Below are 72,089 nucleotides of genomic sequence, written 5' to 3' on the forward strand. Positions count from 1 at the left end.
GATCTCCTTGTAGTCCAAGGGACTCTCAAGAGTCTTCTCCAACACCACAGTTCAAAAGCATCAATTCTTCAGCACTCAGCTTTCTTTATAGTCCAACTCTCACATCCATACATGACCACTGGAAAAACCATAGCCTTGACTAGACAGACCTTGGTTGGCAAAGTAATGTCTCTGCTTTTTAATATGCTGTCTAGGTTAGTCATAACTTTCCTTCCAAGGAGTAAGCGTCTTTTAATTTCATGGCTGCAATCACCATCTGCAGTGATTTTGGAGCCCAGAAAAATAAAGTCAGCTACTGTTTCCTCATCTATTTCCCATGAAGTGATGGGACCAGATGCCATGATCTTCATTTTGTGAATGTTGAGCTTTAAGCCAACTTTTTCACTCTCCTCTTTCACTTTCATCAAGAGGCTCTTTAGTTCTTCTTCACTTTCTGCCATAAGGGTGGTGTCATCTGCATATCTGAGATTATTGATATTTCTCCCAGCAATCTGGATTCCAGCTTGTGCTTCCTCCAGCCCAGCATTACTCATGATGTACTCTGCATATAAGTTAAATAAGCAAGGTGACAATATATAGCCTTGACATACTCCTTTTCCTATTTGGAACCAGTCTGTTGTTCCATGTCCAGTTCTAACTGTTGCTTCCTGATCTGCATACAGGTTTCTCAAGAGACAGGTCAGGTGGTCCGGTATTCCCATCTCTTTAAGAATTTTCCACAGTTTATTGTTACCTACACAGTAAAGGCTTTGGCATTCATCAAGATATCCCATCAGTAATTTAAAATAAGACGCTCTGACCCTTGTATTTAAAATAACACTCAGATTTGTATTGAAAGGGATTTCCCTGGTGGCTCAGACAGTAAAGAATGCCGGCAATGTGGGAGACCCAGGTTCCATCCCTGGGTTGGGAAGATCTCCTAGAGAAGGGAATGACTCCAGTATTCTGGCCGAGATACCTCATCGCATCAGGAGCATCAGTCTCTACTTGTCAACACGCCAGGCTAAAAGTCTTCGTCCCATATTTATATATTGTATTACATATTACATCTTACTGAGATTCGACTAGTTAACAAGAATTAAGGAAAGGGCTTTCTCAGGTGGTTCAGTGATAAAGAATCTACCTGCCAATGCAGGAGACACAGGTTCTACAGAATCCTATAGACGGAGGAGCCAATCCCAGACTGGCAGACTACAGTCCATGGGATTGCAAATAGTCAGACACGACCGAGCGGCTAACACTTTCACTTTCTTTCTGATCTAGAGGTAGAGAAAGAGTATTTCAGTAAGTTAGTTCAACAGATTTTCACCTTATTTTCTTTCACTTCTCTGGACACTAAATGCATGCTGTTTGTTGTTTAGTCACTACGTCATGTCTGACTCTTTTGTCACCCCATGGACTGTAGCCCACCAGGCTCCTCTTGTCCATGGGATTTCCCAGCAAGAATACTGAGGTGGGTTACCATTTCCTCCTCCAGGGGGTCTTCCCAAGCCAGGAGTAGAACCTGTGTCTCCTGCATTGGCAGGTAGATTCTTTATCACTGAGCCACCTGAGAAAGCCCTTTCCTTAATTCTTATTAACTAGTCGAATCTCAGTAAGATGTAATACAATATATAAATGTGGGATGAAGACTTTTAGCCTGGCGTGTTGACATGTAGAGACTGATGCTCCTGTTGCCTGTGTAAAGGGAGCTGGAGTCCTTTGATCCACTGTACTCATAGTTGGTTTCACCCCAGGTCTTTGTACTATCCTCTGATGCCAGTGCACAGCTGGATGGTGGTGGGTGAAGAGCAATGAGGTATCTCGGACCCTTTTCTATTTTTCCCCTTTATAAAACTTTTTATTTTTATTTTTTTTAAAAAGAACTATGCAGATGTAACTGTAAAATCTTGATTCTAACGAGAGAGCCGAGAGCTTGGGAGAACCCACCTGGAAAATCCTCTTATTTTTAATATCTTTCTTGCTTTCTTTATAGACAGCTCATCAAGCTTGTAGGTTAGGGAGAACTTAAATGAAAGTAATATAGAACAAGAAATGAGGAGAATAAAGCAACAGCAAATCATAATAAAAATACCAATGGAGAAGGAAGATGGAGTCAAAAATCAAATAATAGTGTGCACTTCTCTGAGAAATGTTAGACAGTCCATTTGAAAGAATCTGTGATCTGCCATTAAAGTTAACTCCATAGTGAGATTTGCTTATCTTAGGTGTTTGGAAGTTTTGCCTTGGTAATCACAGGACAGACTTTTTGTTTTTAATAAGGGATGAATGAGAAACCATGTGGGGAAGTTACTGGTGTTCATACTCTGTAGAACAAGAAGAGGTGGGACTTTGTGGCATTCTTCCTCTTTTTTTAAATTCTCTGTGAAATGATACAAGTTATTTCCTTTATGGGAATTTTTTTTTTTATAGGAAATCTGAGTTACTATCTCTAACTAAATTTAGGTAAGTACTTAAGAAGAACTTAAAGATACAACTTAAGCCTTGGTCTGCTAGGTTTAAGAGACCTGGAAAGGATTTTAATTAATTCATTTATGTCTTATGCAACTTCTTTGGCCAATTTTCTCATCCATAAAAGGGAGGTAATAAAATCTACCTCTAAAGTTGTGATAAAGATTAAATTAGGTATAGTTTGCTTAGAGAAAAATTTTGCTACTAATCATTGAAAAATGCTAGATGTTAACTATCAATTTTATTATCATTCAATATTTGTTAAAAATTCTTGGAGACCCTCTGCCAGGATGTAGGAATAAAAGAGGATATGATGACATCCCCCACCTGTTCCCCACCTTGTGGGAGTTCAGTGTGAAATAGGGGTTCTTAAATAGGATTCTGTGGATGGGTGTCAAGGAGTCCATATACTCTTCTAGAATTTTGGAGAGGAAAAGTTTTCTTCCAATTATATGCAACAATTAGGTGACAGTTTTTTTCTTCCTGAGGAGAGGATTTCCAGCTTCATCAGATTATCATGGGCCCAATGATCCTAAAGAAAGGAAAGACCATTGGTCTATAAAGTTGATTTTATTACAGATAAGAGGAGCTTGTGAGCCTCCTCCTGGACCAAGATGGACCCCCAAGCCTCATAGAAAATCAGAAATTCTTTAGAGCCCATCAATTGCTTTATCACGGAGTTCTTTCCTCTTTTTTCTTTCTTCAGAAAAAAAATTCCCATCTTATTTTTTATGAACTGTGCATGCACATACAGCCTCACCTATGCCAATGAAAGAGGAAGTGAAGTGAAGTGAAGTTGCTCAGTCGTGTCCGACTCTTTGCGACCCCATGGATTGTAGTCTACTACGCTCCTCTGTCCATGGGATTTTCCAGGCAAGAGTACTGGAGGGGGGTGCCATTTCCTTCTCCAGAGGATCTTACTGACCCAGGGATCGAACCCAGGTCTCCCACACTGTGGGCAGACGCTTTACCGTCTGAGCCTCCAGGGAAGTCCTGATGAAAGAGGAATTGAGCCTAAAAAAGTGGCAGAAGTATTTTCACCTTCATTAGAAAGGGTTTTTCTGAATTTTCTACAGAACTTCTAACACCTCCCCTACCCTGTGCTGGATCCAGTGTTGTGTTGTAAACATCATCCACCTACTCCCCTCCTCACCCCTCCAGCAGCTTGTGCATTCCCAAAGGGTAAGACCAGAGAAAGAATGTTCTTGAACACTCAGTAGCACATAGTAAATGGTCAGTAAAAGTTTGGTTGTTAATTGAATATTAACTGAATTATATCAAAGTATACAGATATACATTTCTTGTGAAAGAGCAGGATTAAACCTATGGAATATTTTTGCTTTCTGTGTTGTCAGAACCATACTCACTGAGGCAGATTTAGCCTAAAAAGATTAATCAGTAGCTAATGATACTGAAGCCGAAGCTCGAATACTTTTGCCACCTGATGCAAAGAGCCGACTCATTGGAAAAGACCCTGATGCTAGGTGAGATTGAAGGCAGGAAGAGAAGGGGGTGACAGAGGCTGAGATGGTTGGATGGCATCATTGACTCAACGGATATGAGTGAGCAAACCCTGGGAGATGATGAAGACAAGGAAGCCTGGCGTGCTGCAGTCCATGGTGCTGCAAAGAGTTGGGCACAACTGAGTGACTGAACAACAACAAAGCTTCTCTTGATGTTATTTCTATGAGGTCATTTGTCTCTGAATGGATCAGCCTTGGACACATGACTCCATCTGGACCAGGAAGGTTCTCTATCCTAGGAGTTTGGCATCAGCACCCCACCAGGACTGTACAGTGAGGCTGTGTAAAGTCAAGGCTTACCCAGCCATTTCCCACAGGGCATGCTCATGTGTTGTTTGTGAGTCACGTGCACTACCGCAGAGAAAAGCGAAGGCTGCATGGCCTCAGAGAAATGGAGAGAAGGACTTCGAGTTCTGGTTTCTGGTTCCCACCTTGAGTTCATTGTCAGATCTATCTGCTCTTCCTGCCTTGGCTTCATTGGATATGACAAGATTTCTATTGTTATAATCAAAGTTTTCAAACTGTAGGTATCTAACAGCCACACTGGTCATCTTGGTTCTTGTTTGTGGACAAGGCTATTAGTTATTTATTACCATTCTCACTCTCATCCTCACCATTACCCCTTCCCAAGGTTACCTGTGAGGGGGAAAAAAAAAAGAAACTATTCCTGGAAAAAGGGTGGGAGGGGCTTGAATTTTGTTAGCAAATGTTTCAGAAAAGTTTTATTGACAAATAGTTGAAAGTGAAGTTCATTGAGGATAACTCAAAAGATAGATAACTTTAGATTTCAAGGAAAGGAGAGACAGGCTCAGCTACAGAGGGGGCCAAGATGAATAAATTCACATTTCTACCTAGGACTGTCCTTGACTTAGTTTTGAAACAGAAAATTCTTTAAAATAGAAGGTAACCAAAGTTATAGGGCTTCCCCAGTGGCTCAGAGCAGGGTAAGAATCTGCCTGCAGTGTGGGAGACCCAGGTTTAATCCCTGGGTGGGGAAGATCCCCTGGGGAAGGAAATGTCTACCCACTCCAGTATTCTCATCTGGGAAATCTCACGGTCAGAGGAACCTGGCTGGCTACAGTCCATGGGGCCACAAGTGTCAGCCACAATGTTGCAACTAAACAACAACAGTAACAGGGATATAAACTTTAAACCAACACACATTTTTTAAAAATTAATTTATTAATTAATTTATTTTACTTTACAATATTGTATTGGTTTGAATATATGTTTTAAGTTTAAATTTCTTATAAACTGAAAACACAAGTTCTATTTTCTATTTTCCTTTGGAAAGTATGTTGGGCTAAGACAAGGGAACCAAAGGAAAAGAAAAGCAATGAAGACTATTCTGTAATGTAAGAAAATATTTGGCATGCTGTAGGTTTCCATCACGGCACACCTTAGGGGCTATCCACCTGATTTGCTTTTGTCCGTAGCTAATAATTGACGTTTTAACAGAATGCTCTCTTAGCAAAATCACCTTATGGCACTACTTTCAACATCCACATCTATCACAAAATACATCTCAACTGTTTTGCAAACAAACTTTCTTCCAATTAATAATTAAACAGAGGAACAGCTTGCAGTGTATGCTTGGAAGTAACTTTACTATATATAGTTGGAAATGACAGGCACACATGAAGATGTGACTGAAGCCGGGTAACATTTAAATATTCAGTTTTTCCTCTGTTACCTTGACTCAAGTAAAGTTAGTTCCCAAGGTAAAAACTAAGTGGTCTGCCGGCATATGGTATAACCTCCATTTGAGCGCTAAAAGCTGGATACTGTTTTTGCGAAACAGATGTTGCTGAGTGCAGCAATGCACAACTGACTCTAGCTAACAGCTGGGAATCCTCGGTGACCCATATAGCGAGAAATAAACATAGTCCTATGCTTGGCAAAAGTGTAGGAAGGCAAATTTCCATTTGTTAAGAGCTTATCAAAATGAAGAATAAATGTTTTTAGCCATAAACTGATTTTATTCACCAGAGTAATCTTTCCAGCAGCTTCTGTGATGGCCTCATCATATCAGAGGCACCCTTTGCCAGATTAAGGCTGCAGTTACACTGACATACAGTACAGATGGAGAATAAACATCTGCCTCCATCAAGAGAGAAGACCAAGGACAAGGTTGACGAATATTATCTGGCATGACTGTCTTCGTGGGGAAGCATATAAATGCTACAGGACCAAAACCACTGGCATCGTCTGGTGTTGTCCTTATGTGGTTACTGACCATGAAGAGAGATGATTACTGTGTACTCTCTAAGGAGGCCGCTGCAGATGCTACAATGATATGATTCCAACTCTAGGATCTGCCTCTCTGTAGCCATATCATGCGAGTCGCCCAGTGATTCCATTCCATCCCTTTTATTTTATTTTTTTCACATGGTTCGGCTGCATTGATTGCTTGCAAACTTTCCATTCTTGTTGTGGAATGCCACAAACAAGGCAGGGAGGGAGAAAGAAGAGGCACTAATATGGAGAAGATAAAAGCATCATTTTGTTTGTTTCATTTGTAGGAAAATGTCAACAAAGCCGCCTAACCCAGGTTCAAATCAAATGCTTTTTCTCCCAACGAGGACTAAACCCCAACATTTTGATTGTGTATTGCTATATTTTAGTACAAGATCCAATTTCACCTTTGGCAAAAGCCAAGTGGGCTGACATATGTTCTGGGAAAGGCACAGGCGCGCGCACACACACACACGCACGGATACACACACATCCTGTAGTTCTAGCACTGAGTTCCTTTTGTCCTCACTGCAACCAAATGATTCATGTGGCACAAATAATATGACAGATGTAGCTTTAAAAATTCAGTTTTACTGCGAGTGTCTTTTTGACTGAACCTTCTTTCATTTTCTGGTATCTCTTGTGACCATATGGAGTTTAGATGGCAATGAATTCCCTTCTACTATCTCAAATCCTTTTTCTGCACCTGGGCACAGTTTTGGATAAGGAGGTGAAGAAAGGGGGGAAAGTGTCAGGCTTAATCTGCAGGATTACATTACGAGTAGAGAGTACTTTTCCTTTTTGTGAAAAGACAATTTCAGTCCTATCCATTTTGGATATATGGATTTTTTTTTTTTTTACTCTTTCCCTTGACTAAGAAAAAGAGACTTGCTTAGATTCTGATCCTCTAGTTGAAGCAATCATGATCTTATCTCTTGAGATTCTTTCCCACTGAGCCACCTGGGAAGCCCATGTGTGTATATGCACGCACAATAATTTATTTAACCATTCTCCTAATGGTTGTTGTTTCATCCTTTATGTTTCGCTACATTAACTGTTGATTTTTTTCTTAATCCAAACAGTGACATGTTTATTAACATGCTTATACTTACATTTCTATGTGTTTTTTGTTAATATCTATATCAAAGATTCCAAGGAGTAATCATCAAGGGAGGTGTGTTTTTTTATTAGGTGAATTAAAACTTTTTAAAAGTACAAAAACTTTTGGCCTACAGGGTACACACTTGTTTATAATTGTCTCCACAGCAATTCTTTTTCCAGTCAGTGATATTGGAGTGTAGTTTACAGTGAGATTCTCTTGCTGAAGTATACAGTTCCGTGAGCTTTGATGAATATGTGTGGCTGTGCTCTCACCACCACACTCAAGATGCAGAACTGTTCCACCAACCCAAAACTTCCCTCACGCTCCACTAAGATCAACCCTTATCCCTCCCCAGATACCCACTCCTCTATTTTTGCCATTTCCAGGATATCAGAGAAATGAAGCCAAACTGTATGTAGCGTTTGGACTTTACGTCATGCATTTGAAGTTCGTCCATCTAGTTGCTCATATCAGTAGTCTATTTCTTTGTATTGCTGAGTAATATGCAACTGTATGGTTGTTCCAGCACTTACCTATTTGCCAGCCGAAGAGCATTTGAATTTTCCTTGGATTTAGTGTTTATGAATAAAGCTGTTTTATTTACCTAAAGGTTTTTGCATGAGCATGGGTATTCATTGGGAAAATACCAAAAAAAAAAGGAGAATTTCCTATTATATGATAAGCACATGTTTAACTTTATGAGTAAATATCAAACTGTTTCAGAGTATCTACCATTTTGCTTTCCCACCAGCAATGAAAGCGAGTTCTAGTTGGTCTATGTTCTCATCAGTATTTGGTATTGGCAGTTTTTGTTGTTATTGTTGGTTTTTTGAGTTTTAATCATTCTAATAGGTGTAAAGTGGTATCTTGTGATTTATAATGTGCATTTCCTAATGGCTAATGATGTTAAATATCTTTGAGGGTGTATTTTTGCCATTTGTATCTCTGGTAAGATAATATATGTATCTCTGCTCAAATCTTTTGCCATTTTTATTGAATTGTTTTCTTATTTTGGAGGTTTGAGCATTTTTATGTATTCTAAACACAAGTCTTTAATCAGATAATGTAGCTTGTAAGTGTATTCTTCTCATCCGTGACTTATCTTTTTATTCTTTCAAAGAACTGACATTGTTAATCTTAATAATTGTTTTAATATTTTCTTTCTTTCTTTCTTTCTTTGGCTGAGCCCGTTCTTAGTTGCAGTATGTGGGATCTTCAATCTTCATTGGGGCATGCAAGATCTTTTTTTTTTTGTTGTTGCAGCATGCAAACTCTTAGTTGTGGCATGTCGGATCTAGTTCCCTGACCAGGTCCCTGAACCTGGGTCCCCTGCCTTGGGAGCATGGAGTCTTAGCCACTGAACAACCAGGGAAGTCCCACTGTTAATTTTGATAAAATCAATTTATCAATTTTTTCCCTTTTGGATTGTGATTTTAGTGATTTATCGAAGAAATTTTGCCTAAAGATCTTCTACTTCTTTCTAAAATGTTTGTAATTTTAGATTTAGTTTAGCTGAGTTTAAATATAGTTTTATATCAGTTGGTTTGGCTGTATTTTTCAATAGAAATATTACTTTCTCTGAGATTGCATTTAGTGATAAAGTTTGCATCTTTTAAAGTCACAGTGCGCCACTTCCGTGCATGACCATTAACTTAGACACCTCAATCCCATGGGGAGATGGGAAATGTTTCACTCTAGAAGTCTCTTTCATGTACTCCACTACTGTTCTCATGATGCTCATGAGTTCCTTTTTTTATTATATAGATCTGAGAGAGTGGATTTAGCATTATCTGAGAGTGTTAAATAGTCTGATAATTTTCTCAACATGCTACTTCCGTGTCTGTTTAATATTGATTGATTTATCTTCTGGTTTTGAATTCTACTTTTTTGCTTCTTTGCCTGAACTGGGTTTCTTTTGTTAGATGCTAGCTATTGTAAATTTTGGGGCTTCGCTGGTGGCTCAGATGGTAAAGAATTTGCCTATAATGCAGGAGACGTGGGTTCGATCCCTGGGTCAGGAAGACAGATCCCCTGGAAAAGGGAATGGCAACCCATTCCAGTATTCTTGCCTGGGAATCTCATGGACGGAGGAGCCTGATAGGCAACAGTCCATGGGGTTGCAAAGAACTGGACATGACTGAGCGACTAGCACACACACATGTAGTTTTTTAAGTTGTGAGGGCAAACCCTATCCCTGTTAGTACATCATGGCCAGAAGTTCAAGTCTCCCAGAGCCTGTCCCTTGTTATATGCATTTTTTGAAACTTTGTTTAATCCAAACATCTGCCTTCTCTACTTCTATTTCTGAGATGCTGGGGGGCCGCTGGAGAAAAAAAAATCACATAAATGTGAGCAATGGTGACATTATATTTTTATGGTTCTCAATTTCAGCTGCCTTCTCAGCACCATTTCCCATTACAGCTATTTCAAATGCTTGCCAACCCCTTCAAGTCCCCAATTCCAACATCTAGAATCTTTCTCTAAGCAAATTAACCTCTTTTATATGTTACAGAAGAGAGTAAGGGTTTCTTAATGGAAATTCCTTAACTCTCCCATCAACATGCCTAAAAACACATCTGTTTCCTACTTCTATTTTTCTTCCTGTCTTTTGGAAAGCTGTGTTCTTTGCCTAATAAAGCAAGTCCTTCCCCTGTACTCTTTACTTATTTCCTTTACTTTTTTCTGTGATTTTGATCCTAGATTGCTTTTTCTCTTTGTTACCTTTTTCTTTGTCTATATATTGCCTGTGATTGTAACTTTATTATTTTGTCTGATAACATGATTGTGGCAAAAGATTAAAACTCAATGGAAGAATAAAAGCCATTCTCCACGTATATAAAAATCAGTAATTGATATAAAAATCTTCTTTGATATAAATTGTCTTCTGCTTTTGTATAGTGCTTTCTTGAAGGACATCCTTCGTAACCTCGTGAATGTGACTGAGCAAGACTGTTGTGCAGGCCACTGTTGTCCTTTGAATAACAGTCGCATTTCCTCAGTGCTGACCTCAGCCAAGGGTTTCCTTTACTCTAAATCCTCAAGGACTCCTCTCTTTTGCAGAGTAAAGGCCAAAATTCTAAATTGTCCTCGGAAATCCTCCAGGGACTGGCCCTTCCTGTTTCTCATCTCCAGTTATCTCCCCATCCGCTTCATTTCATCCTATCCTCACTTGCCTGCTTAAGTATCTTGTATAAGAAACAGATTCTGGGTATTTGGCCCTGCTGTTCTCTCAATCTGGAATCCCAGAATGCTGGAATGCTGGATAGTGTATGTGGATATCCCAAAAGAATCTAAGAGAACACATATAAAACTGAACTCATTGTCTTCCCTCAACTGTGTTTGATTCAGATTTCTACATAGCACCTGAAAGCCTTTGTTATAAGTGCGTGCATGCTCAGTCATGTCCAACTCTTTGAGACCCTATGGACAGCAGCCCGCCAGGCTCCTCTGTCCATAGCATTTCTCAGGCAAGAATACAGAGCGAATTGCTTTCTCCTCCTCCAGGGGATCTTCCCAACCCAGGGATCGAACCCATGTCTCCTGCATTGGCAGGCGGATTCTTTACCACTGAGTCTAAGTTGGTTTCATTCTAATAGATCAATGATATTCAGATAAGAAGCTGGGGGATATGGAAGCCCACAGTCTGTCAGACTCTTAAGAAAATAAAACCTCCAGGTTATAACTCACTTCTGGAATGTCTTGCTCCTGTGCTGCATGTGGAAACAGGAAAAATGCTAGGAACTTATTCTTAAATGGTGAATCCTTAAAGGCAGAGACTGAGTGTTACTCATCTTTTGAAACTAGCATACCAACTTGAGCATATTAAGAAGCCAATATGTGACTATTAAATTAACCTGAACTCACTCTTGGTTGAGCCTTGGTTGAACTCACTCTAGGTTAGTTTATCCTAACTCTAGACTATAGGAAAATAAATGTTTTCTATAAAATTGAAATTTATATGCTAAATTGAATGACTACAGGACAAAAAATATTGAAATCTTAAAAAGTAAATCAAATTTTCCGTTACTTCAAGCAATTGTACTCTGTCAAAGAATCAAATTTATCAAACTTATTGGCACATTTAACTTGTAGATATGTTAACTTTATTATTTGGCATGCGAAAATATGTCATGTTTTTGACCCCAGTGTTTCTGCTTCCTCTTTAAACACTGTTGATTCTTTTATTGAATGCCCTAAAAGGTTCTGCCAGTTTTAAACCCAGGAGGCTGGTACCCCATCTGTTTCACTGGAAACCATCTAATCCAAACAGACACTTCTCTTCTTAGGAGGTATTTCCAGTGCTCTGTGAAACCAAAAGTTTCCATTCTGTGATGCATACATATCTCTCGATCTGACAACGTGTTGAACACATTGAGGTAAACGTCCAGATGTCCTTGCCACCATGGAGTTTGGCTAAACTGTGGAGAAGCACCAACGAGAGAATTCTAGAAAAGAGCAAATTACCCACAAAGAAAGAGGCTATCTGGGAATCTAATTTGATACAAATCCACAACCCCATTCACATATTGCTGTCAAGCTGAAAAGAATCTTATGGATTTAGAGAAGATATAACCCAGATTGTAATATAAGAATAACTTAGGCTTGTCCCATAGGCACTTAAAACTAGCCTTCATATTCAAGAATGAATCTGCAGAATGATATAGAAATGGACTGATTTTTTTTTCAGAATTACAATTACATTGGATATTATTTTTTGTCATGTAAAACTTTTGGGGAACTTCTATTTTAAGATTAAGTGTACTTAGGTATACACTAATATTTACACAGACTGCCAAACATTATCTGGGTTAAAATTATTGCATTTAATAGTTCTATTTTTTGTTCTTCTTTTTGTAGATTATCTCTGGTGTCTGGCATTGCTTCCTACTTTTTTAGACTGAATGTTAATGTGCCAAGATATGTGATAGTTGAATGCTACTATTTAGTTCTTTGAAAGTCGGCTGCTACTTAATTCAGTTCCTTGATTTGTAATTTATTGCTGCAGAAGAGGACAGTGTTTAGTCATTACTAGTTTCACCAAAATATGACTTTTTATTGTTACTGTTGAAGCACACTTGTTTCCTGTTCATGTTTATTGCTTACTGGCATCACATTAATCTTCCCCTTTACCAGAGAATCACTTTATATAAATGGAAAGAGTCCCAAAATAATGTCTTAATACTTTCCTCTCTTGCTTTTGTTAAAACATTTTATATCCTTTCTATTATTCTACAGTCTTCATTTTATGCATTTCTACCATCCTTGAGCACTTAACACTTGTTTCAGCAAATATTTCATTTAGTTCAGTTCCATTCAGTTGCTCAGTCATGTCCAACTCTTTGCAACCCCATGGACTACAGCACACCAGGCCTCCCTGTCCATTACCAACTCCCGGAGTTTACTCAAACTCTTGTGCATTGAGTCGATGATGCCATCCAACCATCTCATCCTCTGTCCTCCCCTTCTCCTCTTGCCTTCAATCATTCCAAGCATCAGGGTCTTTTCCAGTGAGTCAGTTCTTCACATCAGGTGGCCAAAGTACTGGAGTTTCAGCTTCAGCATCAGTCCTTCCAATGAATATTCAGGACTGATTTCCTTTAGGATGGACTGGTTAGATCTCCTTGTAGTCCAAGGGACTCTCAAGAGTCTTCTCCAACACCACAGTTCAAAAGCATCAATTCTTCAGCATTCTACTTTCTCTATAGTCCAACTCTCACATCCATACATGACTACTGGAAGAAGCATAGCTTTGACTAGATGGACCTTTGTTGGCAAAGTAATGTCTCTGCTTTTTAATAAACTGTCTAGGTTGGTCATAACTTTTCTTCCAAGGAGCAAACGTCTTTTAATTTCATGGCCACAGTCACCATCTGCAGTGATTTTCAAGCCCCCCAAAATAAAGTCTGTCACTGTTTCCACTGTTTCCCATCTATTTCCCGTGAAGTGATGGGACCAGATGCCATGATCTTCGTTTTGTGAATGTTGAGCTTTAAGCCAACTTTTTCACTCTCCTCTTTCACTTTCATCAAGAGGCTCTTTAGTTCTTCTTCACTTCCTGCCATAAGGGTGGTGTCATCTGCATATCTGAGGTTATTGATATTTCTCCCGGCAATCTGGATTCCAGCTTGTGCTTATTCCAGCCCAGCATTTCTCATGATGTACTCTGCATATAAGTTAAATAAGCAGAATGACAATATACAGCCTTGATGTACTCCTTTTCCTATTTGGAACCAGTCTGTTGTTCCATGTCCAGTTCTAACTGTTGCTTCCTGACCTGCATATAGATTTCTCAAGAGGCAGGTCAGGTGGTCTGGTATCTCATTTAGTACTATTCTTAAATATTGTTACATTAAAAGTTATTTTGCAAATGCCTTTATTTTCAGTTTTCTTCTCCAGGCCCACTTTTCTGTGACACATTTTTTATTTCCCTATGGTCTTCAGTCTTCTTTTGGTCATTGAATGATATTGTTGGCATGACATTGTTGACATTGAATGACATTGTTGACATCGAATGACATTGTTGGCATGACATTGAATGACATTGAATGGCATTGTTCTTGGTACACATCAGATTCTTTGGAGGCCAAATAGGTATGTTTTTATTTCTAAAAACACTTATTTTAATAAGTAAGATCTTTGTCTCTCCAGCTTTTACTGATGTTTTCTTCCCTGGATTCAAGTCCAATCTTAATGTCCTATCAATTTAGGTAACTTGCCCTGCCATCTGGAATTCCCAGATTTGTGAAAGAGATCAGGAGGATGTGTGACTACCAAAGTGAAGAGAAGTACCATGTTCGCCAAGACGTAAGCACTTGAGTATTTCTGAATAGAAGTGGAGTCAGTTAGAGCAATTTATGTAGCTTGGCATCCCCAGCCCCACTGTATTCCTAGAAGCTTGCTAGCCTAGAAAATAGGCTCTTCTAACCTTTGCCTGTGTCCACCATGGGTTCTCATGGCACCATCATTTTTTAAAATAAAGCTCCTAACCAATTCTGGTAGCTTTTATCATTGATGAAATTTAATTTTGTTAGGTAGCAAATAGCCTACAAAATCAAGAAACTAGGAAGAATGAAGTGTGAGCAGTAAGACACTAACAGTCTATTCCCCTCCCCATCCTTACTTCTCCTGAACAGACGCAGACACACACAGTCAAAAACAACAACAACAACAAATCCAGGGGATCTCCAGATAACTCACTTATTGATTCCACAATGGAGCATCTTTATTTGCCTAATGCTTTATGCACTGGTCTATATGCTTTATGCTTTATGCTTCTGTGTCTGTATACACATTTTTCTTTAAACTTTTAAAAATGGTCACCAGCATGTGAACTATTTCACTTCATTCATTCTTACATTAAATAAATAGATAGGTAAATACATAAATAAGTAAAATGAAGAGTATAAAAACAGAAATCTTGTCTAGAAAGCAAACTAAACTATGATTGAACATTTGTGTGAGCTCAGTTGCTCAGTCATGTCTGCCTCTTTGCGACCGTATGGACCTTAGCCCGCTAAGCCTCCTCTGTCCTTGGGATTCTCTGAGCAAGAATACTGGAATGGGTTGCCATGCCCTCCTCCAGGGGATCTTCCCCACCCAGGGATTGAACTTGCATCTCTAGTATCTCCTGCATTGGCAGGTGGATTCTTTACCACTACTGCCACCTGGAAGCCCAATTAAGTATTTAAAATGAGTAAAAGACTAGCATTGTTCTTGGTGCACAAAAAGCAGTATTTTCCCCCCTATTACTGTGCTTAGTATGAAACCTAAACTTTTTTTTTAAGTCAAAACTTTTAGAAGCTTGTTATTCATTAATTAAAGGATTAATCTCTTTTTTGTTAAGATATTTTAAAATCCTAATTATAGGAAAAGGAATTAAGACTTACTGAATTTAATGCCTACTTAGTCTACTAAAATAGTCCTATGTGGGTGTACAACTTTTGAAAGTTTTTGGAATTGCCTGACATAGTTTGAAACAATTGACATCTTGAATAACTGTATTTCAGAGGTTTAATTGAGACTGGAATTCACAAGAAAATATGGGAGATGAATATTCTAGCTTTGTGAACCCTTAAACCCCATATTGAAACCTATATGCAGGTCAGAAAGCAACAGTTAGAATTGGACATGGAACAACAGACTGGTTCCAAATAGGAAAAGGAGTACATCAAGGCTCCATATTGTCACCCTGCTTATTTAACTTATATGCAGAGTACATCATGAGAAATGCTGGGCTGGAATAAGCACAAGCTGGAATCCAGATTGCCGGGAGAAATATCAACAACCTCAGATATGCAGATGACACCACCCTTATGGCAGGAAGTGAAGAAGAACTAAAGAGTCTCTTGATGAAAGTGAAAGAGGAGAGTGAAAAAGTTGGCTTAAAGCTCAACATTCACAAAACGAAGATCATGGCATCTGGTCCCATCACTTCATGGGAAATAGATGGGAAACAGTGGAAACAGTGTCAGACTTTATTTTTGGGGACTTTAAAATCACTGCAGATGGTGACTGTGGCCATGAAATTAAAAGACGTTTGCTCCTTGGAAGAAAAGTTATGACCAACCTAGACAGCATATTGAAAAGCAGAGACATTGCTTTGCCAACAAAGGTCCGTCTAGTCAAGGCTATGATTTTTCCAGTGGTCATGTATGGATGTGAGAGTTGGACTATAAAGAAAGCTGAGTGCTGAAGAATCGATGCTTTTGAACTGTGGTATTGGAGAAGACTCTGAGAGTCCCTTGGACTACAAGGAGATCCAACCAGTCCATTCTAAAGGAGATCAGTCCTGGGTGTTCTTTGGAAGGACTGATGCTAAAGCTGAAACTCCAATACTTTGGCCACCTCATGTGAAGAGATGACTCATTGGAAAAGACTCTGATGCTGGGAGGGATTGAGGGCAGGAGGAGAAGGGGACAACAGAGAATGAGATGGCTGGATGGCATCACCGACTCAATGGACATGAGTTTGGATGAATTCCGGGAGTTGGTGATGGACAGAGAGGCCTGGCATGCTGCAATTCATGGGGTCGCAAAGAGTCGGACACAACAGAGTGACTGAACTGAACTGAACTGAACTGAAACCCCATATTTTCCTTAAATTATCTATTCTGCATTTAAAATATTTTTATCATTTAAGAAAATGGCCTTATATGACCACTCCAATTTTCTGAACTTTTTATATACTTTCATAGACCCGAGTATTTTTTCACGCATTGACTACATTTTCTTAATTATATATTGGTATAATTATTAGATTGATATTTGATTTCCTGATCAGACCACAAACTCAGGGCAGGAACCAAGTTGCCTTTTAATCACTGTTGATCCCCAAATCTGTCAAAACACATGATGTCAACTAGGTTTTACACCAGTACGATGGCATCACCAATGCAATGGGTATAAACTTGGACAAACTCTGGGAGATGGTGAGAGACAGGGAGGCCTGGCATGCTGCAGTCCGTGGGGTTGCAGAGGGTCGGACGCGAGTGAGTGGCTGAACAACAAGGAATGACTGAGTCTTGTAGGTCTTATTTTTTGTAGCATGCATTAGACCTTGATGTTGTTGTTTAGTCACTCAGTCACATCCAACTCTTTTGCAATACCATGGACTATAGCCTGCCAGGCTCCCCTGTCCAAGGGATTTTCTAGGCAAGATTACTGGAGTGGGTTGCCATTATGACTAATTCTAAAATCTCAGGATTTCTTTAGGTCCTCTCAATTGCTGGGAGAATCACTGGCAGTGATTACCAAATCCACTCACTTCAGTCATTAAGCATTTAATCATTCATTCAGCAACCTTTTTTTGAGTGTTTATTGTGTGCCAGGCATTGTTTTTGTTGTTGTTGCTTTGTTTTAACATTTATTTGGCTGTGTTGGGTCTTATTTGCAGCACCTGGGAACTTTACTGCATCATGCAGGATCTTTTGTTGCAGCACACTGGCTTAGTTACCCGTAGCATGTGGGATCTTAGTTCCCAGACCCAGGATCGAACCTGTGTCTTCTGCATTACAAGACAGATTTTTAACCACTGGACCACCAGGGATGTCCCCAGGCACTGTTCCTGAAGCTGGGGTTTGCCAGTGAACAATGACAGCTGCCTGCCTTTGAGGCACTTATATTGTGTAGGCAGTAAAAAGCAGAGACATTACTTTGCCAACAAAGGCCCATCTAGTCAAGGCTATGGTTTTCCGGGGGTCATGTATGGATATGAGAGTTGGATTATAAAGAAAGCTGAGCACGGAAGAATTAATGCTTTTGAACTGTGGTGTTGGAGAAGACTCTGAGAGTCCCTTGGACTACAAGGAGATCCAACTAGTCCATTCTAAAGGAGATCAGTCCTGGTTGTTCATTGGAAGGACTGATGCTGAAGCTGAAACTCCAATACTTTGGCCATCTGATGCTTAGAACTGATTCATTTGAAAAGACCCTGATGCTCGGAAAAATTGAAGGTGGGAGGAGAAGGAGAAGGGGATGACAGAGGATGAGATGGTTGGATGGCATCACCGACTTAATGGACATGAGTTTGGGTAAACTTCAGGAGTTGGTGATGGACAGGGAGGCCTGGCGTGCTGCAGTCCATGGGATCACAGAGTCGGACACGACTGAGTGACTGAACTGAGCTGAAGTTTTGTGGATCAGTGCCTCTAAACCACAAGATGTAGTGAGATTTCATTATGAGGTCTAAGTGGCTTTCAGCTGCCTTAGTTTTAAGAAGGCTTGAGCGGTGAGCTAAGTATTTACATCTTCCTAATCCATCACGCCTCACACTACCACCTGTCTCTGATGCTCCCTCCAGCTGCGCCGTTTCTGTTCATTCCCCCCGCCACCCCCAGTTAGACCAGACCGGAGGAAGGAGCCCCTATACTTTCTGTGCCATCTCAGGACTTGTGGTTTAGAAAACAACCCTCTAGTACAGGGGTTTTTCAGTAGACTGTTCTGTGCTTTTTCAGATTTGGTTTCTGTGTTTCTTCACTGTGTGGTACCTTCGCTGCCCCTCAGGCTACTGGCAGGAAGAAGCATCACTTAAAAAGTAATTTAGGAAATAAGTGTACTCCCCCTGGGGTGCAAATAAAAGGAAAAGTTGTGGTAAATAGCTAATGTAAGCACAAGGTGCCTTGGGGGACCCCTCAGAGTCACTTCTTTCAAACCAGCAATAACTTCTGGTGCTATTGGTCCTGGGGCAGCAGCCGTCAACATTGTTTAAAAAAGCTCCCTTATGGTGTTCTCATTAATTAACTGCACTGTTTGTTGATTCTAGATTGATTCAGTTTGTTCTCTGGAGAGGGTTTTTGGAAACTCAGTTCTGCCTTGATGCGGAATTTCATCTTCAGGCCCTAAATTCCCAGGATGGTGGTTTACTGGGACATATAGAAGATGAAGTGAAAAAGAGGATTTGTTAGATAAAAATGATAATCAAAATATTTTAAATTCAGATGTAATTTTTGAAGATTTTCCCCATAGAGCCAAAAAATTACCTGAAGCAAAGTTTGACTGACAGGCAGGTTTAACAAACACAACAAGACAAATGGCATGCAAAACAGATAGGGAAGTATTTGTTGCTAATTACTTGAGAAAGCATTTTAATTAAGTTGTTTGCCAATTAATGCCTCAGTTTTAACATTCTATAAATATTTAAACATGTTTCATAAACTTTCCTTCTTATGGAAGCATTTGCAAATGTTATTGTGAAGTTTCTTTGGGAATCTCATAAGAAAAAAATCTGTACAGTTTAGATAATTCTAATTGCCACATTCATAAGTAAATAAATAGTCTTTTTTATCTTGGTAGCTTTTATACTTTAATATTCTCTATCTGCATAAACTTTTTTCCATGTTTTACCATGGAGAGTATATAAATGCAAGTTACATTTTTTTTTTTTGCTCTTCCATAGGAATTGAAAATAATAAGGGACGTAGGCCATAATTTCAGTCTTTTAGGCAAATGCAAGAAAATGATTTGGGACAATATAAAGTCAGTTGTTAATATTTCAATCATCTCTAACTTAAAACCTTCCCAAATGCTACCTACCTATTAAGGCAGAAGACAATATATGCAAGCAAAACAGAAAGATTTCTCTGGTACCAAGTTGGAGCTTAATCTGTGATATAAGCTATTATGACCTTAACCAAAAATATCTCAGGCATTTGCCTGGTGCTCTGGCCAGGTGGCCAGGACCACCCCAAGCACCCACCAGCACACAGTAGTTTCCTGCTTCAGACTCTCTGGCTCCTACACTGCTTCCCACTAAGGCAGAGGCTGCTTTGCCAAAGAGAGTGTGCACACTTAGAACAGAGCTGGGTGGATGCCAGTCCTGTCTCTGATCAGGCCAGAGACAGCCACTGCCAGTGCATGCACTCGTGCACACACCACCTACTGAATGGGAGAAGACACTTGCAAATGGTAAGTCTGATAAGGGGTTAATATCCAAAATATATAAAGAGCTCATATAATCAATATCTAAAAACAATCCAATTTAAAAAATGGGTGGAAGACCTGAATAAAAATATTTTCCAAAGAAGACATATGGATGGCCAAGAGGCACATTAAAAGATGTTCAGCATCACTACTTATTTATTGGGCATACCTGATGGCTCAGACAGTAAAGAATCTATCTGCAATGTAGGAGTCCTGGGTTTGATCCCTGGGTTGGGAAGATTTCCTGGAGAAGGGAATGGCAACCCACTCCAGTATTCTTGCCTGGAGAATCCCATGGATAGAGGAGCCTGGAAAACTACAGTCCATGGGGGTCACAAAGAGTCAGACACAACTGAATGACTAACACGCAATTATCTATTAAATGTAAATCCAAACCACAATGAGATATTATCTCATACTTCTCAGAGTAACTATTGTCAAAAAGAGAATAAACAATGAATGTTGGTGAGGATGTGGAGAAAAGGGAACCCTGCCACTATGGGTGCATACATAAGTTGATGCAGCCACTGTGCAAATCAGTATGAAGGTTCCTCAGAAAACTGAAACTAGAATTGCCATATGATCTAGCAGTTACACTTCTAGATATACATATCCAAATAAAACAAAAATACCAATTTTAAAAGATATTTGCAGAGTCCCATTATTTACCATAGTCAAGATATGGAAACAACCTGTCTACCAGTAGATGAATGGACAAAGCTGTGACATGTGCATGTGTACACACAATGGAATACTACTCAGTCGTAAAAAAGAATGGGATTTTGCCATTTGTAAACATGGATAGACCTAGAGGGTATTATGTTTAGTAAAGTCAGTCAAAGAAAGACAGATACTGTATGAAAATAACATAGAAACAGACTCACAGCTATAGAGAGCAAGCTAGTAGTTAACCAACGAGATAAGGGTGGAGGGATGGACAGGATGGAGAAAAGGCATTAAAAGGTACAAACTATTAGGCATAAAATAAATAAGATACAAGGATGAAACATACAGCACAAAGACTATAGTTAGTATTTTCTCATAACTAAATGGAGCATAATCTGTAAAAATATCAAATTCTTGTTGCTTACCTGAAACTAACATAGTATTGTAAACAAACTACATTGTTGTTGTTTTTCAGTCAATAAGTTGTACCCGACTCTTTTGTGACCCCATGGACTGTAGCCCACCAGCCTCCTCTGTCCATGGAGTTTCCCAGGCAAGAATAATGGAGTGGGTTGTCATTCCCTTCTCCAAAGAATCTTCCTGACCCAGGGACCAAAGCCCCATCTCCTGCATTGGCAGGCAGATTCTTTACCACTGAGCTACTTGGGATATCTATAAATCAACTATACTTCAATTTTTAAACAAGAAATCAAATTTCAAATTGCCTTGAAATTCTGAGGCTGGGAGGTGGTGGAGAACAACAAGAAAGAAAACATCTCATACTAGGGCCTTTTCCCATTCTATGTGCTAAAATTGCTAAAATTACTATGGGTTGCACTGCTGCTTCTAGCTAGGAGAGTATAACTGAGTCTGGACTTGTCTTCCTGCTATAAATAATCAAAACTGGACAAAAATATATGGGCCTGCTTTCAGCCATTGAGTAACAGCCCTGCAGGACTGTGATCCCAGAGAACGACTGCCCTGGCTTTCTGCCTGGAGGCACTTTCCTATCTGGCATGCAGGGCACTGGCTGAGTCAGGGCCACAGAGTCTGGAGTGAGGGGAAGCTGGGGAACTGGAGTCTGTGGATGAGAGAACCAGAGAGGATGGCGTGTGGGCCACAGAGAAAGAGCTCCAGGACACAGAGGATCCTGGATTGGTCATTGTACTCATCTGGGCACACACAGGGTGAACCTCTGCTGGGTAGGGCAGAAGAGATCAGGAGCTATAAAGGGAGCAGTCATCAGAGCTCCCACAGAGCTCTGAGAAGCTGGGGGACCTACAGCCTGGATAGGGTGGAGGCCTTGAAAAAAGGCACTGAGATGCAGAATAAACCGAAACTCGGAAAAACAGTGGGCTCTTAAAAGACTGAGGAACAAGGAAATAGTTTCATCTTCTTTTGTAACCAATTAATGAAACCTGAATATTTGAAATTTCTAGTATGATTTTTCTTTCTCTTTAATTAGCTAGACTCACTTTAGTTTCTAAATATATGGGCTTGGGGAGTAGATCTTTATTACAAATTTCCAGTATTTTAGAACCATGTGACATATTTGTTGGGCATCATATATGGTCATTTTTTAAAAATTATTTCAACTCTGCTTGAAAAAAAAAAAAAGCATGGTTCTTCTTTGTTGCCTTTTCCTTTTTTTATTGAACTTAATGGACTTTTCTGTCTTCTGTTTTCCTCTACTTGAAAGCTCCCTTCTCTTTGGAAGTTATATATAACTCTTTCATTCTCCCAATGGCTGCTTTTAACTTTTGATATATATACCCAGGACAGCTCCAAGGTTAATTAACATTGTTATTCTCCTTTTAAAGAAGTATCCTACATTCATCTTCTGATAAATATTTCAGAGTATTTTGGATTCACTGAATTTGAAACACATCTCCACCCTGCTCCCCAAATTAACCGGCTTCCTTACCATTTCCCAAGTTTGTAGAGGCATTTCCTGTCCTTAATTCACAGACCAGCAGATTTTCAGTGGCTCCTGACTGCAGAAAGCCCAGCTCCACCTCCCTGGTTCACAAAGCCTGTGACTCACCTTTTTGGTGGGCATTAAAACCACAGCTCCCAACCCTGAGGCCAAGAGCCATTTTAAATATTTAACAATTTATTTGTTAACTGAAATGAGGATCCAAGTAAGAACTTAGATTGTAACTGTTTGATATTCTAAATATCTTTCAATTTTTACTTTTGTTCAATCCTGCTTCTCCCCTACCTTTTATGAAATTTATCAAGGAATCCAGGTGGTTTTTCCATAGTTTCTCACAGTCTGGAATTTCCTAATGTCATCCATGGGTTTCCCAGGTGTTGCTAGTGGTAAAAAAAAAAAAAAAAAAAAAGCCCACCTGCCAATGCAAGAGACATAAGAAGACACAGGTTCAGTCCCTGGGTAGGGAAGATCCCCTAGAGGAGGGCCTGGCAACCCACTCCAGTATTCTTGCCTGGAGAATCCCATGGGCAGAGGAGCCTGGCGGGCTACAGTCCAAGGGGTTGAAAAGAGTTGGACACAACTGAATCGACTTAGCATGCATGTATACAGTGCCATCCCTCTCATGTTTACCATCTTGTCTTCACCTCAACATGGCATGTGCTCTCTTCCTCACGACTCTGTATATGCTCTGCTTTTGCCTAGAATACGCTTGCTCCTCTCTCTCTTTACCTGGGTAACTCCTACTTATTGATCAGATCTCATATATTTTCTCCTTCTAGGAAGACCTCCCTGACTCCTTTACCTTAATGGCTACAATGGATGCCCTTCTAGTTTGCTCCTAAAGCATCTTGACATTCTTTGTCATAGTATTCATTTTCCTCAGTTGTTAACGCTTGTCTATGCCATCTTGCGAGACAGCCTGGTTTTATTAATCATGGCATTCCCAGGTTCATGAAAGTGGCACAGGTACATGTTTAAGAAATATCAAGAAATGAATGAATGAAATGGAGATAGGACAAGGACTTTTGTTTTACCATTTTCCACTTCCCTATGTTCTCCTGTATTAAGAAAAGAAATTTGTATTACACAGTCATTTTGAAATCATATATCTGAAGTAATCGCCCATGTAATTTATTAGAATGACTGTGATACCCTGTAATCTGGGATCTACACCTATGTGACGAAATTTGACAAATAGCTGGAAGTTGCTCACCGAAAAACACCTCTACACCTGCCATTCTGCTTGAGATTCCAAATTTTTAGGGTTATTCCCAATGTTAAATATTGCCAAGTAAAATTTCTCCTCTTTTTTTTTAATGTTCAAATATCTCTAATTTGGTTCCATGTTTCAGCTCTCCTGTTTGTCTTGGGCAACAAGAGAGAAAAAGGAGAAAAACATGTGTTAACCATTCCACATACCTGGTACCATCATATGTCATCCTTTTTAATCATTAATAATTGTGCCAAGTTATCACCTTTTTAAAAAAGAGCCCTTAAGATTGAGAGACACACAAAGTAATTTGGCCAAGATCACCCAGATAGAAAAGAATGTGTTGAAAATTGAATCCAGGTCTCAGGATTCTACGATTGGAATTGTCATACTGTGAATGTTTGCCTTCGGTCTACCAGAAAGTTTAATCTAATACACTACCTCATTAGTAATATTTGTTTTTAAGATACTTGTTATATGAATGGAAATGAAAGATTAAGGTACATGAGTGCTTCATAGGCCAAGAGCAACTAGGAGGTCTAACAAAGGGAAGTGAAAGATGTGTTATCTGTTAAACCCAGCTTCACAGGCCAGAGAAAGCGAAGACTCAAGCAGGAGAGGCTGGTATGGGAAAGAACCAGCAAAGTCATCAAACAAGAGCAGGTCCTCTCTGTGATAGCTCACTTCTCCTTGATATTGTTGTGCTCAGTTGTGTCCGACTCTTTGTAACCCTATGGACTATAGCCCACCGGGCTCCTCTGTCCATGGGATTCTTGAGGCAAGAATACTGGAGTGGCTAGCCATTCCTTTCACCAGGGAATATTCCCAACCCAGGGGTCAAACCTGTGTCACCTGCTTTGTAGGCAGATTCTTTACCTCTGAGCCACCAGGGAAGCCCTACAGAAGTATAAATAATAAATTTGTATTGTTTTCAGTCACTAAATTATTATAGAAGCAATAGGAATTAGGAACAGGCCTGAGTCAACAGTCAAAAGTAAGTTGTTCAATAGAAATGCTGGTGTTTCCAAGGAAACCAGAATTGAAAGAGACATGTGTACCCCAACGTTCATCACAGCACTGTTTATAATAGCCAGGACATGGAAGCAACCTAGATGTCCATCAGCAGACGAATGGATAAGAAAGCTGTGGTACATATACACAATGGAGTATTACTAAGCCATTAAAAAGAATACATTTGAATCAGTTCTAATGAGATGGATGAAACTGGAGCCTATTATACAGAGTGAAGTAAGCCAGAAAGAAAAACACCAATACAGTATACTAATGCATATATATGGAATTTAGAAAGATGGTAACAATAACCTGTATGTGAGACAGCAAAAGAGTCACAGATGTATAGAACAGTCCTTTGGACTCTGTGGGAGAGGGCAAGGATAGGATGATTTGGGAGAATGGCATTGAAACATGTATATTATCATATGTGAAATGGATCACCAGTCCAGGTTCAATGCATGATACAGGGTGCTTGGGGCTAGTGCACTGGGATGACCCAGAGGGATGGTACTGGGAGGGAGGTGGGAGGGGGGTTCAAGATGGGGAACACGTGTACACTCGTGGTGGATTCATGTTGATGTATGGCAAAACCAATACAATATTGTAAAGTAATTAGCCTCCAATTACAATAAATAGACATATTAAACAAACAAACAAAAAAAGAAATGCTGGTGTTTGCAGCCTATTTGTTTTGGGGGAGAGGCTCCAGGAACATGCTAATTTGCATAACGGCCTCGGAAGTCTGAGTCTGCCAGCAGCTAGACAGCTGCCTGGGGTTCCCTTCAGCCTTTCATTGGCTGGAAGTTACCAGAACACTCAATACAGGCAGTTTTACTAAAAGTGAGTCACCCACAATATCACTTCTGCTCTGATATACCCAGACCTGTTAGAACCCACCTCACATAGATTTTCTGGGTTGAGCCAGAAATACCTGCCAAACACCCAGGAACCAATCGTAGCACATGATTCCATGAATTTATGGTCTCCAAAATACATGCTTATATTTATACTCAGGGGAACATGTTTGGAATTGTTATTAGTAGAAATGTACACCTGAAGTAAGTTTAGATCAATGTTAATATCCACCTCTTTTTTTTTTGACAAAATAGAGTATAAAACAACAAAAACTGCTTCTGCTGATAGTTTTAGATTCCCAGAGCAGTTTGGTTATTAGCATCGGGAGGTTTAAAAGGCTAGATTCCTGAGCTTATTAAGGACTTTAGACCTCTCTTTGATCTGAAGCAGAAATAGAAACACTGGACACACATAGCCTGTGATTCTAGGGCTGAAGGTGGGGGGTAACAATTGATAGAGTTGTATGCAGAATGGTTCATGGATTGATTATCAACTGTAGGCACCTTGGATACGCGATCATAAGACAAATGCATTGGATATTTGAGACATCATTTGTACTAAATGCCTTCTTCCTACCTAAACTGTGAAGACCTAAAACAGGTCTGAATCATTTCCTTATCAGCCACTACCCCCAGGAACCCAAAGAATTCTGTGTTAGTAAGAAGAGAAGAAATACGGAGCAGCTTCTCAACACTAAGCAAGGAAAATGACACCCTGTGTCTGTGTCCTCTTTTCAGAAGAAATGTGTAATGATTCATGATGTTGATACTGACTCAGGAGATGTTCGATTCTTGTAGAAATACCAGCTTTGACAGGTGCCCACTAACCCCTACACTGCTGAGCAATTTATCAGGTTGAAAATGAACTCCTTGTCCAAGTGAGGAAAAACTCCATCAGTTGTGTGCATGCTAAGTCACTTCAGTCATGTCTGACTCTTTGCGACCCCATGGACTATAGCCCATCAGGCTCCTCTGTCCATGGGATTCTCCAGGCAAGAATACTGGAGTGAGTTGCCATTCCCTTCTCCAGGGATAGATTCTGAGTCTCTTATGTCTCCTGCATTGGCAGGTGGGTTCTTTACCCCTAGCATTCTCTTTCGATTTCACTAAAGATTATTTCTAGAGTGGCAGATAGCATGGTTTGGGGCAACAGTTTGAGAGAAAGAACAGCTAAATATTTAATCTACTCTTATTTGTCGTGCTACACTGCTTTCTGAAACTGTCACGAAAACTTGGTACAGAACTGTATATTGAAAAGACTGAAATTCTAGATCTTGCTTAGCCAAAGCAGCGAGGCATCCTTATATTTCGTCTAGTAGAAATGTTTAAAGTGAGGGAGAATTCAATGGACTGAATCAACTGCGAAGAATAAATACAGAAATTAACTCCTGGCACATCCTTTGTTCTGGCCCGTTATACATTGTGTTACAATCGCCCCTGTTGAATCACTTCTGAAAGAATTTCTTGCATAATGGCATTTTAGTCATCACTGTAATGTCAACAAACAAGGCAGATTAATGCTTCCAGTCCTGAGCTGTCTTGCACTCTGCTTATTAGAATTGCAGGCAGAACTTCATTAGAATGAATGACATCTGATTCCATAAGGCAGTCACAACAGAGGCACCTTCTTGCTATGGTGTCACCCTGCAGATGACAATGTCGGCCATTATGAATGACACTCCACAATTCGTTACTTCCTGCCTCAAATTGTAGTTAATCTTTCATCCAAACTGTACACATGTGTGGCTTTAAGTGGCCTATCACAGTGAGTACCCTGTAATGCCGCAAGCACATGGAGACTGACAGAAGGTAAATTGCTTGTCAGGAGGTCTGTATTTCAATTCACAGCATATTCCAAACACGTCGTGGTGAAAGCACGCCACAACAGCTGCTTTCATTGCTAACTATTTTTGATGTAAATGTCAATAAAGCTCCAGGCCCTTTCATATTTTTGGCCAAGAATGTCCATCTTTTCCTATGCAGGCTGGCAGGTGGAGTTCCATTTATCTACTCTTAGGAACATGTCCTATAATAATGATGGCCCCTGGAGGCTGTTTAGAGTGATTGAGAGCAGTGATTGGGACAATAGGCTGCTGAATTTCATGGCTGGAGTGGGTTGACAGGTGACTGCTTTTATACCCTCTCATCTGGTGGAGAAGGAAATAAAACATACACTTTCATCCGGTCCACAAGCAGTCACCTCCAGGTTGAAGATCTATACTTATCGTTTATTCCATTCATTGGAAAAAAAAATGATTGAGAGCCATGGTTAGAAAACAATCACAAATTCCCCAGCATATCTAGAGTTTTTAAAGAGAGAGCTACAGCATTTATTTTCTGTAGGCATACAGATAGGAGAATTAAGCAAACAATTTTGAATGGGATATGGAGGCCTTTGAGGACCTTCCTCCTTTTCCTTGTAAATGTCCCTTTTGGGATACCAGCTGTTCATGCTGGTATAACAAACTCTCTCTTTTAACTAATGCTCTGAGGAAGATGACTGAAGCTTGACCTTTCGCAGCTGAAAGCTAGCAGATATATTAAAAATCAATTCAAGGACACTGCTTTTGAGTATATTTGCATTCAAATATGTCTATGTTACAGCAGTGAGCATAGAGCATAACAGCATAAAGTAAAAGCTCATAGTCTTCTATTCACCACACTTATTGAGCGTCTGCTATAGGCAAGGCTTTCTATTTTATGCTAGGGTTAGGGACACAAACTAGAGTTAGACAAACACCTACCTAGAGATAGTAAGAGTGATAATATGAAGTGAAAGTATACTAAATTTGTATTTATTTCTTATAGCCTTCCTTTGACTTCTAATTTTGTGTGTTATTTGTAATGTACACACTTATGATTAGACTATTACAGGTAATATTTATAATAAATGTTTGAAGTACATGCTCTTTTTTTTTCTGTGCTATTAAGTATGTATGTAACTAAGAAGTCTGGATACAGTTCTCAAGAAAAAAGCGTAACTCCAAAACTGGAGTTGTTGTTCAATCCCTCGGTGGTGTCTAGCTCTTTGCAACCCCATGGACTGATCTGTTTTTAATCCAGTCTCCACCATTTAGTAGCCTACTAGCGTTGAAAGACAAGTAACCTTTTAGCCTTGCATGCATGCTAAGTCGCTTCAGTTGTGTCCAACTCTTTGCGACCCTATGGACTGTAGCGCCAGGCTCCTCTGTTCATGGAATTCTCCAGGGAAGCATACTAGAGTTGGTTACCATTCCCTTCTCCAGAGGATCTTCCCAACCCAGGTATTGAATCCAGATCTTCAGCATTGCAGGCAGATTCTTGACCATCTGAGCCTCCAAGGAAGCCCTTATTAGCCTTAGTTTCTTCATATGTTAACTAACAACAGCTAACTAACGTGTGCTGAGCATTTACTATGCATTGAATACTTCATTTACATTATTTGATCCAATCCTTACAAAAGCTCTTGGAATTAATTGCTTTAATTATCCCATCTTACAAAGGGTAAGATAACAAGGCTAGTAATGGAGCCAGGACTGGATTGCTTATAACCCAATGAAACACATCCCGAGAAATGGGTGAAGAGTGTCAAAAAGAAAGAAGAAATGCAGTTGATGTAAAGCAGACTTAGAAATTTTGAATCATATTCAAAATATTGACTTTATCTTTACAAAAGGATATGGAAGGTGAGATACATTATTTTTTCTTTTTTCACTTTTTTTTTCTGAGCCAAAGACTTAGTCCTATTCTTCACCTTTTTTAAAAAAGTAAAAACTAAAATGACTCTGTACTGTACTTTTTTTACCTTGCTTCCAGCCAAGAAAATCTATTTTTTGTTTTACTTCCTCTCTTCCAATTATTCTAGCCTTGCAAAAAATGAAAATAAAAGGATAGGGGCAAGAAATTAGTCACTGAACATCTTTGAGTTAAACCATAAGATTTTTGGATGGGGCTCCTAATTCAACAAATATGTATCAAATTATCACTATTTGCAAAATACTGTCTCTTTGCTAGGGAAACCTCATATTACCCTCCTGAAGCTTACATTCTATTGAAAGAGAAAGTCATTAAACCAGTATAATTTACATATAATATAATTAAGATGGAGAATAAAAACAATAGCATTTGACATGACTATTAGAAAAAGCTGCAATGAGAAGACGACAGTTGATCAGGAAAGTGCATCAGAAAAAAAAAAGATTCTAAACTTCTATTTCAATCTTGTAGTGCTGACTCATTGTATTCTATTCAATAAGTTAAACATTTTTTTTTTTTTTGAGATACAGGAGTTGCAGCAACAAATTATGAAGCATTTGGTGGTCAGATTCAAGTTAACACAGATGACTCAAGTAACCCAATGAAACACATCCTGAGCATGTAATTGGTCTCTAGCTCTTCCTACACTTTTTTGAAACCAAGAGTGTGTATTACTAACTATTCAGTTTTCCTATCCATTCAGATATGAGAGCGTCATCACAGAGAGAAAATGTAGGAGATGATTTCACAATGACTGGGGACTGAGTAACTTCTAAATTAACTAAAATATTGACAGCACCACTTCTCAATTATCCCACTGCTTAATCTGAACTGAATATTGGACTAACTAAATTGCTGGGAGATCAGTGGAGATGGTATCCATTTTCCTCATGGCTCTTTTCAGCGTCTGGATCAGACTTTCTCTTGGACCAACAGACTCTAACACCTCTTCTGGAATTGATTCCAACCGATGATGAGCTACATCTGGCCTGTGAAATGAAAATAGCAAAACCTTTGATTGAGTCCAAGTTAAGTGGATCTACATCATCTGCTCAGTCAACTTTTGCCAAGATGAATGATGCTGTGTCAGTGTTCCATAATTTCAGAGGTGGAGTTCCCCTTTTGAAAGACAAGGTGTTTTCCTTTATATAGGCAGTGAAAGCAAAAAAACAAACAACAACAACAAAAAACTGCAGTGTGTGAAAATGCATTTTGGCTCCTCTATATATTTGGACAAAAAAAACCCCTACAATAATCCTATTTTAGCCCTTTTTTGTTTTTGTTGGATCTCTGCCATCCTGGCTGGCCCTTATCAAGTTGCACAAGTGGGGCACTAAAGTTCTGGAGAAGTGATTCATTTCTCTGCTTCCTAGTATGAGAAGAGTCTAAACAGGAACAAGAATGTGATGGAAAAGGAGCGAGCCAATAACTTTCAGAGTCTGTGAGTGTTTCCCAGTTGTTTTAACTCCCAGCTCAGACTCAAAAATATTTACTCCATAAGGAATACAAATGGTGGCAATAAGCAGAGGGAGAAAGGCAAGAAACTTGAAGTTTATTTTACAAATTTGTCCAGCTTCCCACGTAAAAGAGCAATAGACATAGAAAGGGCAACGAGCCGAAAATGGATATTTTCGAAACTTGGGAAATCACCCAGCTTTGGGACTAGAGGCTATGGTGTAGGCTGCAATTCCAATCCCAAAGTCTAAAGCCCATTCTAAGTCTAACTCTCTCCATGGGGAGAGAGGGAGGCTGGGGATTTTCATGTTGTGGTTGCTTAAACATCACCATAAGTGTTTGGGATAATTTAATAGAATGTGTTGTAATGCTGAGATTGCTGGTAAAACCCCTATACCTTTAGATCCTGCCAAACTATGATAACAAATGATCTTGTAATCATGAATTTCCAAATTCTCTCTTCATGATGTCCCCATTAAACTAACTCTAGGCTTCTATCTTCTGTAGCAATTTTCTAAGTTACTTATGGGATTTGGGATATTCACATTAATTTCTATCACCAAGGCATGATGTAGGTTTTTACTTTCTGATTTTGTGTTCTTGTATAGTTAAGAGCCTCTAAAGCCATTTTCCTCTCCTCTCCCTCCTCAATTAACTTTACCATTAGCCAGAATACAAGAGATTCTTCAGTTGTCTTGTAAAGGCTGAACAGTCACATAACATTTGACTCTAAATAGTTCTTCCCATCAGTTGTATTAATTTAACTTGAATTCACTGCATCCATTTCTTAACCTCTCTCTGTACTGTACTAAATTATCTAACAACAAATAAGTAAATATAGACCTGAGAAGTTAATGCACTGCACTGAAAGAAAACTCATTAAGGAGCTTCAGGCTGAGGTTAATCAGGACTTAGGGAAATAATTAATTTTAACTGTATAAATTATATCTACATAAACAATAACAGGCTACTAAACTCATATACAAACTGCATAAGTTTACTTTTTAAGCAAAGATTAAGCTGAAGAAATGCAAAATCATCATTTGTTTAATTGCGTAGTCATGTTCTACTCTTTTGCGACCCCATGGACTGTAGCCCACCAGGCTCCTCTGTCCATGGGATTTCCCAGCCAAGAATACTGGAGTGGTCTGCCATTTCATTCTCCAGGGGATCTTCCTGACCCAAGGATTGAACCCACATCTTCTGCATTGGCGGGCAGATTTTTTACCCCTGAGCCACCAGGGAAGCCCTGTGGGGTCAATAAAAAGCAGAATTGCCAAGGCAGAAAATAGAGCCAGTAATATGGAGTATAGGCTTCTTAGAACTCAGAGAAAAAGTAAAAAATAAAAATGATGGGACACTTTTTAAAGATATAGCCTGGAGACTCAATATACAAATAATGTGTCTGAAGAAAAAAGATGAACTGAATATCAGTAACTATGACATAATATTGGAAATTTCCTGAGCTGAAGGAAGGCAAAAGTATGCACACTGCAAGTTCCCACCATAAAATGGGTAAATTTAATAAGTTTTTGTTATTGTTTAGTCACTAAGTCGTGTCCGACTCTTTTGTGACCCCACAGACTATAGCCCACCAGACTCCTGTCCGTGGGATTTCCTAGGCAAGAATATTGGAGTGAGTTTCCATTTACTTCTTCAAGGGATCTTCCAGACCCAGGGATCAAACCCAGGTCTTCTGCTGGCAGGTGGATTCTTTACCATTAGTGCCACCTGGGAAGCCCAATTTAATAAGTGGCACATACCAACATATTTCCTACTGAAATTTTTGGACTGCCAGGAAAGTGAAAATATTCCCTAAAGACTCATGCACTAAAAACAGCTAATCTTTAAAACCATTAAATCAGGTTAGCCTCAAACCTCACCCGCAATATATGAGTAGGAAGAAAATCAATAGATACTTACAATGTTTGTTCAGTTAAGTTCAATTCAGTCGCTCAGTCGTGTCTAAGTCTTTGCGACCCCATGGACTGCAGCACACCAAGCCTCCCTGTCCATCACCACCTCCCAGAGTTAACTCAAATTCATCCATTGACTCAGTGATTCCATTCAACCATCTCACCCTCTGTCATCCCCTTCTCCTCCTGCCTTCAGTCTGTCCCAGCATCAGGGTCTTTTCAAATGAGTCAGCCCTTCGCATCAGATGGCCAAAGTATTGGAGTTTCAGCTTCAACATCAGTCCTTCCAATGAATATTCAGGACTTGATTTCCTTTAGGATGAACTGGTTGGATCTCCTTGTAGTCCACGGGAACCTCAAGAGTATTCTCCAACACCACAGTTCAAAAGCATCAATTCTTCAATGTTTGTAGGGAAAAGCTAACTCTATAAATTTCAATGAAGAAATAACAACAAATATTTTATCAGGTATACATGAAATCAGAAAATAAACATCAATGTATACTTCTAAAAATACTATGAGAAAGCTCACTCCAATTTTATTGTTGTTCAGTTGCTTAGCTGTGCCTGACTCTTTTGCATCCACATGGACTGTAGACACCAGGTTCCTCTGTCCATAGGATTTCCCAGGCAAGAATACTGGAGTGGGTTGCCATTTCCTTCTCCAGGGGATCTTCCTGATCCAGGGATCAAATCCGAGTTTCCCGTGGTTCCCACACTGCAGGTGGATTCTTTACAGCTGAGCCACATATGTCATTATACATCTGTACAAACCCATAGACTATTCAACACCAAGAGTGACCCTTAATGTAAACTGCGGACTTTGGGTGATTATGATGTGTGGGTTTATCTTTGGCAAAAAATACATTAATACCATTCAGGAGAGTGATGTTCATTATGGGGAAGGCTATGCATGTGCTGGGCGGGGGAAATGGGAAATTTCTTTACCTTCCCCTCAATTCTATAATTAACCTAAAACTGCTCTCAAATTAAATCATAACAATACTTTAAGAGTTATATTTTAATTAGAGAAAAATGGCCTAGTTTTCAATTCTGCCCCTTGGAGCCCTTGGGGTTTCACAGACCCACTGTGAGACAATGATGAGCTTAAAAGACAAAAGGATGTGGAACACAGAGCCCAATACTTTGTAGATAAGCAACACATGCAAACAATAATAATCCCAAAATAAAACAAAAGTGCCTCACTGACATAAGGTCTAGAAAATGGTAGAAGTTAACTGAACTGGTTGAGAATCAGTTTTCTCATCTAACAAAATGGACAAATTTAACCTAGGATTATTTTTTAGATTTTCTTATACACTGCATGTAAAAGGCACAGACATCCAATGATGACTTTCTTCTCTGTCTCCCCTCCATCAAAAATTAATGGGGACTAGATTATATGCTTTGAATCATCGTACTTCAACCTGTTATTCGTATGGATCATTCCTGTATACTCAAGAAATACTACACTTTCATTTTTGCCTAAACTAAAAAATGTCTGGCAAAACTAAATTACAAAAGCATATGAATGCCAAGCACAAATGGCTGGTAGATCATCCACAGTTTGCGATAGTGTGCATCTTCCATTGGCATAGAGCATTGGGAATTGACTCTTTGCATATTGCTGCCTAATGCATACAAATTCTCTCTCGTTTTAACATTCCGTGCCAGTTAAGTGTCTGGATACTCTTTTTTCCCCCCCCAGAACAACATTCAAATATGCTAGAAAAAAAAATTCTCATTGCATCTGGTTTAATTGGTGGGGAAAAGCTCACATGTAAATGCGTATGTTGATCCTCAATAGCTCTATACCAAAAAAATGTGCACATGACGCCAAGCTCTAAGTTTTGGGGTTAAAGGGGAAGTTCTGGGGAGAAGAGTAAAATTCTTCTTTCATCTTTCCCTTATATCCATCCCTCTCCCTTTCTAATCCTTCCTACTCTCACGGCCTTCTACATGCACAATACATAAAATGTCAGATGTAAGTCAATGAGTGTTGCTGGTGGCAAAAGGTGACATTCTATGTATTGTGTATGAGAAAGTTAGGAGGAGTTATATTTTCTGGAAAAATAATTATACATGTCCATTTAGGGCAGTGGTTTTTATGCCTCAGCACAACAGAGTTTCAATACACTCTCAGCCTCACTAGTTACTCTATCTTTTTTCCAATGTTTCTTTAAAAAAAATTTATGGTTGTTTTATTTTTTATTATTTATTTATTTATTTATTTATTTTTTATGGTTGTTTTAAAATCTTTATTTTTTAATTGGAGGAAAATTGCTTTAAAATGTGGTGTGGTTTCTGCCGTACAGCAGTGCCGTCATTATACATTCCCTCCCTTGTGAGCCTCCCTACCCTCCCCTGTCCCACTTCTCTCCATCATCACAGTGCACCTGGCTGGGCTCCCTGTGTTAAACAGCAACTTCTCACCAGCTATCTTCTTACCCATGGTAGTGTGTGTATGTTGATCCTACTTTCTCCACGCACCCCACTCTTTCCTTCCCCCGATGTGTCCATAAGTCCATTTTCTACCTCTGTGTCTCCATTCCTTTCCTGCAAATAGCTTCATCAATATACTTTGTTTACTACTGAAGAATGGGTGTCCTCTCAGCCTACCTTCAAGCCCACCACAAGAAGGATTCCTGATTCAGCAAAAACAAAATTATCTAGACATGTACTCCTCAATAGAGGTCAATGCATACATCCGCACTGTCCAAAAAGTTTTGTCTGTGCTTTCTAATGATTTAAATCTATACATGGACAAAGCTTAAAGAACCTAATACCCATTTCCTCTGTGCCAGTCCAGCTTTGTGGGTTCCATTCATTGTCCTATTTAATTTCTACAATGTGTTTGTGAGCAAGCAGCCCCATTGGGCTTCCTAGGTGGCACTAGTGGTAAGGAATCTGCTTGCCAGTGGAGGAGACATAGGGTTCAATCTCTGGGTCGAGAAGAGCCCCTGGAGAAGGAAATGGCACCCATTCCAGTATTCTTGCCTGGAGAATCCCATGGACAGAGGAGCCTGGTAGGCTGCAGTCCATGGGGTCGCGAAGAGTCAGACACGACTGAGTGACTTCCCTTTCAATTTTCACTTTCATGTGCTGGAGGAGGAAATGGCAACCCACTCCAGTGTTCTTGCCTGGAGAATCCCAGGGACGGGGGAGCCTGGTGGGCTGCCGTCGATGGGGTCACACAGAGTCGGACACGACTGAAGCGACTTAGCAGCAGCAGCAGCACTCTGAGTGTTTTACATCTGCTATATCCTCTAGCAGCCTCTGAGGAATAGGCAGCCCCCTGTATCCAGATGCAGTCACCATGGATACGGAGCCCTGACTATGGGACTGGATCATCCACAGATTTCAGTACCCCCAGTGGGTCTTGGAACCAATCCCCTATGAATACCCAGGGATGACTGTGCTATTTTGTAATCTGTTCTTCCAGCTAGGAAACCAGGGAAGAACAAGCATTTGAAGAATAGTTTGGTTTCAGAGGCTATGCATTTATATCTATACATGACACTGTTTCTGGGAGTCATCTGGCTGAAAAACAAGTAGACAGGTAGGACTTGATGGAACTGGTAAGCTTTCCTTTGAAGTTTGCTTAGTGATGCAGAGAGCAGAATGGATCATCAGACAGTGAACAGACAGTTGCTCAGAGGATATTTCAAAGAGGAGTTCAAGAGGGACACTGTAAACATCGTAACTTCTCTTTAACTTGTTTGTAAATTTTGTGAGTAGTTAGGGTTCAGGTAAAATAGTTTCAGACATGAAAATTATTCTTTTATGGATAGAATAAAACATGTAGGACCTCTATGAGGCTTTAAAAACCCAGAAAAGGAAAATTTTTCTCAGGTAAAATTAGTGTGGTCAATCTTACTGAGTTTTTAATTTTCATTGAAACTTAGATAAATAATAAAATACATTATAGTATTAAGTGGGTTGCTAATCTTTATCTCATGTCAACTTTGCTAAAATTTTGCCTTGAGGTTTCCCTCTTGTTTATTTATATTCATTTCTTCATGCTGCCAATATTCAATCACTGGATCTGTTCTAGAATGCCTGACTTATCTTTGCATCCCTGGAAATAAGAAGGTCTTGGTGTAAAACAGACACTCTGTGTTTATTGAATTGTATTAAGTGCTGCAGTACAATTTACCCCATGAAAAAATTATATATATGTGTGTGTGTGTGTGTGTGTGTGTATGCAGGAACTAAAATGTGTATTCTCCGCTCTCAAGTTGCTTATAATTCACCTTGATCTTGGACATTTTCATCAGACAAGGCAGGCTCTTCAATTTTCAAGTGACGATAGATTATGAGATTAAATGATTGGATAAAAGACTAATTTACTGAATCTAAAATGGAATTTGGTGATCCTCTGGTTCAGAAGTTTGCGTACGTGGATGCTCAGTTGCTTCAGTCAAGTCCTACTCTTTGTGATCCCATGGACTATACCCCGCCAGGCTCCTCTGTCCATGGGATTCTCCAGGCAAGAATACTGGAGTGAGTCACCATGCCCTCCTCCAGGGGATCTTCCTGACCTAGGGATTGAACCCATGTCTCCTGTGTCTCCTGAATTGGCAGGCAGGTTTTTTACCACTGTGCCACCTGGGAAGTCAAAGATGGCTCCAGAATCCTTGTAGGCTATCCTTTCTGTAGCTGATTGAGTTGTCCTTCCAAATCAGGGTTAAGGCCACTGGACACGGCAATTTCAGAAAAAGAGCATTTGCTTGCAATATACCTGGCTGGTGGATCGAGACTGGAAGTTAGTTTCTACTGCTGCCAATCTCTTGACCTTCAAAACACACACACTGATCCTGGAGTGGGGCGGGGGGAAGTTTGGTGGTTCAGTTTCACGACATTTTCCCCTCAAATGGGCCACTGATTAGGGGATCTTATTTATATTATATACATTGAGGGTTTTAAAATACAATCGGAGGCCCTTTAATTGAATTGTAGAGGAATCTGCTCTTTTATATGCAAAATATATTTCCCATTTCTGGCCAACATGGATTCTCTTTTTTTATTTTTCATTGCTGGCTAATATGACAACTTTTATTCTCTCGTAAGAAGTACTACTCACCTTCCTGCATATATAGAAGCGTTTCAATTCCATTCCCTCTGCAGACCACTGTCTGGGTTGTTTTCTTTTTTTTTAAGTACTCAAACTCAAAGAATGTGGCATGAAGTATACCTACTCAGATCAGCCACTGCAAATACAAACAGAGAGGTTCTAAATATTGCATTTGATCACTTTTTCTGTAATTTGCTGTTCATACGGATGCTTTGCATATGTTGATTAAATATGCACTTTCCACTGCCTGGGGAGCCCAAGCCCCTCACAGCAGACCAGTGTTATCTGGTCCCAGGAGATGGCAGCGCTGCAGAGGGGCACTGTCGCACCGACTACCTGCTTCAGCTTGTCTTAGCAACAATGATTGCCATATGTGAAGCTGCAGGAAAACAGATGCTGTTTTTCCATTTGTGAAATCAAGTTGTTGGAAAGTAGTCAGGTTTCCAGTGTACGAAAGCTCATCTAATCAACCTACGGAGACAGTGTGCGCTTTCTCAGAAATATTTGACAACATTCCCTGGTATTGGTAACTAGACATATATGAAATCCTAGTTCCAAAATGCTAATCCTCTCCCCATTCTTGTATTGATCATATCTGTCCTGATGGCTGCAAATGGAACCCCCAATTTTTTTTTCAAGGAATTTTAAAAAATAATTTTATTTATTTATTTTTAGCTGCACTGGGTCTTCATTGCTGCAAGGTCTTTTTCTCTAGTTGCAGCAAGCAGAGGCTGCTTTTCATTGTGGTGGCTTCTCTTGTTGCAGAGCACAGGCTCTAGGGCGCACGGACTTCAGTAGTTGAGGCCCCCAGACTCTATACAAGCTCAATAGTTGTGGCTCATGAGCTTAGTTGCTCCATGGCACGTGGGATCTCCCTGGACCAAGGATCGAACCTGCGCCTCCTGCGTTGGCAGGCAGATTCTTTCCCACTGAGCCACCAAGGAAGCCCATCACTAACTTTCTTAAACAAAGGATATGCGTAACCCAGTTTTCACCTGCTAAAAGGGCTTCCAGGCATAGTCTCCAGTTGTAGAGACGATTTACTGTAGCATCTTATTATATCAGTCCTGAGTGTCCAGGAGTATGTCTCTCCTGATGACAAGGGACAGCAATATAAGAGATTCATAATCCTTGTTTTATCAATTCAAAAGGAAAATTTCCACAGAATCCCCATAGGTATTCTGTGATCCACTCCCATCTTACTCTTGCCTGAATCTTAAGGACTTAACATCACTTGCTATTTGTATAACAAAATACTTTACTCTAGCTGCGTGGAAGCTCCTTTTCATTCATGAAAAGTGACCTGCTTCTCAGAGTCTGTGCCCTTAGCAAAGATTAGATGGAAATCTGATGAACTAGAATGCAGAAGATACCATGCCTAGAAGGAAAGAAATAATGGAGCAACATAGTCACTTACAAACCAAATCAACTGTGGATATTAATTTTTCTGCAGTTATTACTGTCTGAAGCTTCCCAGGTGATACAGTGGTAATGAATCTGCCTGCCAATGCAAGAGACACAGGAGATGCAGGTTTGATCCCTGGGTCAGGAAGATCCCCTGGAGGAGGAAATGGCAACCAGCTCCAGTATTCTTGCCTGGGAAATCCCATGGACAGAGGAGCCTGGTGGGCCACAGACCATGGGGTCACAGAGTGAGACACACACTACTATTTCTGTTTATAAGTATAAGGAGAAATGCAGACAAAACCTGAATATGAGCAATATAAAGTTCACAGCCAGGGAGACTGGCTTCTGAATCCTGTTTCCATCATTCAGTTCAGTTCAGTCACTCAGTCGTGTCTGACTCTTTATGACCCCATGAACCACAGCAGGCCAGGCCTCCCTATCCATCACCAACTGCCGGAGTCTACCCAAACCCATGTCCATTGAGTCAGTGATGCCATCCCAACCATCTCATCCTCTGTAGTCCCCTTCTCCTCCTGCCCTCAATTTTTCCCAGCATCAGGTCTTCTCAAATGAGTCAGCTCTTCTCATCAGGTGGCCAAAGTATTGGAGTTTCAGCTTCAACATCAGTCCTTCCAGTGAACACCCAGGACTGATCTCTTTAGGATGGACTGGTTGGATCTCTTTGCAGTCCATAATTACCTGATTTTATTATAGCATGAATTAACTCTTCTGTCTATAAAATGTAAGTAATAAAGTTTTGAAAAGTTGTCACAATAAGAAGTACAATAAGCTTTAAGAACTAAAAATCTATAGATTGCCCAGGCATTAATACACTGCCACGAAGCTCAGCTGGGAAAGAATCCACCTGGAGTTCTCTGACCTGGTCCAATTCCTGGGTCGGGAAGACCTACTGGAGAAGAGATAGCTTACCCACTCTAGTATTCTTGGGCTTCCCTGATGGCTCAGATGGTAAAGAATCCGCCTGCAATGTGGAAGATCTTGGTTTGATTCCTAGGTTGGGAAGATCCCCTAGAGAAAGGAATGGCTACCTACGCCAGTATTCTGGCCTGGAGAATTCCATGAACAGAGGAGCCTGGCAGGCTACAGTCCATGGCGTTGCAAAGAGTCAGACACGAAGAAGCGACTTTCACTTTCACTTGTCCTCATGTTCAGGAGTTTGTCCTAAACATCGTGGTACTCTGACACAGGAGATGCAACTTCCTGGAAGGTAAATCTCCTTGAGATGACAAAGAAATCAAATGATTGATGACTTCATGATAGTAAAAATATTATGGACACTGACATTTCTATTTGTTCACAAGGCAAAGACATGCGCCTACTTTGAGTAATTTAAAAGTTAGCATTTGAGCTGGGCTTTGAAATATAGAGATTATTCAAATGGGGGTACTTCCCAGGAAAGAAACAGCATTAAGCTTCAGGAGATGGAAGGAGAGTACCAGACATTACAGGGGTGAGGAGTTTTAAGTTAATTTGGCAAGAGAAGGTTGAAATTTTGGGAAAAAACACCGGTAAGTTAAGGCTAGATGAGGAAAGGTCCTGAATGAACGCTATAAAGAATTCAGATGTGACTCAGAGCATTGGGAGAGGGAGATGGCTTTTTGCAGCTCAGAATCAAAGTCAGAGCTTGCTTTGTACACATCATCTTAGCACTGGAGCATGTAGCACAGTCTGAACCTACTATGCCCTGGCATTCTCCTCAAATGTTAAAGGAGGAATGACTATGGTAAGGAATCTTGCCATCCAGAAGGAAAGACCAGAAATATGAAATATCATCAGGAAGGTAAAAATGAGTGCCAGGTTATACTGTGTGGTAACCACAATTGTCACTGAACTTTATAGTCTCCAAACCACTTTCACAGTGTTAATCTCCGCCCCTCAATGAATACTTCCTGAATGAATGAATGAACAATCGACTCTTTGAAGTAAATAAGAAATGTAAGAAATCTGAATTCACATGGGCAGTAAGTGTTGATCTGGGACTCAAAGGATTTCAAGGTACCTAATCTTCTGCTTTCTATAGGTTTAGGTAAGCGGAAATAAAAGGGGAAAGAACTCATTGAGTTACTCTGCCTTTAAAATCACCTAGTACTGTGTGAGGGAAGGAAAAGATAGATTATGTTCAGCTAATCCATGAATTAAATATTTCTCTGAAAAAAAGTTTTCCTTCAAGCAGATATTTAGTGACCAGGTAGTTTTACTACTGGATGTGACAAAAGCATCTTTCATTAAAGATTTTGGGCATGTGTGTGTGTGCACACTCAGTCATGTCCGACTCTCTGCAACCCCACATAGATGGGATCATTTCTCAGCCCTCTTGGCAATGCTGAGAGCCACCCAGGAGCCTTCCAATAAATCAACTTTCTGCTTCCATCAGCCAGAACTGCTTTCAGGCTACTAAGAACCCTGAGTGATATGGTAACTTTCATCAATAGATGTTGCAAAGCCCTCCAAAGTTTCCGGACCCAGTCAAGTATGACGCTCACGTCAGAGTGAGGCCTCATTATAGCATATGTATCCTTGGACATGTCACTTACTCTGGATGAGCATATTTTATATTGATAAATTGTTCAGAAACAATTTCCATCCCATCTACTCTTATTAAACAAGTAAATGCATGCAGAATTACTCTGTCAAATGTAAAGTGGTGTATGCTATAAAAGGTAAAGGGAGGGACTTCCCTGGTGATCTAGTAGTGAAGACCTCATCTTCTAATACAGAGGGTATAGGTATAATTCCTGGTCAGGGAACTAAGATCCCATATGCCTCATGGCCAAAAGAAAAACAAAAATAAAAAAGAAGTAATACTGTAACAGATTCAATAAAGACTTTAAAAATGGTCCACCTAAAAAAATCTTTAAAACAACAACAACAAAAATAAAGGTAAAGGTATTGTTTGCCCAGATTAATCTTACCAATTGGTGAGAAACTATAAATGCATTGCTTTGGATGCAATTCTAAGTGGGAAAGTTAATTTATTCCTGATTCTTACATTCTACTGTCCTCTTCTGTATTCTCAAGACACAAAGCCTCACTATTATTCCATGGAAGGGAGAAAATTCTCTTTCTTCCTCCTAGTTTCTCTGAAGGAGGCTAAGAAGTCCCCAGAAAATTACTTAGCCAATCCTCTGTATGATGGAAAGATTAGAGTATTTCTGGGGGCTTGAAACTCAACAGACAAGAGAATCAGAAGTTGGGAGAATAAGGAGCAGAAAGCTTACAACTCATCAGTCTGTTTCCAGGATGTTGGCAGCCAAGTTCATGACTGGCCACTCATGTCTTGAAGGGAGATACTCACCTCCCTCTAGTACATCTTCTCAATACATCTTCTCAGTGCATCTTCCCTCCTCAGGGTTACAACTTCCAGCTCATCACTTAGACAGGTGACTGGGATTAGGGTAATAGAAGCCACATGCTGGAGACATGTGTGGTATGGAGGGTTCAAGTTATTCTGTGGGCAAGTGACACTTGCCTTGGCTTTTGGCCATACTGAGAAATATGAAAGCTGGGCATCCAAATTGATTGGCAATGGTTCCAAATTGTGCAAGCGCCCAGGCTATGATATGACAGAAGGATGTTTTATTGAGAGGAATAAAAAGACCACAAACATTTTGTGTCTATAACTGGTAAAGGCAAATTACTGCAAGCCTCACCAAAACCCAAAATGTTGCTTGTAGAGACTAGATATCTGAATGTTGTTTTATGAGGTATTCCTAAAAATAAATAAATAAAAACCTTGTATTTCTCACTTCTGTTCATTTAGACAAATATTAACGGCAATCTAGCATGAAGTAGGCAATTCCCTGGTGGCTCAGATGGTAAACAGTTCATGTGCAATGCAGTGGACCCAGGTTTGTTCCCTGGGTTGGGAAGATCTCCTGGAGAAGGGAATGGCAACCCACTCCAGTATTCTTGCCTGGGAAATCCCATGGACAGAGGAGCCTGGCTGGCTATAGTCCATGGGGTCGCAAAAGAGTCAGACACAACTGAGCCACTAAGCACAGCACAGCACAAGGGACGCTCAGAAATTCATGGGGAGGGAATGAACGACTAACAGTACACACACACACAGTATGAAGTGGGCCCTGATGATATGAAGACCACACAGTCTCATTCTCCTGGGATTTATAACATGGAGGATTGCCCTCTATTGCTATGAAAACTCTACAGAATTAATTCCTACCTCTTATTCCTGAGTAATGAGGAAGATTACCTCCAGCATCTTGTTTTTTCCATCCAATTATCTCTGATTTCAGATGGCAAGGGCTTCCTGGTAGCTCAGTTAGTAAAGAATTTGCCTGCAGTGCAGGAGACCCAGGTTTGATCCCTGGGTTGGGAATATTACCTGGAGAAGGAAATGGCAAACCACTCCGGTATCCTTGCCTGGGAAATCCCATGGACAGAGGAGCCTGGTGGGCTGCAGTCCATGGGTTGCAAAGAGTCGGACATAACTGAGCAACTAACACTTTCAGATGACTGCTTTTGTTTGCTCAGTGTGGAATCCCACATTTACTACCACAATAGTATGTGCATACAGAGGAAGCCCTGCAGGAATTTTCCAAATGTTTCATTGAACTTTAGGATACTAACATGGTGAACGAAGGGTGAGGCTTTCTACCACCCTGACATCACTGTAACCGTGCGACAAGTCCTGTGTGAGACCCGACTATATGACTTTTTATAGGGTCCACTTGACCTGTCATTCTTTTTTATGATTTTTATTGGCATATAGTTGCTTTACAATGTTATGTTCGTTTCTGCTGTACAGCAAAGTGAATCAGCTTTATGTATTTATATCTATCCCCCTTTTGGGGATTTCCTTCCCATTTAGGTCACCACAGAGCATTAAGTTGAGTTCCCTGTGCTATGAGTTCCCTGCTCTCATTAGTTCTCTATTTTGTACATAGCAGTATGTATTTGTGAATTCCAGTCTCCCAGTTCATCCCACTCCTGCTTCCCCAGCTTAGTTCTCTATGTCTGCGTCTCTATTTCTGCTTTGCAAATAGGTTCATCTGTACCATTTTTCTAGATTCCACACATATGTGTTAGTATATGATATTGGTATTTTTCTTTCTGACTTACTTTGGTCATCTGACTCTGTTTGGTCATCTCTAGGTCCATCCACATCTCTGCAAATGGCACAATTTTGTTCCTCTTTATGGCTGAGGGATACTATTGCTTTTCTCAAGAAGGCTTGCCTGTTTGCCACATTTCTGAAGCAATTTGACATTCTGATTGGTTAATTTTGTAGTAGAGTGGCCTTAAGTAAATATATTCTTTATTTGTGTCATTTGTTTAAGAGGAACGGGATCTAATACATTAGCAAATCCTGTCAGTTCTACCTTAAAATATATCCTGAAATGAGCACTTTAGTCTCCTCCATCCTTATTACCACAGTCGCAGCTGCTGTAATGGCCTGCTAAAAATACTGCAATCATCTTTTTCATCTGTCTTTCCTGTTCTCCCCCGGCCCCAGCCATATCACAAGTCCATGCTCCACATGGCAGCCTAAACAGTGTTTGTAAAATGCAACCAGACCCTGTCACTTCCCTGCCATCAGTCTTTCCGTGGCATCCCATCAGTGGCGGACTGAATGCTACAAGGTTTGGTAGTGGGAAAGGAGGTGAGAAAGTCAGCCCAGAGTTAGGTTTAGTAAGCCTATTTCCTCCCGCTGGATCCTCACCCACTCCTCCCCCAGCTTTTTCTTCATTAAGCAAGTCAGGTCCAAGTCAGTAATTCTGAGCTAACTGTTCCTCTACCCAGAACTCTCTTCCCCTAATCCTCAGGCTTTGCTTTCTCACTTCCATCCATTCTGCTCAAACATCCCTTTCTTAGACCTTTCCAGCCCTATCTCAACACCACCTTCCCATGGCCACTGCCCCTTTATCTTCTGATTCCATGGTGCTGCTTCATGGAATTTAAAACTGCCTGACATGGTAAAATCCATTTATCTATTCCCGTTTCCTCCGCTAGAATGTAAGTCCTAGGAAGGCAGGAATATTACTTTGTTCACTATTGCTTAGAAGAGGGACGGTGTCTCATGAATTCTTTGGAATGACTGAGTCATTTTATCCTCTCCAAAAATGATGGAATAATCTCAGCAGAAGAGGCGCTCAAGGTTCATAAAAGTTAAATCATTTGGCTCTTCAATACCGGACAGATCCGAAGCATAAATTCATTGCCTCCTGATGTCAAAAGCCCTGGCTCATTCCTCCATAGTTCTCTGGATAAATAGTTTGGACGTTTATCCAACAAATAATTATTAAAGAATAGATTCTAAATGTGTTTGAGAAAAATATCTCAATTGAATTTTAATTCTGTCATTTAAAATCTAAAGCAAAGAAATAACTTTTACAAATGAGCAGCCTCTCTCATGGACTCTTCAGGATCATTGGTACCAAGAGCTACCTCACTGGTACCAAGGCTCTCTACATCACTGCATACCCCTTCACCTGTGCTGGTCTTACCATCCTCTGCCCCATGGTCCTGCCCCAAACCATAGCCTTGCATCATAATTGGAAGTGGATATTTTAAGATAAAAGCTGTACCTGGCAAATAAAGAAGCACATTTTTTCTAAGTTTAATTAAATAAGTCTGGGCAGCCTTTTTGCAATATGGAGATTAACTGTCAAATTTATGTTAATATGATCTCAGAGAATGAAGCTGCTATAAAAAGTTTCTCCCCTCACCCTTCATTTAAGCTCCTCAGGCTGCTTTCTTGAAGTTTCTTTACATTGATGGTGTCTTATTAAAATACCACTAGGTCAGCTCTGCAAGAACAAGACCGTTAAAAATATCTAACAAATCCCAAATGTTGAAGACATCAATACAAATAAACTGAAATCATATCTACACTACTGAGAGAAAACTGTCACCATGGTCGAGTTTTCAGCATCTCTTTGGAATCACCCAATGCCAAGCTCTTCTTTATCTGATTAACACAGGATTATAAAGATCTTCTGAGCACTCTCAGTATAATACAAAGAGCCTTTCAATTCTCTGAGCATCCCTTCCCTTTCATGTGTGTGTGTGTGTGTGTGTGTGTGTGTGTGTATGAAAAAGATGTGCCATCCAATTTTTTTATTTTGTGATTTTAGAAAAAAATGCTAACAGTTTGAATCATGATTCCTGTTGTGGGGACTGAGTTAATTAAAAACCTGATGTATACATACAGCTGATCCTACCCACCCTAATGAAGAACATTAATTCTAGGACATGTGTGGCTGTGGTCACATTGCTACAAATTACTGGACTCTTTCCTTTATCTGTTTCCAAGAAAGTCTCCCCCTGTTAGTTAGGAAAAAAGAAAAATATGACGCCTTAGTTCTGGGCAGCATAAATTACACGCATCAATCAGAAAAGCCTAAATTAAAATACACATTTGGCAAACAAATATGAATATGTTGATCTCATCTGTGAATCAAAATGATTTAGTGCCGTGCTGACCGCCCCCCAACCCCCCGCCGCTGTTCGACGTGAAGGTCACCGTGAGCAGCTTTCTCTCATTGAGAAATGTTTTCGTGTTTTTTAAGCATGTAATTTTATATATGCCCTGATGTTCCATCTAACTAGCGATTCCTATGTAGAGCGACTGATTTATTTTATAAAGAAAATACAGACTCATTTTTATTTATGTAATCCAAAACAGATAGCTAAATTAAAATGTTGGGGGGAAAAATACAGTGGTTTATAGTTCCTGGGCTGGGGATTCTCCAATGTGTTTATGATACTTTCTAATCTAGCAGAATACTATTTGTGAAATGGGATGCTACACCTTGCCGATATTGAGGGATCGTAAATCAGTCCATTCTTATCACGTACTGCATGCATTCTTGGGGCAGGGATAACTGCTTGAGAGATACCCTTTACATGGCAGACCTTAAGTAAGGATGATCCAGGGCCTTGCAGACTGTCATTTCTCGACAAGATCTGTAGGCGAAGCAGGCAGATTGAGTCAGGCAGTGATCTCCCTGGACAGAACCATGTTTTATGTTATGACATTTATTTTGAATATTCATGTTGTGTTTTCTTGCTAAGATTTCCTTCTCATAACTACAAACCAGTATGACAATCCCGTCTGTATTAAAGGAGGGGTATGTAATGCCTGCTTTTGATAGGTTGCAACTCAATACTGAGACCCCCCTCATAGCTAAATGGAAGGCAAACAGCACAACTAAGATAAAACTACACAACATGCATGATTTGGTCTGCAACAGTCACCGGAGGAACTTGTTAAATTACAGATTCCTGGGTCTCACTCTCCCCAGTTTTCAAAAAAATGTATTATTTACTTTTATTTGGTGGGGGGGTGCTGTGTTGGGTATTTGTTGCTGCAAGGGCTTTCCTCTAGTTGTGGTTAGCAGGGGATACTCTAGTTGTGAACAGACTTCTCACTGCAGTAGCTTCTTTTGTTGCCGAGCACAGGCTCTAGGCATGTGGGCTTCCGTAGCTGTGCTTCCCAGGCTCTAGAGCACAGGTTCAGTAGATGTGGCACACAGGCTTAGTAGCTACACAGCTTGTGGGATCTTCCCTGAGCAGGGATCGAATCCCTGTCTCCTGCTTTGGCAGGTGGATTCTTCACCATTGAGCCAGCAGGGAAGCCCTCCCACAACTTCTAATTCAGTAGATCTGAAAGGAGGCATAGGATCTGCATTTTTCATTTCTTATTAAATGTTACTCAGAACAAACTTTGAGAAAGACTGCTGGGAAGATGAATGGGTGAAAAAGAAGATCAAATTATACATAATCGGTTTGTTCCCAAGCAGTCTGACAGAAGATTATATTAAGAGATTAAATCCTGAGTTGGGATGAGTGATTTATATTGCCGACAGCAGAAAGCTGGGCTCTAGGAGATGTATTAGTATTACGACAGTTGCTTTATATCCAGGTGGATTTTTTGGAAGGCAGGGGGAGTAAGGATTATCAGAAGGGATCTGCTCAGAATAAGGTACCTTTGAGCTACAACTGCCAAACCTCTCAGAATTTTTTTGATCAAATTCCAATTTGAAAGAGTCAGTTCTATTATCCCCATGCTATATAGACCAATAATGTTTGATTCAGGAAATATGATTATAATATTTCTTGGGCAAATTCTTAGACAGATTAGGTTTTGCATTCTAGGGTACTGATTAATAAGCATGGGAACTTTTGGAAGCAAGAAACCCGCTAAAGTAGGGTGAACAAATTACTATTATGTTTTACCTAATTCAGAAAGTGATGGGAAAATAGTTCTGTCTGTTTCCTTCTATGATGTCACTGAGAACCACTGAAGTCTTCAGAAAAGTAAAATGATGTGACAAAAAATATATTTGAGAAATATTGTATCTTTGGGAGGGGACAGAAAGAATCTAAGTCGATTCTGCATAGATCCATGTTGATCATTAAGATGGCCAAGATGGATGGATTGGTTATGCTGCAGTCTGTTCATTTGGCTCAGATAGGCAGTGCCAAGAGTAACTTGGGTACAATTTTGCTCCATGCTAATTAGAATTGGTCAAATGGTCCTCTGATGAATTTCCTCCCCTGGATAGAATTTGAGAGGATATACAACAAAAAAGTAATTATCAAGGGGTGCCAATTATCCATAGGGTCATCAACACTGGATCCAGGGATGTAGGACTGACTCTCAAATTCTTAGAAATTTTATTCCCCAACTAAAGCAACCCCATTAAAAGTCCTCTTTGAGTGGGCACACAACCAATAGTGCATATGCTGATAGCATTTTCACATACAAATCTGATAGTTAGGCACGCCATTACCCAATTTACACATGCAAATGCAGTAATTGTGTGCACTGGGTGCTCAGGAAACCTGGCACACACCCAGGATGGAGGCCTTTTCAAAGCATGGCCAACCCACCAAATTCCTCTTCCACAACAACTCAAGCTAGGGTCTTACCTCTGTTATACAAAGTCCCACGGGATTCTGGGAGAAAGGATATGTGCTCTGTGGGTTTCCCCAGGGACTGAAACTTTTTATCTCATTTGATGTGGACATGTTTTAAGTCCTCTTTTTTTTTTTTCTTCAATTAATGGACTGTCGACTTCCTTTCCTTTGTAGTAATTCGCCATTTTTTTCTCTGCTTTAAAAAAATCCACTCTAATTGGAAAGTACAAATTCCCTCATTATGACTTATTCTCATCTAGAACCTGAAATGAGAATGATTATGAATTGTTGTAATAAGCGATTTGCGCTTTTAAAAGAATGGAGATTGCTGTTTACAGCCACGTGCACAAGAGTTTACTCCAAGATGCATTTGATTATTCAAATTTACCAAGCTGCTGCAGAAGCAAGCTTTAACTATTTCCTATTTCTTTGTTTATGGATTTTAAATATTCTGGGTTCTTGTGACTACTCAGGCAGTACCACACAGGCAAGTAATTTTTAAAATAAAATAGGATTGAGTATCCTTGCTTTGCCAGTGTTTCTCAAAGAGAAGTGTAAAAGTCTGACATTGATCATGGCAAGATTTTTAGATTAACCAAAGAAGGTAGCAGAAAAAGCATAATAAATTCTACCAAAAATGGAGAAATGCTGATATTTTGAGAGGTAAAATTATAATTGAAAATGATAATTTTTGTGTATTTATTCAGAAAAAAAATATACTGTGTGTTTACCACACTCCATAAATTGTTCTGGGTGTCCTTTCTCGTCTCTCTGAACATTCTGTTTCATCTCTGTCTGACCCTTAACCGATGGGATTTTCCAAATTTCAAGATTTCAGTCCTCAACCTTCTACTTACTTTACTGTCTCTTCATGAGAAGCTTTATCTTCATTTTTTTCCTCATTTTTATTTTATTTATTTATTATTTATTTTACTTTACAATTCTGACCTCCATACTTATCTCTTTCTCCAAACTAGACTTCTCTTCTAAATTCCAAATCTGTATTTCCAGAAGCCTTTTCATACACTCAGGTGAATACTCCAACATACAGCAATATTAACAGATCTAAATTGGGGTTTATATCTTCCTCAGATTTCATGCTAGAGTTAGCTTTTGGTCCTCTCTGGATCTTCAATTCATGTATCCTATTGGTCCCTGAGTTCAGTAGTACTACTGTTTAACCCAGGCTTCCCTTGTGGCTCAGCTAGTAAAGAAATCGCCTGCAATGCGGGAGACCTGGGTTCGATCCCTAGGTTGGGAAGATCCTCTGGAGAAAGGAAAGGCTACTCACTCCAATATTCTGGTCTGGACAGTTCCATGGACTGTAAAGTCCATGGGGTTGCAAAGAGTCAGACACGACTGAGCAACTTTCACTTCACTTCACTTTACTGTTTAACCTATCATATTATGTACCTTTATGTAATTGTTGTTGTTTAGTTGCTAAGTTGTGTCTGATTCTTGCTAAGTTGTGTCTGATTCTTTGTGACTCCATGGGCTGTAGCCCTCCAGGCTCCTCTGTCCATGGGATTTCTCAGGCAAGAATACTGGAGTGTGTTACCATTTCCTTCTCCAGGGGTTTTTCCAGACCCAGGCGTCGAACCTATGTTTCCTGCGTTGGCAGGTGGATTCTTTAGCTGAGCCACCAGGGACAACCCAACTTCATATAATAAATTTTGGTAAATAGTTGCCTGTTTCCACATTGGACTGAACATGTCTTAAATCAAGAGTTGTGTTTTATTGACCCTGTCAATGTCCTTTACCCAGTGACTACCAAGAACACATCCATAGTTGGTCTCATTGCTATTCCAGAGAGAAAGAATACTCCCCATGGGGCATGTTAGAGTACTAGTTATAGTACTATAATATAACTATGTTATAGTACTATAATATAACTATGTTATAGTACTATAATATAACTATATTACTAGTTATAGAGTACTAGTTATAGTACTATAATATAACTATAACTATATATATAGTTATTCCTAGTACTCTAACATGGAGAAGGCAATGGCACCCCACTCTTGCCTGGAAAATCCCATGGACGGAGGAGCCTGGTGGGTTGCAGTCCATGGGGTCACTGAGGGTCAGACACAACCGAGTGACTTCACTTTCACTTTTCACTTTCATGCATTGGAGAAGGAAATGGCAACCCACTCCAGTGTTCTTGCCTGGAGAATCCCAGGGATGGGGGGAGCCGGGTGAGCTGCCGTCTATGGGGTCACACAGAGTCGGACATGACTGAAGTGACCTAGCAGCAGCAGCAGTACTTTAACATGTCCCTTGGGGAGTACTCTATAGATAGATAGATAGATAGATATCACATTTGGATTTGTCTTAGTTGCTTTGGGGGAGTATTTGGGGAAGCAAATCTTTAATTTGGATTTGATACTGAGTTGAAATAGAAGTAATTCTGAAGGACAGTCGTAAAAGATCTCACCTAAAAGAGGGAAAATAAAGACTGCTGTTAAAGTTGTAATTGCTAAAGTATCAGTGCTTACATATATTAGTCATGAGAGGGGAATGCTTGATAATGATGGGGTTTAAAAATGTTCATGTTGTGTTTGTGTTCAGACATGATTAGGATGTGCTCTTGTTTTTGCCTTGATGCTTCATGGTCACAGAAGTGGCCTGATCCAATATAGGTGTTCTGTGCAATGGCTTATGTCTAACTGGAAAACATCAATGCCTAGCTTTGAGTGCCTGGCCAGCTCCGGCAGCATCAGAGGATGAATAGTGCCAGACCAGGTTTCAGGTGTCAGGTCCTGCTTTTCTTTATCAGTCCTCCTTTTCAGTCAGAGGAAGACAGATCCACGATATTCAATTTTTCTCCATTGTCAAGACTGTGCTGATCAGGATCAGGAGGGTGTCCAGAGAACATAGTCAATCCCTGTACAAGGGTTAATCCATCCTTTTTTTATATATTATAGGATGCGTTGTTCAGGCTTCCCTGTTGCATCAGTGGTAATGAATCTGCCTGCCAAGCAGGAGACTCAGGTTCGATCCCTGGGTTAGGAAGATCCCATGTAGAAGGAAATGGCAACCCACTCCAGTATTCTTGCCTGAAGAATTCCATGGAGAGAGGAGCCTGGCGGGCTACAGTCCATGGGGTCACAAACAGTCAGACACAACTGAAGGGACTTAGCAGCAGCAAAGGTTTAGAAAAGGGTGCTGAAGAATTAGAAAATCAGCTTTATTTCATTGTCTTGCATGGAATCTGTCTACTTTTGCAATCACCAGCTTGTTCCAAAGCTTTGATTGGAGATTTCTGCTTATGTAGTTGTCACTTATACAGATTTCCTGAGACTCTTCTGTTTAAGATCCTTTTATGGAATGAATGTCCAATAGTAAAGAGGAAGCAATGTATGCCTTTGGGCTGGCAAACATTTCCCAGTGGTTAACAACTTGGAGTCTTAACGCCTATGTGTGTTGTTAATAGTGCCTGCTAGCTTCTTTTTCATCAAGGCTCAAGGGCAGTTTTTCTCTGGTGCCTTTTTCAAAAGATCAAATCCGTACATTGTGCAGAGACGACTTACTTGGGTGTTTTAGAAAGGCAATTTCTACTTTCTGCTGACAAACCTTAGGTATCATACAAGTCTATTGCATTAATTAGTCATATCAGCTTGAAAAGGGGCAGAATCTACAGTTGAAAGTAATTTCCAAAAGCCTGAGTAATTCTTTTATTGTAGGAGATAACTTGTGCATCCTAGAAAGGATTGGTCTTAATATTATGAAAGTTAATGATGGAATTTTGGGGCCTTGGTAGTTTAGTATATTATTTAATATTATGTGAAGTATAATATGGGCCTTCCAGGTAGTGCAGTGGTAAAGAATCTACCTACCAATGCATGAGACACAGGAGGCATGGATTTGATTCCTGGGTTGAGAAGATCCCCTGGAGGAGGAAATGGCAACCCACTCCAGTATTCTTGCCTGGGAAATCCCATGGACAGAGGCCTAGTGGGCTACAGTCCATGGGATTGAAAGAGTCAGACACAACTGAACACACACACACCCACACACAGTATAATATAACACAGCAAAACACAAGTATATCATATAATGTTTTAAAATTAAAAATTAGAAAAGATCCATTGACTTGTACACACATATGCCTTTTTCTATAGCTATTGTACCTACTTTAAATAATCATTTATACAGATTATCTTTAATCAAAATAATTATTTAGAAAAAGAGCAATTTTTTTACTCTCCATTACAACAGAAAACCTGAGAACAAAAGATCGTGAAATTGTTTAGCTATTCTATTACATGAACACTTATTTAAGAAGTCAAAAATCATATAAAAATATAAATAATCTATATAATTTATATAATAAATTAAATTATTTATATAAATAAATTATTTATTTATTTCTATATTTATTTTAATATGTATAACATCATTCAAAATTATTTACATATTTTGTTAATCAATTAGCATTTTAATCAATAAGAGTAAATTAAAATTAGACTCAACTACCCAATGCTTGCATCTGTTGCTTGTTTAGACATTTTATTGGCTTCCAAAGATTACTTATTAATTAACTTAATCATTTGCTTAAAATCTAAATTTAATTAAGTATCTAGAAATTACTAATTTTAGTTAACACCTTAAATCATACGATTTGCAGGATTGTAAGAATTTCATACAAGTAAATCTTAAAGAAGTTATTCATCATTATCATTCCATTTAGTTGATTATAATTTTATATAATTTTAAATTTTAAACAAGTTATGAAAACAGTGACACTCTACTTAATTCACCAAACTATTGTAGGATATTAAAGATGGTTAAATCTTAAGAAATTGACTGTAACATTATTCTTATACAGTAAGCTAATTTTTTTAGTGTCTTTTAATCATACTAATGCACATCTTTTGTCTCAGAACTACAGCTTTTTTTTAATCTTGTAACTATAGTAACAGAAGCTACCATATAAATATAGATAAATAGAAACACAAAATACATAAAGAAAAACACAAAACAAAACACAAAGAGAAACACAGTTAATAACTAATTTTTACTTTCTTTGGGACATTTTAGGCTATTAATCTGGACTAAATATTTGAGTGGGTACTGACTTTTTATATCAGTTAACCTTGAATATTTCCTAAGAGAGTTGAAAAAGAAGGAAGAGGAATAGAAAACAAATGAGAGGGATTCAACTTCATAAAAATATGAAATTACTGCTGTAAAAAGTAATTATATGACATGATTGTCTATGTAGGAAACACCTCCAAAGAATCAATAACAACAACAAAGGCTGCTGGAACTACTAGGTGATTCTAGCAAGGTTGCAAGATAGAAGATTAATATACAAAAGCAAGTACATTTCCTCTGTAAGAAAATTAAGTTTGGATGTAGATAACAGCTTGACATACATGTACACAAGAGAGTGATCTACAACTGGTTTAGACAGAGCTTGACAATTTCATCATAACAATTAAAAAGCTAGCATTTGGGAACTCCCTGGCAGTCCAATGATTAGGGCTTGGCCCTTTCATGGCTATATCCTAGGGTTCAATCTCTGACTGGGGAACTAAGATCCCACAAACCACATGGTATGGGGGTGGGGGGAAGCCAGCATTTACTAATCCCTGAACATATTTTTTTAAAAAAGAAAAAGAAACAAAAATCCACAGAGAAAAGCTCGTCCCCTCTGTTAAACAAAGTCATCTTTTAGGCAAAGGAAACAACTTTCTCATAAAAGCATCTTTGCTTTTGGTTCTAAGCTAATGTCAATTAAATAATCTCTTTCCTGTTAAAAACTCCCCAACATGGCCACTGAAATTCCAAAAATTGTCCCTGGTGCTATGGTGACCGTTAAGAGAGAGAGGCATGTCAGTTAGTATCATGGTGAAAAACAAGGAGGAAGCAGGTGTTTGACCTGAAGGAGGCAGAGCTTTAGGTTGAGAGTATCCCATCAGAACTGTACATGATGGGTGCCTTGTACAGGGTGGGTGCCTTGTATATGGTGGGTGCCTTGTACACAATGGATGCTTTGTACATTGCTTCAGTTCAGTTCAGTTCAGTTGCTCAGTCATGTCCGACTCTGTGCAACCCCAGAGATGGCAGCCCACCAGGCTCCCCCGTCCTTGGGATTCTCCAGGCAAGAATACTGGAGTAGGTTGCCATTGCCCTCTCCAATGCATGAAAATGAAAGTGAAGTCACTCAGTGGTGTCCGACTCTTAGCTACCCCATGGACTGTAGCCTACCAGGCTCCTCCGTCCATGGGATTTTCCAGGCAAAAGTACTGGAGTGGGTTGCCATTGCCTTCTCCTAGTGGTCATCAAAAAGCTGTGGGTTTAACTTGATAAGGCAGACAAATACTGAACTGACAACTAAAGCTATGAAATACTGAAGTTGTGTTCTTTTTCTTCTTACTGTTTAAAAGTATTTGCAGGAATTATTCACATCTTATAAGAAAATTTTAGAATTTTTATTCCTATCTACCCTTGAGAAATACTAACTGAAAGTTAATTAAATAAAAATAATATTGCCAGTCACACAAGCTCTGTGAAGACATAGGGAAAGATTGTTTTGTTCATTGAGCTCTAGCCTAGAAGGGCAGCAACAGCCTCACACCTTCTTATCAGCAGCAATAAATTGGCAGCCTCAATCCACTGTAATTCTCCTGGGTGAGTGTTGTTACACATTTGTTAGTTGGATGCATGGAAGTGTAAGTAGAATACTAAGCTGCTATACCAGGCTCAAAATGGAGAGGCTCTCTTCAGAGATTTTTAACTACTTTATTTTCATTTTGACAAATATGTCAGGGAAAACTGAGGCTAATAGAAAAGAAGAAAAAATAACTATTAAAATAACTGCAATGGTAGCTACATATATTAATACATTTTGCTGTATACCTGAAACTGACAACATTGTTAATCAACTATACTCCAATATAAAATTTTAAAATTGTTAAAAAGAAAAAAATAAATAAAATGCCAAAGCAAAATAATGCTATGGGGAGAAAAATGACAACAATGGGACTCGTATTGGCAGTATAGTTGCTCAAGACTGATAGAGTGAGAATGACAGAGTTATTTTTCCATCTTGAGACTGAGACACAATGGAGCATTGAGGCATCCTTGGGCAGAGTCAATGAATGTAGCTCACAAGAATTGAATAGGTTTGAGAGACGGCTGTGGAGGTGCTACCAAGAGGCCAAAGGAAGTGTCCAAGTGTTAAGGCAAGCTTAACAATAATTCAGACAACAAGTAGCTTGCAGTTTGTAGAAGTGGTGGCAAGGTCACAACAAGAAATTGTGGCCCCAGGACATGGAAACAACCTAGATGTCCATCAGCAGATGAATGGATAAGAAAGCTGTGGTACATATACACAATGGAGTATTACTCAGCCATGAAAAAGAATACATTTGAATCAGTTCTGATGAGATGGATGAAACTGGAGCCGATTATACAGAGTGAAGTAAGCCAGAAAGAAAAACACCAATACAGTATACTAACACATATATATGGAATTTAGAAAGATGGTAATGATGACCCTGTATGCGAGACAGCAAAAGAGATATAGATGTGTAGAGCGGATTTTGGACTCTGAGGGAGAGGGAGAGGGTGGGATGATTTGGGAGAATGGCATTGAAACATGTATACTATCATGTAAGAAACGAATTGCCAGTCTATGTTCAATGCAGGATGCAGGATGCTTGGGGCTGGTGCACAGGGATGACCCAGAGAGATGGTGTGGGGTGGGAGGTGGGGGAGTGGTTCATGTTTGGAAACTCATGTACACTTGTGATGGATTCATGTCAATGTATGCCAAAACCAATACAGTATTGTAAAGTAAAATAAAGTAAAAATAAAAATTAAAAAAAAGGAAAGAAATTGTGGCCCACAGAGAAGAATCAGTAGGAGGCTGCCACCATCTGGGTTCACTCATCGGAGCAGCAGGCTCCAGCTACTCAAAGAGTGCTTCTGGGCAGACCCGAGTTGTTCAAACAAAAGTGAGACCAAAGCTGCAAGCCTCACTGTTGGCTGCCTGTGGGTCGGGAGACCTGGGACAAAAAAGGCAGTGAGAAGACCACTGGGACACCTAGATGTGGTGTCTGCCCTCTACCCCACTGCACAGAACTGAAGTTATGCAAGGATAGTTCTCAGAACATCATGTAAGTAAGTCACTTTTAAACACAACTAAGCATCTCTGGTGGGGCTTCCCTGGGGGCTCAGTGAGTAAAGAATTCGCCCGCAATTGGGGAGACCTGGGTTCAAGCCCTGGGTTGGGAAGATCCCCTGGAGAGGGGAAAGGCTATCCACTTCAGTATTCTGGCCTGGAGAATTCCATGGACTGTGTAGTCTGTGGGGTTGCAGAGAGTTGGACACGACTGAGCAAACTTTCACTGTCAAGCATCTCTGATGGCTCAGAGGTTAAAGCATCTGCCTGCAATGCAGGAGACCTGGGTTCGATCCCAGGGTCGGGAATATTCCCTGGAGAAGGAAATGGCAACCCACTCTAGTGTTCTTGCCTGGAGAATCCCATGGACGGAGGAGCCTGGTGGGCTATAGTCCATGGGGTCCCAAAGAGTCAGACATGACTAAGCAACTTTACTTACTTAAGCATTAGGTTATCCAGTGAAGTGAAAGTTGCTCAGTTGTGTCCGACTCTTTGCGACCCCATGGACTATACAGTCCAGAATACTAGAGTGGGTAGCCTTTCCCTTCCCAACCCAGGGATAGAACCCAGGTCTCCCACATTGCAGGCAGATTCTTTACTAGCTGAGCCACAAAAGAAGCCCAAACTTAAGTGTACTTACAGAGATAAAAATAGCTACTTTACAGGCTTTAAAAAAAAGTAAACAACAACCCTGGCACAGTGTATATTATGTAGTAGTCACTACATCATCAGTGTTAGCATTTTTATATTATATTAAGCTTCCCAGTGGGAGCCCAGGAGGAACATACTTACAGGGACTTGCTGGTTAAAAAATGAGTGAAGTCAGAAAGAGAAAAACAAATAACATATATTAATGCATATATGTGGAATCTAGAAAATGGTATAGATGATATTTGCAAAACAGAAATAGAGACACAGACATAGAGAACAAACATATGTACACCAAGAGAGAAAAGAAGGTGGGATGAATCGAGAGATTGGGGTTGATATACATACACTATTGACACTATGTACTATGTATCAAAGGTCCCTCCAGTCAAAGCTATGGTTTTTCCAGTAGTCATGTATGGGTGTGAGAGTATATAGAAAGCTATACACTCTATAGCTTTCTATAAAGAAAGCTGAGCACCAAAGAACTGATGCTTTTGAACTGTGGTGTTGGACAAGACTCTTGAGAGTCCCTTGGACTGCAAGGAGGTCAGTCAATCTTAAAGGAAATCAGTCCTGAATATTCACTGGAAGGGTAGATGCTGAAGCTGCAGCTCTAACACTTTGGCCATGGGATGCGAAGAACTGATTCTGGGAAAGAATGAAGGCAGAGGAGAAAGGGACGGCAGAGGATGAGATGGTTGTGTGGCCTCACGTAGTCGATGGACACGAGTTTGAGCAAGCTCCGGGAGTAGGTGATGGACAGGGAAGCCTGGCTTGCGGCAGTCCAAGGGGTCGCAGAGTCCAACACAAATGAGCGACTGAACTGAATCGAACTGATACTATGTATAAAATAGATAACTAGTGAGAACATACTGGATAGCTGAGGGAACTCTACTAAATGCTCTGTGGTGACCTAAATGGGAAGGAAACCCAAAAAAGAAATAGCTGATTCATTTTGCTGTGCAGTAGAAGCTGACACAACATTGTAAAGCAACTATATTCCAATAAAAATTTAAGAATGAGTTTACCCTATTTTCCTGGCCTCATTTGACTTTATTTCCCTATTTGGTTTCCTTACTTTTATCCTTATTCTTATAGATTAAATAAATATCAAAGTAAGAGTTAAATATTATTAAAAAATATTGAATCCAAATTGCAGACAGTAAATTTAATAAACTAAGTTAGATAAGATTCTGATTTCTTATTTGCCTTTAAAAAAAAAGAAAGAAAGAAATGTAGATCATGTTTTGGCTTCAAAAAGTGAGATCCTGCAGTTGAAACATGATAGAAATAGCCTTTAAAAGCTAAATGAAATGAGTAGTCTTGCAAAGGGAATAAAGGCGGAATTTTTCACAAGTCCCTGGAAACCAGCAAAAAAGCATCAGAACTGTTGTTTGCAGTAATAATTGTGATTACTTGGTTAAAATACCCTGTACAAGAAGCTTTCTATGTTTTTTGCTCCTCTACAAGGAAAATTAAAACAGAACACACAGCATTGGGGCTAGTTTGTTTCCAAAGAAGTCAATTATTAATATAGTATTTAGTATTTAATGAACTAAGCCCGTGTGTGTGGAATGCTGCAAAGAGATCGCCATACCAGCAGAGAACAGGTGTTGATGTAAGCTTTGTGCGTATGTTTACCAGCTGATTAGTACCCATTAAAATTATAATAATCTAATAAAAATTACTTTATATCTAGTGGAAGTGGAAAGTCCCCCGGGTGTTGGAAAATAATTTTATTCCCATTGCCATGGCAGTGATGAGAATCCACATCCAAAGCAGCCTGAATATTCTCAATTTCTATACCTTAGACTTTTCTCTTTAAGCATCCCTTTCTCCATAAATGTGGTCCAGGTGGTTAGGGCAGTTCACTTTTTTATGGTTTCAAGGGACAGACAAACATGTATCCATTCACCAACATCCTCTCTGGTAATGGGAGAAAAATAGGAACCTTAGTAAATGGTAATGCTTTATCTGCAATAAGACATTGGATGGAGCTATGGGTGTCCTGAAGCACCATCCTGAGCCTTGGTTGTCCCAGAGAGCCTCGAGTGGCTGCTAAGGCAGCTCTTAGTGTCCCCTGAACTGGCAGTCCCTGGGGAAGTCCCTGATTTCAGGCTAGTCATACTCAAAACTGTGATGAATACCAAGTCCCATTGTCCCCAGCCTCAATTCCTACCATTTCTCTTCATGACATGTCTACCTATTCTGTCTCAACTGAGCCTGACACACTACTTTTGTTCTACCAAAAGCTGAGCTCAAGAAATTTTTAGGAATTTAGCCACATACACTACAGAGTAGAGACTGAAAACTAAGAGTTATTTGCAGTGTGACCAGAATCAAATCCTTCCAAGATAACCAAAAGGCTCACAAACTCCAAGAACAAACTTATAGTTACCAGAGGGGAAGGGTTAGTTAGGGACTTTAGGATCAACTTTTATTTCTATATTTAAAATGGATAACCAATAAGGTCCTACTGTAGATCACAGGGAACTCTGCTCAATATTATGTAACAACCTAAATGGGAAAAGAATGTGAAAAAGAATAGATTAGATATATGTATATGTATATCTGAATTACTTTGCTGTATACCTGAAACTGGGCTTCCCAGGTAGCTCAGTGGTAAAGAATCTGCAGTGCAGGTGACCTGGGTTTGATCCCTGGGTTAGGAAGATCCCCTGGAGGAGGGCATGGCAACCCATTCTAGCATTCTTGCCTGGAGCGTTCCATGGACAGAGGAGGTCACAAAGAATCGGACACGACTCAAGTGACTAAGCAGCCGCAGCATACTTGAAACTATCACAACATAGTTAATAAACTATGTGTATGCTCATTGGCAGTCCTACGATCTCCTTAAAGATAGAGTATGTCTCCTTTGGGAAACTTGGAGAAAGTGATAGGATTTAGTATATATCAGTTGAGTTTAGGGTAACTAATCTAGATTGGAGAACTAATTGGAACAAGTGCTTTATGGATAGTATGTGGAAAGAAGTAAGGAGGGGTTTTTCTCAAGTCCGCTGGGTTTACTGGAGTGATTACTTCACTGATTCATAAGAGGTCAGAGGAAGAGTAAGGAACAGAGAACATCCTTCCAGACTCCAGGAGCTCTCCTTGAGCCTAGGGAGAGCCAGGAAGCCTGTGCTCCTCCTCAGTGCAAAGTAAGGACCTGGCCAGGTAGCTACAAATTAAAAAATTAGAGGGCATAGCTGACTAGATGATGCTAGCCCTTTATTCAAGTCCAAGCCACCCATAGGCTACACCATGGTTGGTTCCTCAAGGAATATAGAGCTGTAACTCCTAGGACATGAACCCTTTGGGAGCCCATATTGCTAACTCAATGACCTGACTTACTACTGGTGGCTGGATCTCTCGGACTTTCCAATGTGTGGACACAAATTCTGATTTCTCAGGCCTTAACATCCTGCCCAGCTTTTGATCTTGTCCATTTTTTCTGTAGCAACATCTTTGTGGTTGTAGGCAGTTTAGGTAGGCTCACTCTACTCTGGCTTCAGAACTCTTCAGAAGAAGAAGCACTATACAGACACAACATAGATTTGTCTTCCTGGCTTAACCACAAGGCTTTGGACAAGTTTTGGAGACAAATCGAGTATCACAGTGGCTATCATTAATGCTGAGTACTGTATTTTCCATAATTTGGCTGCTAGAGGTGGTAGAAGAGGGACCCTGGGACTTCTAGGAACCAAGAGTAACTCTAAAATGCAAGACTGTAAGGGACAACCCCTTTTCTTTGGCCCTGGAAGCCAACAGGTGCTGGTGCTGGGATTAGAGGACAGAATATCATGATGGTGAGCACTTCCTGTTGGAAGGGTCAGGTTGTTATCACAATTCTAGTGAAACCTAGAAGTCAGCTGTCCCCTCTACCAGACTTCTTGGGATAGGACTTTGTATAATAGCTCCATGCAGTTTTCATAAGGAATTCATCAGCCCGCAGATTCATAGTGAGCAATGTGGAATTTTCTGTAGGTTTAACCCGGAAATAGAAGAGAAGACTATACAAATATCAACACTGTATCATTTAAAAATGCTCACGGGATATGTTTGTTTTCCAAACTTTCATCTCCCTAACTGGGACCCAGAGTAGTTTTCTTCTCTTTTCTTTCATCACACAGTACCCAGAACCTTTTGTTGGGTTCCCCTCCTGCCTTTATTAATGACACAGTTACTGAGACCAGTCTCTCTTAGGGGGCAATGGTGAGTTATACAAAACCAAAGCAACAAAATATTTCTATTACACCAGCGTAAAATCCTTAATGAGAGGTAACCACTGCCATGTCCATGGTACCTTGTACCCTTTTCTGCAGCCCTTGGAGGTAGGAATTACTTCCTATAGCTGGTAGGTAACTAAAGTTTAGGAAGCTTCACAGTGAATTTGCAAAAAGAGATGACGTAAACCCAAATTATATAACTCCAAGTCAGGGTTATTTATTTTTGAACCACACAAGGTACGAGACATTCTTGGATACTTAACCTCTAGGGTGAAGGAAGAGATTGTTGCCCTTTCATTATAATCCTAATTACAAAAGGATAACAAATTTTGTCAAGAATGAAGTTAGAGGCCTTGATTAAATCCAGCTATCTGCTTTCTGGAAAGGGTGTGTTCTAAGAGAGGAAGTGACCAAGCCAAAGGAAACCAGGGACTCTGAGTTAAGAAAGAAAAGGAGAGCCCTCACACAGCATATTTCTGTATAACTTTGTTATTTTGTTCAACTCATTTTGTCAGCAGGGGTTCTCTTTGACTATGAAAGAGAAGAAAATCTTTTCTTAACAATAATATACACTTGCCATGAGAGAGATGAAGCAGAAGATTAAGCAAGAAACTCAGCTATTTTATTGCCCTAAGGCATTATTCATTTCCTTGACACATTATGTTTTTAATTAAAATTACATGTGAGTTAATTAAAATATTCACTCAGGCACTTTCCCACACCCCCACCTCTTGCATGGGTTCCTTGTTCCTCTTGAAGCTTTTTGGTAAAACTCAGATTCATTTTAACTTTGCTGTCTTTATTGGCTACAGCTTTAGCAGAGAGTCTATATACAAAGTTAACTGAAAAAAAAATCTAATTTAGAAAAGTCATTCTGAAGTGGCCAGGGGAAAGGCAAGTGGCCAGAGGTGGAATTGTTATGGCTTAGACATTTCTTCCTGCTTACTTAATCAAAAACACGAAATTGGCATTGATAGAAAGCATATTAAAAAGGGATCCTTTGATTTTTCTTGTGATAGACATGTTTATCCATCTGTAGTCCTTTGTTCTGGAAATAATCATCATTGATGGCCCCATGGTTGTGTAACCAGAGCTTTCTCTGTTTACAGCTGATAGATTAGCCTTTGGTAGACATTGATCTACTGAAACCTATCAGTTGACAAGCCAGTTACTCTGAGTAATTCTGAGAAACAGGATCCCTCTTGAAAAGGTTGATACAGAGACACAAAGACCTTGGTCATCGGTGGCATCTCTGTGGGACCTCTGAGGACAAACAGGCCAGGGCTGGAGGCCAGGTTGGTTCATTTGTAAACATGAAATTGACTGAAAGGGAGAGTAGAAAGAATCAGAGAGGGTTGTAGCCACATGGCTTCTGAGCTGGACAAGACAGAACCTCGAGTTTCTTTCCATGCCACTACCCATGAGGAGCGTAGGAGAAATTTTCTTTTTTGTGGGGGAAAGATGTTCTTTTGCTTGTTTGTTTTATAATAAATCCCTCATTTTTAGGGTCAGCTAAAATGAATTTTGGATCCTTGTAAACAATGAGCTTTGCTTAAAATATCCATGCTTCACAACTCCATATATCCCTAAGTAGCCCTCATAGAGATAATATTAAAAATCAAAATCAAAATGAGTAGAAGGAAGCCATTATGAAGATCCACTGACAAAATAAAGTTCAGATCTGAGAAGAATATTTTTTAACAACCACAGAATCCCTTGTGAAGAGTTTGGGGAAATTTTATTTTTTCTGTGTTTTTTCCATCTCCAGCGATGTTTCATCACCTCAACAATGTGTCCCTGAGATCCTAGTGCCCTGGGGCAGCTGCCTGGCTCACAAATTTGCTCATTTTCCCTGCTACCTAGATAAAGATGCCGTGTCTTTCTCCTTGATCAGATTTCTAATACCAGCATTAACCCAGCTGGATATGGTTGTTGTTCAGCTACTAAGTCGTGTCTGACTCTCTGCGACCCCATGGACTGCAGCATTCCAGGCTCCCCTGGCCCACACTATCTCCAGGAGTTTGCTCAGATTCATGTCCCTTGAGTCAGTGATGCTATCTAACCATCTCATCCTCTGCCACCCTCTTCTCCTTTTCATTTCCATCTTTCCCAGCATCGGGGTCTTTTCCAATACATATATCCCCCACCTCTTGGACTCCCCTCCCACCCACCTCCCAACTCATCACTTTGGGTCAGAGCACTGAGCTGAGCTCCCTGTACTATACCTCATGTTCCCGCTAGCTACCTACTTTACACATGTTAACATATATATGTCAATCCTAATCTCCCAATTTGTCCCACCCTCTCCTTCCCCTTCCCCCCCAGCTCATGTCCATATGTACATTCTCTACATCTAAGTCTCTATTCCTGCCCTGCAAATAGGGAGCCTCCTCATCAACAAAGCATGTACTGTTATTTCTTTTATCTTAAAATCTTTTCTTGATTCTTCTTTCCTCTTTAGCTACCATTCTTTCATTCTTCTTCCCTAACTGATGAACTTCTTGATGAAACTTACTGAATTAGTGCTTCCTGTTCTTACTGAACTAGTGTGCCCTGTTCCTCTTCTCTTATTCCCTCTGAGTCAACTCTGATCAGGCTTTGGTCCCCACTCACCCCATCAAAACCCTTCTTACCAAGTCTCCAGTAACCTTTATGGGCTTCCCAGGTTGTGCTAGTGGTAAAGTAATCTGCATGACAATGCAGAAGACTTAAGAGATGTGGGTTCAATCCCTGGGTCAGGAAGATCCCTTGGAGGAGGAAATGGCACCCCACTCCAGTATTCTTGTGGGGAGAACCCAAGGACAGAGGAGCCTGGTGGGCTACAGTCCATGGGGTCACAAATAGTTGGATTCTACTGAGCATCTGAGCAGACAGTAACCTTTACATTTCTAAACTCAATAACCGGTTTTCAGTCCTTATATACTTGACTAATCAGCAGCAGTTACTAGAGTTGAGAACTTCTTTCTCTGTGATACACTTTCAGCATTTTGCTTCTAGGACATCATACTCTCTTGGTTTTAACAACCTACTAGATACTTCTCAATCTTCTTTGCTGCTGCTGCTGCTTCTCCATGACCTCTTAATGTTGTGGTTCCCCGTATTTCTATCTTTTCTTATTACTCTATAGTCCCACCCAGGTGATGGCATTGAATCTCCTGTTTTAAAATGTAATTTCTATGCAAAAAAACTCCAAAATTTATATCTCTAACTCGGATATTTCTTCTGAGGTTCCTATGTTCCCCTGCCCACTTGGTATCTTCATTTGAATATCTATTGGAAATCGCATAGTTCAAACTAAAACTGCCTTGTCCATAGCTTTCTCTGTCTCGCCGAAAAGCAGCTTTACCCTTCCTGTGTCTCAGTCCCAAACTTTCTCGTTAATTAAGATTCCTCTTTATCTCTCTTTCATGCTCATAATCATTATTTTATATGATTCTGTGTCCTTTACCTTGAAAATATTTACCTGAATCTAATCACGTTTTCCTGTCTCTATTGCACCACACTTGCCCATTGATCACGAACACTGCAAGGACCTTTTAACTAGGCTTCTCTGTTCCCCAGTTTGTGTCTCTACTGTCCATTCACAACACAGCAGCAAAAGTATTTCTTTTAAAATGTAAGTCATATCATATCATTCTGTTTCAAATCCTGCAGTGGCTCTCTACTTTGCTCAGAGTAGAAGCCAAAGTCCTGGTGATTTGGCTAACAAGGGCCTCACAGAGCTCACTTAGACCTACACACAGTGACTCTGCTGATCTTCAGAATGCCAAGAACATCCTCTGTTCCCTCAGCTTCCCTCTTAGATATTCACACGCTATATCCTTTACCTCATTTTGAATAAGGTCCCACCCTTACCACCTAGGGCTTCCCAGGTGGCACTAGTGGTAAAGAACCTGCCTGCCAATGCAGCAGATGTAAGAGATGAGGGTTCAATCCCTAGGTTAGGAAGGTCCCCTGGAGGAGGGCATGGCAACCCACTCCAGTATTCTTAACTGAAAACTGGACGGAATAACTTAGTGGTCCCCGTCCCTAGGGTGGCAAAGAATCAGACATAACTGAATCGACATAGCATGCACACATGCTTATCACCTATTTTTAAAAAATGTAACCTCTATCCTGATGTCTTGTAACCTGCTCAATTTTGTTTTCTACAGAGCTGCTTATCATCTTCTAACATATGATTGATGTTTTATTATTTTTATTCTATTGGCTTGTCTCCCACATATGCAAATGTAATCTCCCTCTAAAATTAGGGGGTTTGTGTAGTTTTTACACTAATATTTCCATGCATCCCGAACAGCATACCTGGCATATAGTAGGTTCACAGTCAATATTTGTTGACTGGATGAATGAAGGCTTCTAAGCTAAGGAGGCAGATCAACGACTGGGGAGGCAAAGATGACCATATTTTACATGGAAAAGTATAAGATGAAGAGTTCCAAAAACCTAAATATGGACACTCTTAAATCTTCCATCTAATACTAAATGTGACATGTATAGGGGTGAGACTCCATGAAGCTGGAGAAACAGCAAATACCAGGGAGAGAATAATTACTTGAGCGCTGCAAGGTATAAAGCTACTCAAGCTTGACCATGATAGTCCTGACGGCCAGAGTGCAGAGACTTCCTTGAACATCAAGTACACTCAGTAACGCCTCCGTCAAGGTCATGACCTAGGAGTTTAGTACCAAACCTGACCATGAGGAAAGGCTATTCAAGACCTGCCTAAAAAAAAAAAACAAACACCAAACCTTAAAACTGTCAAGCTAATCTATAACTAAATCCACTCTCTGTAAGACATCAACACTCTAAAGAAAGACAACAGAATCCAGACACAAAATCCAAACAACGAAAACAAGAAAACTCAAACATTGGCTATTGTAACATTTAGAATATCTATCATCTAATTTTTAATAGGTGGCACACTTGAAAAGAAGTAGGAAAAGGTAACTCATAACCATGAGCCAAATCAACTAGTTGAAGGCAAAATGTGTAAAAGACAAAAACTGTCTTTGGTGTTTTCTTCCTGCACATTCAGCGGAATCCCAAGACCTCCAGCCTTTCCAAGCTTGTAACACGCATCCCAACTTTAAGGTGCTCAGAGCTCCATACTGTCATGGCCTTTCTTCTTTCTCTATATCCAACTGTGCTCACTTGATTTATCTTTATATTATTCTTTTTAGCTGATGTTCTCTCTCTTTTATGTATCAAGATCCCAACTAGCTAAAACATGAGTATTGTAATGAGGAAAGGCTAGAGCTGTAAAATCTCCCCTCCCTATTACGATGTGGGGCTTCTCCTCACCACCTTACGGTATTATTGTCTTACTCTAAATTGTAAGAACTTTATTTGAATAACAGAAGAGGTAATTGGGTAGAAGAGCTGACTTTGGATGTTGGAAACTCATGGAACCACCTATTGATGAGGTGTAAGTGTATAATATACTTTGAGTTTCTTATCTGGGTGCCAAACCAGTCATGATTACTATTATTGAGACACAAGACCAGGAACAGACGGGCTATGATGGTGATGAGATGCAGAATTACCAAATATTGGCCAGATTTTCCTAATTTTCTCCTGCCTTTGGTTGAGACGATGGTGCCAGATGAGACTGGCATAGCGTGAACCTAACAAAAAGATATCAAATGGCCCCAGTGAGGAATGAAGTGGATGAGAGATTCAAGGAGTTAAAACCTGACAGGAAAATATCATTATTGCCAAATAAAGGAAAAAATTTAGTAGAAAACTCTTCAGTGAGCACTGGTAACTCTCAGTTTATTTTAAGACCCTGCTGGATATTGATACAGAGAGACTCAACCTCTGCACCTCAACCTTTTGACTTATCCTTGGAATGATCAGTTTATTTGGAAATATTGATTATTGTTGCTAAACATTTACCAAAATGTTTAGCTTAACCTAAAATATGTTAATATAGTTCTCTCACAGAATAAGATAACTACCTAATTTTGTAGAAAAATTACCAGCATTTCTTTCTTTCTTCTTCTTTTTTTTTTTTTTTTTGATGATTTAAACTCAGCAGGCATCTCACCTCAGAAATAGCAAGGCATTATTTAATTCCAGAAGTTCTTTAGTGTGACATTTTAGGCATTTTGAAAAGTGCATAAAAGATAAGGTTACCTGACAGTAGGGCTGTTTCACAGCATCGTTGCACTGATAACAACCAGTTATTTCATTCACATGAAACCATTTGATTATGGCATTAGGAATCAAATGATATTGTATTTGGAGCCGTTTGTGTATCCTATTTATTTCAGCATAATACATATTTATTGGTGTTTTATTCACAATGTAAGTCACATGTTAATAACAGTTTAAGAGACTTTAGAGTGTTACCTTTTCAACAAGTTCATGAGTAATTCCACAAGGTACACATATTGATGAAGAACTCCTAATCACACATAAAAAGCAGCATTTCTTCCACCACTGAACAAATACTTGTATGATATAATCCCCTTTCTAGGGTTGCCAGGTTTAGCAAATTAAAATATAGGACACTAAGTTAAATTTGGATTTCAGATAGACAATGAATACATTTTTATTATAAGCAGGTCTTGTGCAAAAGAGTTATTTATTGTTTTTCTAAATTGTAAATTTAACTCAGCATTCTATATTTTATCTGAGAATCCTGCCCCTTTGTGAAAGATGGACTTGTTAATTACTTTAAAAAATATTCCAATACAGAATTGTAAAGTAAAATAAAAAATAAATTAATTAATTAAAAAAAATATTCAACCACAGATATTTCAAGCTAGTACAAACCATAAAGAAATTTCACTTCAGTAATGAGACATTTGGTGGTGGTTTAGTCGCTCAGTCATATCCCACTCTTGTGCCTCATGGACTGTAGCCTGCCAGGCTTCTCAGTCCATAGAATTCTCCAGGCAAGATTACTGGAGTGGGTTGCCATTTCCTCCTTCAGGGGATTTTCCTGACCCAGGGATCAAACCTGAGTCTCCTTCATTGCAGGCAGATTCTTTACCAATGGATCCGAGAGGAAAGCTCTTTAGAGATGGCTTAAGCTATTAACTCTCCACTCCCAACAAAGCCCCTGCCCTCTGGGTCTTGGATGTTGCCAAAGAAAGCTGGGTGATAGCCCTTTCCTATAAATTAGATCTAGTGAATTACATTGTGTGGAGGAAACTATGGGTATAAAAAATTTTTTTTTAGATCTTGATTTAGAACTACATTAGCCCTCTGGGAAGTTTAATTATTAAAAAAAAATTATTGGCTGGTATGGCAGCCCATGAGATTGGGTTGTAGAAAACCACAACTGAGTCCCTGATAGGAAACCCACCATCAACACTGATGGAAGCTGGCCTGAAGTTTTAACTCCCCTCACAGAGCCAAGGTACAAAAGGGGGTTGGATGCAGGTTTCTGGTTTGTCTTGACACAACCTCCCCTGGACTGTGTCAATTCTCAGGATCTTCACTAACAAGAGCAAGGGATGAATTAAGAATAACTCCCTACCAGGGCTGCATCTTGGTGCTCAGCAACACAGGCAGGCTGCCACTAACAGCAAACGGATGGTGCTAATGGCAGTTCAAGACCTGAAGGTTGAACCGATGGGAGACTGGTCTAGAATTCCTGCCATTTCTCCCCATGCCTAACTTTGTCCCCAGGGCTCATCCCCACTTCATATTTTCACTGAGAGGGTTTGGCTAGGAGTTACAGGTGAAGAAGACACAGACCACATCTGCATCACGTCAGCTTCATGTGGCTAAACCAGAGATGCCAGAGGCTGATGCTGACTCAGAGCTACTGCCAGTGAGTGAACTGCCCTCTGTGTCCAGGAGCTGTCAACGCCATCTACCTCTGTGTGAGCTTTGTTCATGATTTGTGTGCCTCTTGCCAACGGAGTTCATAAACTAAAGATTAATGAGAGGAAGAGGCAACCCACTGGGGACAAAACATTAGTAAAAGCAGGAAGGTCTTTTGATTTTTTGGAGCTGGAATAACCAGGAGGATTCATCATTGTTGCAGCCAACTTTGGGGTCCAGCCAAGCCAGAGGCACTGGCTGCAAGCACGTTTGGCTCCATCTCCCCCTCTGCCAACCCCAGTGTCCCAGAAATCCTACCGCCACTGCACAAGTCATTGCCAGACAGAAAGACAATAGTAGTTCTCCTTTTTCCTCTCTCTTTGCTATTTTTAGAGAAATCTGAATAACAACCTCTTCCCCTCATTTATTATTCTTGATGAATAGTAAATTATTCTAATAGCATTGACTGTTCTATTCATTTATTATTTGAGGATGATTAGAAGTGAATAGCTATTATAAAGCCTCACCAGTTCCAAAAATTAGGCTGTAGAATTTTGTGTTTCCTTTTGGCTCTGAGTAATTATCTCTTATTGCTTCCCTAATTCTGTCTCACACACACACACCTCTTCTTTCCCAGTCATGGACTGTTTTGACTCCAGATTCAGGATGCCCAGTACTTAAAAGTTTATACAGAGAGGTGATGAATGAGCCTCTGAAATGTGATCTCATACTGTGATCTCATGTATCCCAGACATTCATGGTGCAGAGGTAAAGAATCTGCCTGCCAATGCAGGAGACACAAGAGAATTGGGTTTGATTCCTGGAGGAGGAAATGGCAATCCCCTCCAGTATTCTTGCCTGGGAAATCCCAAACTTCTATATAACCTGGCTCCTCCCCTCATCTCTTCAGAGCAGTTCTCTCAGGGTTACTTGAGATGCTGCCTTCTGGTATTAGCTTCTAAAAATTTCCATCGAATAATCATAACTCTCAACTTTTAGGTTGTGGGTATTTTTTAAGTTGACAGCTCCATTCACAATCAGTCACTGTCATGAATAAGAATAGATTCAGGTTTTTATAGGGCTTCATGCTTACACAATTTGGGGGATCTCCAGAAAAGAAGAATAAAAATTACAAATACTAATATACTTACAAAAGAGAGTGTTTTGGGGTGATAGTGTAAATGGTGAAATAAGGAACTCTCAAAGGCCACCTCTTCATAAGAGCAACAACAATGACAAAACTGAAAAATTGGCAGAAACAAAATCTTTGAACCTCAGAAACTAACTGAAAGCTTGAAGCAATGTGAGGAGTGCCTATTCAAGCAAATGGCTGATTTTTGGAAAGAACAATGAGCTTTGTGGCATTTTAATTTACTCTAGTCTCACCACAGGTCCCTTAGTAGTAGACTTGAAAATAATAGCCCATATGTGCTGGAAGAAGAAGAATGGACCTTATTTGCAAAGAATTGCTATTTTTTTGTTTTGAATAGTCTTGCTTAAAAGGTTTGTCTTTACCAGATGGTGAAGAATCTGCCTGCAATACAGGAAACTCAGGTTCAATCCCTGGGTCAGGAAGATCCCCTGGAGAAGGGAATGGCAACCCACTCTAGTATTCTTGCCTGGAAAATCCTGTGGACAGAGGAGCCTAGAGGGTTATAGTCCATGGGGTCACAAAGAGTCGATTTAGCAACTAACACACACATATCTAAGAACATGTCTAGTGCTAAAGCTGCAGATAGTGGGTAGGAATAGGAGGCTGAGGTTGGTATATTAGTTAAAACATTTACAGGGATATTTTTTAGTTGCTATTGTGAGAAGCAATGCATAACTGTTGGAGACTAATCAAAAAGCTTGGAAGGAAAGGCTAAAGAATAAGATGCTTTCAGAAGTGACAACTTTGAAAGGCTCTGATATTTGAAAATATCTGAAATATTTCAGGTATTTCTGAGAACTGAGAAGACCACACCCATGCCCAGGGTTGTGTGCATGCTCAAGGAAGACTCAAAAGGATCCTAAGCACTCACCTCTGGCTGACTTTGAAGCTATGTGCAGGGAAAAAAAATGAAGGCTAAGTCAACTACCTGAAGAAGTTTCAGGTGTATAACTCAACACACACAGTGACCTTCTGCAAAAACTAGGACATTTTTGTTGTTGTTGTTCAGAACATTTAAAGAAATTTTTGTCCAATCATTCAGTTCAGTTCGGTCACTCAGTCGTATCCAACTCTTTGTGACCCCATGAACCGCAGCACACCAGGCCTCCCTGTCCATCACCAACTCCCAGAGTTCACCCAAACTCATGTGCATCGAGTCAGTGATGCCATCCAGCCATCTCATCTTCTGTCGTCTCCTTCTCCTCCTGCCCCCAACTCCTCCCAGCATCAGGGTCTTTTCAAATGAG

Source organism: Oryx dammah, unplaced genomic scaffold (assembly GCF_014754425.2).
Source record: "Oryx dammah isolate SB20612 unplaced genomic scaffold, SCBI_Odam_1.1 HiC_scaffold_19, whole genome shotgun sequence".
Taxonomy (NCBI): domain Eukaryota; kingdom Metazoa; phylum Chordata; class Mammalia; order Artiodactyla; family Bovidae; genus Oryx; species Oryx dammah.